At 45.5% G+C, this 60948-nt stretch overlaps 1 protein-coding gene across 1 annotated transcript; it reads right to left on the reverse strand.

The window, feature by feature from the left end:
- Positions 1–18459: 18459 nt before the first annotated feature.
- Positions 18460–60139, reverse strand: LOC146855714 (carboxypeptidase A1-like). The gene is made up of 11 exons (XM_085653611.1): positions 60003–60139; positions 56859–56940; positions 53445–53579; positions 50534–50632; positions 48142–48243; positions 47074–47172; positions 46094–46195; positions 44120–44210; positions 42975–43174; positions 19260–19344; positions 18460–18842 (listed from the first exon to the last, which is right to left on the reverse strand). Exons 1-11 carry the CDS (start codon positions 60065–60067, stop codon positions 18655–18657), a joined length of 1248 nt encoding a protein of 415 aa, XP_085509737.1. The 5' UTR covers positions 60068–60139; the 3' UTR covers positions 18460–18654.
- Between the last annotated feature and the right edge of the window lie 809 nt (positions 60140–60948).

Consider the following 60948-nt stretch of genomic DNA (forward strand, 5'->3'; position numbering starts at 1 on the left):
TCCCATTTAGTTGACGTAAATTGCGGGCCATTGTCACTCAAAATCCCTTTGGGGATCCCTTCTCTTATGAAGACGTCTGTTAAGAAGGCCAGTACTGTCTCGGTTTCGGTGTTCATAGACACGTCTATCTCCGGCCACTTGGGGTATCGATCCATGACCACCGTGATATATTTCTGAGTGCCTTGTGTGTCTTGTATGAGTCCTAGGATGTCTATGGAAATCTCTTCCCATGGGTTTTCTGGACATTCGTATCTCCCTAGGGGCGGGCGTAGTAATTTCTGAGTCTTGTCCGCATTGCTGCATTGTTCGCACGCCCTTACATATCTCTCTATCATCACATCCATTCCCGGCCACCAGTAATCTTCTTTAGCTCTCCATTTAATCTTCACGATCCCCAAGTGTCCCTCGTGTGTGATGGTTACGATGTGATCCCTCAGGGTGTACGGCGGGATGACTTTGGTGCCCCTTTAGCAAGAACCAGGGTTTGTCCCCTATTGATAGTTCTTCGCGGATTTCCCAATACTGTTTCAGTTCTTCCTCCAACAATATCTTGTCCGGCCACCCATTCGTCACATATGCTTTTACTGCACTAAGTTTCACAACCTTGTCGTATTCGTTTTCCCATTCCGTGGCGCTTATGGCTTTTTCTGGGTCTCCTGTGAGGGCAACCGCATACTCCTCCCATCCACCTTCGTCTTGGTCCTCCGCACCTTCTTTGGATGCAACCCTACTCAAAAAGTCTGCTACCTTGTTCTTTTGTCCTGGTAAGTACTCCACGTCATACACATAATCGAGTAGCCTCAGTGTCATTTTGGCTATCCGTGGAGTGGCATGCTCGTGCCCGCTTGAGGACTTTCACCAAGGGTTTGTGGTCTGTACGCAGAAGGAACTTTCCTCCCCACAGGAGCTGCCGGAATCTCTCCATCGCCCATACTGCCGCTAGCATCTCCTTCTCAATGACACTAAATTTTTGTTCATTGGGGGCCAATGCTCTGGTGGCGAAGCTGATCGTAGTGCTCGCTCCTTCTGTGGATTGTTGCGTGAGCACTGCCCCTAATCCTCGATCGCTAGCGTCTGTGGTTAGAATGGTCTGCGCCTCTGGGTTGAACCCATGTATGGGCACTGCCTCACTGATGTTGCGTTTCATGTCATCGAACTCCTGTTGTTCCTTTTCCGTCCATCGGAATGTGGATTTATCTTTCAGTAGTACTCGCATGTGATGGGTCTTAGATGCAAAGTGTGGCACAAATTTACTATAAAACTCTGCCATCCCCAGGAAAGTCCTGATGTCTTCCCTGTTCTTGGGTGTGGGGGCATCTCTGATCGCCGTGACATTGGATGCTTTCGGTTCGATTCCCTGTTGACTTATCTCGTGCCCCAAATATGTGACTTTGTTCACTCAGAACTTGCATTTGTCCCATGGAGCGGTGAGTCCATTTTGCATCAATATGGTTAGTACCTCAATATGGTTAGTACCTCTTTCAACTTCATATTGTGGTCCGCTCTGGATGTCCCCATCACCAATATGTCGTACTGGAAATATTGGATGCCTTCCTTCTTGTGGAACAACCTGTGCATCAAGTTTTGAAAAACCGCAGCCGCCGAGGCCAATCCAAAGGGCATCCTTAAGAATTTGTAGCATCCGAAGGGTGTTATAAATGATGTAAGGTGGTTGCAGGATCGATGCAAGGCAATCTGGTGGTACGCTGATGTCAGGTCGATGGTGGAGAACCACTTTGCTCCCTGGGTCTTAGCTAGCATCTCGTTGATCCTGGGAAGAGGGAACTTGTCCACCACAATGTTTTTGTTAAGTTCTCTTAGGTCGACACAGAGTCTCACCTTCCCATTTGGTTTCTGCGCTACGACCAAGGGCGCCAGCCATTCCGCGTTGTCGATTGCCTCTATCACTCCATTATCTTCCAATCTCTGCAACTCTTCCTGTACTGCTGTCCTGGTCCGGAACGGGATGTTACGTGCTTTGTGGGTCACCGGTTGTGCCCCCTCTCTCAGATGAATTCTATGCATGAACTTTGCCATGCGTCCTATAGATTCTCTGAAGACTTCCGGAAACTCTTCCTTCCATCGTTGTGCTGCATATTCTGGTCCCTCTTCTGTCATGAGGACTTGCGTGTGTCCCCCCGGATTTAATTTCATTCCCAGGGCTCCTTGATCTTTCCAGCCTAGAACCAACGGTCCCTTTTCGGCCACGTATAATTTTCCTTCGCACGTTCTGCCCTTGAACTCGAATGACAACGGGCAAAATCCAACCATGGGGATAGGTTCTCCAGTGAATGTCACTGGGTGGATGTCCGTGGGCCTTAGCTGATAATTTGTCCTTGTCACAAACTCCTTCTCCCATATCTTTCTCTGGATAATCGTGTAGGGTGACCCCGAATCAGCCACCATGGTCACTTGTACTCCTCCTATCGTCATCTCACACTTTGGCTTCTTGTCTGTGGTGCCTTCTATGCCTAGGACCTGCTCTTCCACTATCAGGATTCCATCTTCATCTTCCTCGTCCTCTTCTTCGTTCTCCTTGTGCTCCTCTTGTGCCACATACTTTACTTCACTTCTAGGGGTCTTCCTCCTGCACACTTTCTCGTAATGCCCTAACAGTCCGCAGTATGAGCATTTGGCACCGAATGCAGGGCAACCCTTGTCGTTGGCCGCGTGAGTGTTGCTGCCGCATCTATAGCATGTGTTCCTACTCCAATTCCGTTGTCCCTGTGGTCTTGGGGCTCTTGTGTTGTACTTTTTGTAGTTCCTTGCCCCCTGTTGCCCTGGTGGTTGTTTAGGGTCACTTGTCTTCCTGTCCACTACCTTGCACACTGCTTGCCCTTGACTGCTCTCGTGCTTGGCTGCTTCCGCGCACCTCTTGGACAATTCTGCTTTTTTTTACTAACGCCACTACTTGCTTCAAAGGTGAATCGCCATTGACCCACAGCTTCTCTTGTATGGAGGAATTCACTGTGTGCATGATGATTTGATCTCTTATCAATTCTTCCTGTAATGTTCCAAATTTGCACGTTATGGCTAATTTTTGTAACGCCGCTACATATTCATCCACCGATTCCCCTTTTTCCTGCTTCCTGTGGTAGATGTTATACCTATCTATCACTGTGCATACCACCAGGCGATAGTGGTCGTCAAGGTCTTCTAATGTGTGCTGGAAGACATCTACATCCTTAGCTGCTCTTTCCTTTTTCACCAGGTTTTGGTATACTCTTTGTCCCGCTGGGCCCAAGTGATGGAGGAGGATTTTCTTCCGCCGGGCGCTAGTGAACTCAGCTTCTCCCTCCTCTTCTAGCGCCGAGAGGTAGTTCAGGAAGTACTGTTTCCAGTCCTCCCATGGCATTTCGGGTTCTCCTCCTTTTGCCAAGAATGGCACCGGGTTCGTCAACGAGAATGTCTGCGCGCACATCTTCTCCCCGTTAGTGGCCCGTCTCCGTGTATTGGTAGGGCTGTCTGTGAGTGCGTCCCTTGGTCTCCCGTCGTCCTCCTGGCTGGACTCCCCGCTCTCCGCTTGGCCGTTTGGCTGCGCCAGGGTACAGGACGCCCCTGCCGGGGTTACGTGGCTGGTGAGCCTTCCTTCCTCTCGGGCAGCTCGTGGAAGTCGGCCGGGGACTTTCGCCAGCAAGGGTACCGGCTCCTGGAGGGTCGGACAGTGACGTCCCTATCCTGTGCAGGTGTGGCGCGACGCCAGCACTGTGGCGCACTCACCGCTGCTCTGCCGCGCTCCCCGTGACTTGCTCAGTGGGTGGGCAATCCTGGGCTTGTGGCCTCACAAGGGATTCTGGGTGGGGTGCAGGGTGCTTCTTCATCCCATCCTCGTCGCCATTATAAAGGTGGTCGTTTTCAGCAAGTGTGGTGCTTAAATAAACTTCTTGCACCCAGTAATTGTGCCCAATTAACTTTTATTAACTTTCACTCGGGAGCGCCGGAGCAGTGATTAGCTCGCGCCGAAATCCGCGCTCTAATGGCCAAACATGGCCGCCGCCGGACTTCCGTCCGCGTCACACGTAGTGTGCGCGAACAGCTACACCACAAAAGTATGCGTGGTGAAGGTATTTCATCATCATCATCATCATAAAACTTTATTCAAATCTTTTTCGATTCATAAAATTACATACTATTAAAAACGTATTATCGACAGATTTAGGCCCCCTGGAGAGCAGTGACTGGCGAGAAGCCCTGGAATCCCCGAGATACGCAGCAATTGCCTCCCGTCTCAGGCTTATTCAATTTAAATTAAATACCTGCACCGCACATATTTTACTAGGTATAGGCTTTGGAGGGCAGGGATGATAGGCTCCCCCATGTGCCTTAGATGCGACAGAGATGAGGGTACATTACTCCACACAACCTGGAGCTGTGAAGCCTTGGGCCGGTTCTGGAGAGGGGTCATTAGCTGTCTTTCTGAAGTACTAGGATGGTCTGTAGTTCATTCCCCTAGGCTAATTCTCTTGCATATTACAGATGAGGTAGGGGCAACATTTACAAAAGACATTTACTGTTCTTGGGTCTCACCCTAGCTATAAGGGTTTTTGCGCGGGCGTGGAAGAATCCGGCTCCACCCAAATTGAGCAGTTGGAGGGCTGGCCTCGATTGGTGCATGGGTCAGGAGCACCCTAATTATTAAAGGCGAGAGGGTGCCCTCAGAAACACTATAAAATGTGGAAACTAGCAGATTTTAGGGGCCTTGAACTGGAGCCACCTCCTCCTCACCCTGCGGACGTTGAAATCATATAGAGGTGTAGCACGAGACATTATGGTTGTTTCGATGGACTTGAGGTATGTCGTTAGGCGTGCAGGGCATAACTGGAGTTTTTTTTTACGGTTTGTGACACAGTGTGTTAAAATGTTTGGAGCTGCCGATTTTGGTCCTGAATGGTTTGTTTTCTTATTTTATAACTCTTACATAATAGTCACCTGCTCGGTGTTAACTATGTGGAAGATTATGTGTATTCATTGCTTTGTAAGACGTACAAATACTATATCAGCTGACATAATAAAAAGATTTTTGAAAAAAAAACGTATTAGCAATTAATGTGATATAATGCATTATTACAGTTAAAACTTCATCTGTAAAATTAATCTTGTTATCCCATTTAATATTATTACTTTTCAGCCAAGGGTAACCCTTCAATCGACTTAATAAACTAATTGGTCTAGATGTACATGGGATTTCCTTCTTTGCATGGCCCTGCTTATAAAACCAGCAACAGCACAACAGACTAATTCATTATCAAGGGTACAAATGAATTTCATAGCATCCTTATAAAAGAATAGTTTCTGTACAATAAAAATTGGCCATAAAAATGTTTTTCTGATATCTTGATAAAACTCACAAAACAGCATAAAGTGCTTCGTGGACTGATTTGCTTTTCCATCACATAGGCATTTATGTGCTATTTTCTGGCATTTTTCAAGTTTTGGTAAAGCCACCAGTTCATGGACTGTGCCCAACCGCAGTCTTGTCAAATAAAATCTATCTTGGGTATTTGTAACCTTAACCAGATAATTTGGTAGACCTGTCGAATCAATACTAACCATATATCGCGATACACTTGTTTTTTCTTCATCTCTCCTAGCTTTTCCTTGGCTTAGTTTCTCCATATACAATTTTTTAATTTCACTTTTACCAAATTGCAAAATGTCTGTGGGATTTTTTACCAATAGGTCTTTATCAATGTTCTTTAATAGGTTGTCCATGTATGCTATGGGATTTTGTTAGTATGTTCCAAAGCTAAACAATCCTTAATGATGTCCCTTCTTGCACCAAATGTTGTGCAAAGAGCACAAAGCTCTTACTTGAATTTGATCTGCGACATATGATACATCTAGCTCTTTACGCAAGAGATATGTGGAGGTAGATCTTGGTACGGCTAGCATACAACAAAGAAAAAAGTTTTCACAAGATTGCAATGCGTTAAGGTTGGCATTACCCTACACTACAGAGCCATAGGTTGCTACTGATAGGCATTTACTGGCATATATTTTAAGCATATCCCGGATAGGTTTACTACCTATCTTGTTACTAAATCTAAAAATCGCCTCTATGGTTCTGATTAATTTTAGTCTACGCTGGTATAGATTAGGAGCCCAATTACGATTAGAAGAAAATAAAATACCTAGGTAGTAGAAGTTCTGGACTTCTGTTAACTTATAGTCCCTTACATAGTGGCACTTTATCTTTGCCCCACTTTGGCCGCAGATCATCACAAACGTTTTGGAAATGTTTAATTTGAGATCTCTCTGCTCCATGTATGAGGCGAAGGCTTCAATCAGTTCTTGTATTCCATTTGCAGTTCTCGATATTAGAACTGCATAGTCATTATACAGGAGCAGCGGGGTCGGTCTCACACCTATTTTCGGGGCATCAGTATTTAAATTCTGGAGAGTTTTATTAATCCCATTTATATATAATGAAAATAGAAGGGGTGCGATGACACAACCCTGTCTTATTCCCCTGGACACATTGAAGTTAGGGGTGCACTCACTGTTCCCATTTCCCCCCTAAAGCCATATTGGGTTTCAGTCAAGATGTTGTTATCGTTGACCCAGTTCTCCCGTCTTTCAAGGACTATTCGCCCCATGATCTTGACCAATGAGTTCAGGAGGGATATGGGGCGGTAGCATCTCGCGTCTCCCCGACTCCCCTTTTTAAAAATGGGGACGATGATACTATCTGTCTATGTCTTGGGGACACAACCTTTAGCAGCTGCATTGCAGACCTGGGTTAAGATAGATGCCCATAACTCCCTTTGAGAAACTATATTTTTTATATGCATCGGCTGGGACCCCATCGGGTCCCGGAGCCTTGCCCGGCTTTATCTTATTAATTGCTATGGTCCTAATTTGTTGGAGCGGTATCATAGCTATAGAAGTGGGCTGTTCCGCGTTATTAATAAATGCATTAAAAATTCTACTGTAATGAGTGAGCCAATCGTTGGGGACAATAACTGTTTCTATAGTGAGATCATCTTTCCACATTGGTGATTTCATCACTTTCCAAAAAAGAGTGGAATCCCTAGTGTCTGCGGCTTGATTCAGTTTCAACCAGGCCTCTTTTTGTACCTTGCTCTTCCTATTTTTTAGAGCCTGTTTATATAATAATCTAGGTCGCTTAGTTTCTATCCTATCTCTAGGTATTGTATGTAGCACCTTGTTTAAATCTTGTTTTGCCCGCGTGCAATCATGATTAAACCAGCCTTTTACCTGTCTCTTTCTCGTAGTACTTTCTTTTCTTAGGTTACTGGATATTGCCATGGTGATTCTCTCGTAGGCAGTCTTAATCATATCAGGGGGAAAATTTATATCAGTACAGATGGAGAAACCTTCCTTATTATCTTTAACAACCTTATGCAACATAGTGTCTTCATTAATGCCTGTCCCTTTTATGCTAACCGTGTTCTTTCCGGCGGCCACTACGTTGGGCAACAATAGTTTGTCCTCAGGCCCGTTTGTTTTAACATATAATGGGCAGGCTCAGCGATGCATGGTCACTAAATATGGTGAATTCAATATCTGGTAAACCACAGTATTTAAGGTCTGTAGTGGACACTATAATGTGGACAATGCATGTTGGGTTTCCTCTACCTTGGAAGGTTGGATTTGTTGTTTCTCCCTCTTCCTCTCTTGATGATAAAAGTTCAAGACTGTGCTTGCACAGGAGTTCGTTTAGCACTTCCCCATAGCTATCATGTGGGATATGATGTAGATTAATCCCCAAAGGTGTTTCAAATGAGAATGAATGTAAATGCGTGGTAGAGGTATGCATTGTAAAATCTGCGATATAAAAACATGCGCGGTGAAGGAAGGTGTGGTAATGTCATACAACCGGAATCGATGAGGCTGACATACAGGTTTTTGCAGTCAGGAGTGTTAGGAAGGCAGAATTGAGGGCAGGGTCTGTAAATGACATGATCGGTTTTATATTGGGACTAATTGATAAGGGCTTGGCGCCAGTGATGATTGGCGTGAAGATGGCAGACACCTTTTTCTGTGGGGAGCTATTGGGGGGATATTATCTTTGGGTCAGTTGAAGAGGAGGATTTTGGAAGGATGGTCCAGAGAAAAGAGCAGGACAGTGAATTGTGAGGGAACCGCTGATGATAAAGATGTTGAGGAGCCTGATGCGTATCCACCTGGAAGAGTCTACTGTTTGAGACATTTTTCACAATAATTTGTTCAGGACATTTCGAGTGTTGGACCTGGTACGGATGGGACATGACCAGGGCTTGGAGATGGGAGATATCATGGGGAATGTGCAGATGTTGGGCCTTGGGTTGAAGAGGAGTAAGACAAACATGAAGGGTAGAGGGAGTGTAATGTGGCAGAGAAGGTTAGGGGAGCATGGGATGGGTCGGTTGTTATGCATCAGGGCATGGGGCAGGAGTCTGTATTCAGACAGTTGAATGGGGAAAGGATTTTGGACAGGCATGTGCTGGGAATTATGAGGCACAGCCTGAGGTAGGCGGGGTGTAATGAGTGGGAATTTGGGAGACATTCATTCTATATAGGTGCAGCAACAGAAGCAGCGACTTGGAGATAAATGGCAACAGGCTGAAAAGCCTTGTGAGATGGAGGAGTGATTGCATGTGGGGATATGTGAGGCAGGGAAATGTAGGGTTTTATGGCAGGCCTAATGGTTTGTGCTTTTGTCCTGCAGGTGTGAAGGAGAAGAAAGGTAGAAAGAAGAAATTTTGAATTTCCCCAGCCCTTCTAAAGTGGGCCAGGGAACAGGCCAGACAACAATTATTTGGTTAACAGATGGGTTTGGGCCATGACAAGGTGACACTGTGGTGGGATGATATGGGGCAGCAGATGGCCATGCTCCCGTATGTCCCTGAATTAGCCCAATCCATGCCCTTGCTTCCGAAGCCACAATGTTGTGCATCTGATTCTGTTTTACAAATTCGTAATAGAACAGGTAGAGATCCTTAATGCTTAACCTGCTTAGTCTCACCACTTTGGGCAGCTCAATCTGTACCTTGAAAGGAAGTTTCACCATATCAATGACTGTGAACAAGAGCAATAGCCAAACAAAAGAGATGTGTTGAATGCCCACCCACACTTCACTGCCCTGTGTAGGTAGCTGAGGTAGAGGACGACTGGGGCCCAGAAAGGGGTATTAAATCTCCTACAGGAAAATCTTGCTTGAATTCACTATCCAAGGTGGTATTATGGGATGGCTTTCATCATCATGGCACCAGTAACTTGAGCCCATTATGGAATGTCCATTTCTAAGACATGCAAGACTCCTACTCGACCTCCCACACCGCACGCTCATCACACCATGCCTCAAGGAGCTCCACAGGCTCCCCATTCATAAGTGCGGCCAATTCAAACTACTCACGCACACATACAAAGCCTTACAGAAAACAGGACCAAAATACCTGAACTGCCGCATACACTTCCACCAACCCACCAGACAACTATACTCTACCTCATTTTCAATTGCACATATTACCCGCATCCGCAAAAAGAAAAACTTGAGGCCGCTCGTTCTCCTACATCGCACCCAAAATATGGAACAACCTCCCTCAACCCATCAGTGCTTCAACCTCATTTCTTGAGTTCCTCAAGAAGTTGAAGACCTGGCTCTCTGTATAAGCACCTTGGAGACCACACACCTACATACCTGTCAAAGCGCCTGGATATCCTCTCGGGTGACTAGTTCACTATACAAATCAATATAACATAAAAATATATAACATAACATGGTGTCCTATTGGAAGGCTAAGAGAAAGGGTGTCTAGGACTAAGTTCGGATGGGCACAGTTGTTACCCAGGAGAGTGTGGAAAGGGCCCCGGAACCGGCAGTGATTAAGAGAGCATGGAAAGAGGTCAACAGGAAAACTCAAGTGTTTTCCAAGACCAAAGGCACAATGAAATAGTGTCTGAGTGCTCGGTGTTGAACCGCCATACACCTTTCCGTGCTTGGGAACAGGTTCTATTTGGAGACGCATATGGTGGCTGTGGAAGAGGGCATGAATGAAGCTGGAGATCTGGGGGGGGGGGGGGGGGTGGCAGGAATAACCCGTCCGATAAGGGTTTTTCTTGCGGCTGCTTGAGGTGGAAAAGATGGAGAGATGGTTAATCGGGAATAAGGTGGAACAGAGGAAGTATGGTAAGATAGAGAAGGTAAGAGGAATCCGTGAGGTAGGGCCTCGTTCAATGGTGGGCAGGCCAATCAAATAAAGAAATAGATTGTCAGAAAGGAAAAGACATGAGGTTCTTGGGACTTAACGAAGTTGCCACCATTGTTTAGGTGAACGGAGGAGGGAAATGTTGAAGAGGATTTTTTATGGGTGGAGGGATGGGTTGGTACCAAATTGTTAGAAAAGTTGATTAGGGTGTTTTAGCATGTGTGGTTCGGCTGTAAAAGGTAGAATTGCCATCTTGCGCCTCATAAAAGTAGCCTTTTGCACACAATACATAATGGAGTGGCGTAATGCTTGCCTCCCAAGATGGCCGTGCGATAATATTCTGGTGAATAAATCATTATCTCAATAGAAGACAAGTGAAAATGTGTGCTTATAGTCTTGATGCTGACATCCCTCTAATCAGCCATGTAATTGTCATTATGTAATCTGTCCATTATTACATTATCCCTTTTTTTCGGTGTGCCTCACAGAGCAACCAATGCTAGGACAATTGTGTGATCCAGACATGATGATGAAATGTTCAGTTGATTGGCTCTCCAAAGAATAATGTACACAAACTTCATGTTCAGAATTTGGCTTATTTGATGTTCCTCTGTACCCCTCACATCCCATCAGCTGAATAAGTTTCTCTGGTCTCCAGTCCTCAGAAATGACGTGTAAGGCATTCACAATAATCCGTGGATCAGTTTGAGGTAAGCTCGACCTTTAGGCCCCAATTACGAGTCTGGAGGTCCACGGACCGCCATACTCATGGGTGCACGGCTGTGGCGGTCTCCCCACCGTCCTATTACCAGATGGGCAGTAGGACCGCCAGAGCCTTGCCAAAGCTGCCAGGGAATTGCCGCTCCCTGGCGGTCTAGAGGCATCCATATGCTTGGCGGGACCGCCACGGTCCCACCAAGCATATTAGGAGTTTCCTTGCCGCCTGGGTTTTCATGGCAGTTTCTCCCCCATCTAAAGCCAGGCAGAGTGGAAACATAGGGGGCCCTACAGGGCCCTCTGGTGCCTCTGCTCTCTGTGGATGCACACAGGGGGGCACAATATGCACATCAATTCCTGCACGGCATTGACTTTTCAGTCCATGCCGTGCAGGAACACTTTTTGGTGTTCCCATTGCATTGCTTGTTTTTAGAGGCACTGCCGTGGGAACGCCAAAAAAAGCCTGCCACACTAGAGGAAACTCCTAATCTGGTGGTCCATGGCTTTAGCGGTGCGACGGCAAGGCAGACCCAGCGCCACACAGCCAAAGTCGTAATCGGCCCCTAAGAGGTTTCTATAACCCTGCGTTTTTTGGGCGTGGCTGGCCTTTCAAAGAGCCGTCAGCTTCTCGGCAGATGGAGGCTCTTTTGTGGCGCGTGCTGAATTCGATAGTTAGGAAGAAAATAAAAACTTCACTATTTTAATTCCAGTTCTGCATCAATCATTTATGATGTTAGTAAGAAAAGATAAACTTCCCTGTTTTTAATTGTAGTTCTTTCTTCCTGCTCAGTGCACTGATGCTCAGTGAGGTCTGAACTTCATAAGTTTCTTTGACAACAAATGAGTACTTTTGGCCAAAAGCAACCACACTTTTTGGTTTGTGGAAATACATTTTCTGCATTGGTCTGTTAGCGCATTGTTATCCAGCACGGTACATATTTATTTAATTAGGACTTAAATTCGAGCCAAAATCAGTTTGCGCCACTTCCAATTACCAATGAAAGTGGCCATTTTCCTTTTCTTCAACATTGCAACAACATTATGTTCGAGGCATATGAGCTGCAGATTACACACTGTGCATAGATCGCCATCTGGTGTTGGGCCCGGATGTTTGCAGTTGTTTTTCCTCTTGGAAAGTCTTTGGAAGTCACGAGGTATGTGACTCCTCCTTTGGATCATATTGCGCATGGGCTTCTGCTCCATCCTCAGATTGTTTTTTTCCGCCATCGGGCTCGGATGTGTTCTTCGCGTGCCGGTTCCGAACCGTTTTCAGTTCTTCTGATCGGCGCACAATCCTTTCCCTTTCCGCGGTATTGTTTCGATCGCGATCTCCACACTCAACGCGACTCTCATCATTCAAAGTCTTCGATTCCGGTCGTCGACGAAGGCCTTCGGGCCTACCTGGCTTTCTGTCCTGGCTGATGGAAAGGACGCCATTCAAAAAGTGTCCTCGATGTGGGTCGAAGTTTCCCCACACCGATCTACATGAGGTGTGCAACCTCTGCCTCTCCCCAGAACACGAGGCAAGAGACTGTCCGGCTTGCAAATCCTTCAGTTTGAAGAAGACTAATCGGGGACCGACGAGCAAGGAGAACAATGGCTCACTCGTCGACTTTGATCCCCGACGACATCTTCGGAGAAGGCGTCGATGTTCCGGAAGAGCAGCACACAGAAGAGGGCCTCGTCAGCGCCTCCGAAGCTGATGACTCCGATGTCGAGGACATCACTCCGGCACAGAGGGGCGTGAGTACTAACATCGACCTCCACCCTCGACGACATCGAAAAAGGCTTTGGTCACGCCTTCGCCCTCGGGCCTAGGCACGACCAAAGACACTGCTTCCCATACCTCACTTTCGGGCCCGGCTAAGAAGCCCATCTAGCCTTCCGGCGGCTCGGGCTCGAGCCAGCCTGCCGTCGGTGCCGAGAAACACTCCTTGGCACGAGCACCGAAAAAGAAGATGGCCTCCTCCGTGCCAAGCTCCACACTGAAGCACTCGGCGCCGAAGACAGGCACAAGCTCCTCTGTACTGACACCATCCCCGGAGCCGAGCAAAAAACCAAAGGCCCTCGAAACCCACACCTCGAAGCCAAAAGTCATCTCGGAACTGAGGAAACAAACAGACATTTTAAGCTCCACGGTTCAAAACAACGAACCAATACAGAGTCAAAGCCTAATAAACCTACGGCTCCGACACCTTCGGCACCGAAGGATCGGCCCCCCACAGATTAACTATTTCGGCCCGATCCACTCCAAAAAGCACTTGTGAAGGACCCTAAAGCTGGACATTTGATGCTCAGCATCAAAAAGAGACCGCTGGACAAGCCTGCCCCAGATCCACCTCCAAAGAGAAGAGACTTTGCTCCCTCCCCTTGAGACTGCCTTCACCCCCTCCTCCACCTCCTCCTCCACCTCCTCCTCCTCCTCCTCCTCCTTCTCCTCCGCCTCCCCACCTCATCATTCTCCCACACCCTCTCCTGATGAGGATGATGACGACGTCTACGACGACACAGGGGACGAGCCGCATGACTAGCCCACAGGGGACCCCACTCCTACAGGCTCCCCAGACCCATGGGACTACTACAACATCCCAGACGTCCCTAACGACCCGCAGGGCGACCTTTACCCTTCAAAACCGCCCCCCCTGAAGACACAATGGGGTTTAACCAACTGCTCCATAGGGCTGCACACTACCACGGAGTTGACCTCCATACAGACCCCGTGGAGGAGGACTTCCTCCTAGATACTTTTGACACTACACAGAGGGCCACTTCCATTCTGCCCATGCTTAAAGGGGTTATTAAGCACGCACCGGAGGTCTTTAAAGACCCGGTCAGGGCCAGGGTCATCAACCCTAGCATTGAGAAAAAGTATAAGGCCGCCCCTACAGACCCCACCTACATCAGAGGCCCCGCACCACTAGACTCCCTAGTAGTCTCCAATGCGAGGAAGCGTGCAAACTCCCAGGCATCAGGTGAGGCTCCACTACCCGATAAGGAGTCCAAACTCCTGGACGCCTCCGGCAAGCGAACTGCATCCCAGGCTTGCAACATATGGCACATTGCAAACACCCAAGCGCTTTTAGCAAGATATGACAGGGCACATTATGATGAACTGGAAGCCATAATGCAACACCTCCCTGAAAAATACAAGAATAGGGCCAACAAGCTAATCCAGGAGGGTTAAATCATCACCAACACCTCCATTTATTGCGCCCTCGATGTAGCTGACACCGCCTCTAGGGCAATTAACACCAGCGTCCTCCTTCGTAGGCATGCCTGGCTATGAATTTCAGGTTTCAAACCCGAGGTGCAGAGTTCCATCCTCAACCACCCTTGTGACGAGCAACATCTGTTTGGCCCCAACGTCAACGTTGCCCTTGAAAAACATAAAAAAGGACACCGACATGGCAAAATCTATGGGAGCCTTGCAGTCGCAAGCTCCCAGGCGCTCCTTTCGCCGCTCTTCCTTTAGAAGCAAATCCAGAGGCTACTCCTCCGACAGCGCCTCCACTTCCTATAAGGCCCCTACCCAATCCACCTTCACTAGGGGTTACCAGAGAGGCAGCTACAGGGGTAACAACAATAAAGGCAGAGGCAAAATTAACACCTCCCGCTCTGCCTCCACCCCTGCACAATGACTTCTCTCCACTCCCCCCAGACCATCCCACTCCGGTCGGGGGCAGACTCCACATTTTCCTTCCTGTCTGGACTACCATCACCTCAGACAGATGGGTGACAAAGATAATTTGGTCAGGCTACTGCCTCGAACTAACATCTACCCCCCCAAACATTCCACCCAAACAGCGCCCAATGTCACAGGAACATTTGTCACTTCTAAAGCAGGAGGTAATCTCCCTCCTACAAAAGAGTGCAATAGAACCAGTTCCTGCCCACCAACAAAACAGGAGTTTACTCCCTATATTTTCTCATATCAAAAAGGGACGACACTCTAAGGCCCATCCTGGACCTCAGACCCCTAAACGACTACATACACTCAGACCACTTTCACATGGTCACACTCCAGCAGGTACTTCCCCTACTCTCCCAGAACGACTTCTTTGCCACCCTAGACCTCAAGGACGCCTATTTCCACATTCCCGTTCACAAAGCTCACAGTAAATATCTCAGATTTGTAGTGGACGGTCAACACTATCAATTCAAAGTACTCCCATTCGGAGTCACCACAGCACCACGGGTGTTTACCAAGTGCCTAGCGGTAGTAGCAGCACACCTGCGAAGACAACACATCCACGTCTTCCCATACCTAGACGACTGGCTCATAAAAGCCAGCTCATACAACCAGTGTGTACAACACACTCACACCACTATCCAACTACTTCACGAACTGGGCTTCACAGTAAACCACACAAAGTCCCATCTGCAACCGTCCCATGTAAAACAATACCTCGGTGCCACCATAGCCACCTCAAAAGCGCTAGCCTATCCCAGTCCTGCCAGGATAGCAAGCATTCAGGCTCTACGCGCCAAATTTCAACCGGAACACACTCTTCCAGCTCGAGTGTTCATGCAACTTATAGGAATGATGGCCTCTTGCATATTCATAGTACCTCACGCAAGACTCTAGATGTGTCCTCTCCAAGAGTGCTTAACGCACCAATGGAACCAGGCCCAGGGTCAATTGACAGATCTGGTGTTGGTAGACGGTCGTGCCCATCGCTGTCTGCAGTGGTGGACCACCAAAAACCTTTTCAAAGGGCGACCGTTCCTGGAACCGGTTCCTCAGATAGTACTGACAGCGGACGCATCGCTCTCCGGCTGGGGAGCTCACCTACTACATCACATCATGCAGTGCAGGTGGACACCTCAACAAAAGTTACTCCACATCAACCATCTGGAGTTACTAGCCATATTCTTAGCCCTAAAGGCTTTTCAAACACATGTCTCAGGCAAGGCCGTCCTAGTCCGCACAGACAACATGACAGCCATGTACTATATACAAAAACAAGGTGGCACACACTCTCCGCAGCTCTCTCAGCTAGCACAGAGGATATGGAGATGGGCCATACCCCAAAAAATCTTTTTCTTAGCCCAACATGTCCCAGGAGTCCAAAACACTAACGCCGATCTGCTGAGCAGACAAACACAACAGATCCACGAGTGGGAACTCCATCCACAAGTTCTTCACCCGTACTTTCAAATGTTGGGGCATCCACAGATAGACCTCTTCGCCACCAACGAAAACGCCAAATGCCCAAGCTTCACCGCCAGGTATCCACACCCATTGTCCAAAGACAATGCGATATAGATGAACTGGTCAGAGAGATTTGCGTACGCCTTTCCGCCTCTCCCACTCATTCCATTAGTGGTGCGCAGCTACAGCAACACTCCCTCACTCTCATCCTAGTAGCTCCAACTTGGGCCAGACAACCATGGTACACCACACTGCTGGAACTATCTGTAGTACTGCACCAAAAGTTACACCTCTCTCCACACCTCTTAACCCAGAACCATGGAGAGATCAGGCACCCGGACCCAGCTCAGCTCAACCTTGCGATCTGGCTCCTGAAATCCTAGAATTCGGTTATCTAAATCTTCCCCCTGACTGTATGAACGTCATTAGAGAAGCTAGACGACCTACCACTAGAGCTTGCTACGCAACCAAGTGGAAACGTTTTGTGATCTATTGTCACAACAATAACTTCAATCCCCTAGATGTGTCCATTCAACACATCATAGGCTATTTACTACACCTACAAAGATGCAACCTAGCCTACACGTCTATTAGACTGTACCTTGCGGCCATAGCAGCTTATCTACAAAACAGGCAACATCTATCACTCTTTAGAGTACCTGCCATAAAAGCCTTCATGGAAGGCCTCAAAAGAATAATCCCCCCCAGAGTGCCACCCTCACCTATGTGGAACCTAAATATCGTTCTCACAAGACTAATGGGGCCTCCCTTTGAACCTCTACACAAATGTGAACTTCAATTCCTAACATGGAAAACTGCTTTTCTTGTAGCCATTACTTCCCTCAGAAGGGTCAGTGAGATACAAGCACTCACCATTCAAGAACCCTTTCTGCAAATGCACATAACAAGGTTGTTCTCCGCACTAATCCAAAATTCCTCCCTAAAGTCATTTCTCCCTTTCACCTAAACCAATCTGTGGAACTGCCCGTATTCTTCTCGCAGCCACAGACCATTGCAGAAAGAGCTCTCCACACACTAGATGTCAAACGAGCCTTACTCTACTACATCGAGAGAACACAACCCTTTCGTAAGACCAAACAACTGTTTGTGTCTTTCTCACCACCACACAAAAGCAACCCCATCTCCAAATCTGGGATAGCTAGGTGGATTGTCAAATGCATACAGATTTGCTACCACAAAGCCAAACGTATGCTCATTGTTCCCCCTAAAGCCCACTCTACACGTAAGAAAGGGGCTTCCATGGCATTTTTAGGGAACATTCCCTTAGATGATATCTGCAGAGCAGCTACATGGTCTACACCGCACACTTTCACTAAACACTATTGTGTAGATGTGCAAACTAAGCAACAAGCTAGTGTGGGCCAGGCTGTACTCAAAACATTGTTTCAAACGACTGCAACATATACTGGTGGTCGCCGCTAGGAGCGAGTACTGCTATATAATCTATGCACAGTGTGTAATCTGCAGCTCATATGCCTTGAACCGGAAATGCTACTTACCAGTATGCATCTGTTCTTGGCATGTAGAGCTGCAGATCTACACACGCCCGCCCGCCTCCCCGGCTACCTTTATCTGTTCCAGTTTATCTTATTTAGATACAGCACACATGGGCATCTTCACTGCTTATTACTACGCTCCATCATTTCCCCGCTGGCGAAAAACACTCTGAGGATGGAGCCGAAGCCCATGCGCAATATGATCCAAAGGAGGAGTCACATACCTTGTGACTTCCAAAGACTTTCCAAGAGGAAAAACAACTGCAAACATCCGGGCCCAACACCAGATGGAGATCTATGCACAGTGTGTAGATCTGCAGCTCTACATGCCAAGAACAGATGCATACTGGTAAGTAGCATTTCCCTTTCCACTCATGTCTTTCTAAAGTTAGACCTATGCTCATGCTTGTTTTAACTCCCATGCCTAGCATTTTACACAGCTGTTTGCAAGGATATGTTTTGACCTTGTGCAAGAATGTTGGACTGACTGGTGAAGAGCATTTTTGCTCCATTCCTTATTATGTTGGTAGCACACATGACGTAAAAAAAAAATCAGATTAGTTTTTTGCAAAAGTGCAACCTTTATGTAATCTGACCCCATATAAAATTTACGATTGGAGCAGGAGTGGATAAAGGAAAAGGGGTTGGGTGACAGGGAGACGAGTACTGGCCAGAAATTAGGAAGTAATCTTTTTCTTATCTGGTTGACCCGCAGTCGCAATTGATGTAATGCTCAGGTATGAAACTCGCTATATTGTTAATCTTGTATGCTTCGTCTATAATAAATATGTAATAAAATCAAAATGGTTTTCAATAGTTTTTTGTTTCATTGGTTGTGCGGCTTTCAATTTTGGAGCAGCGAACCCTATGTCACATGTTTGATTATATTAGAAAATGAAAAAAAGACCACATGAAATCAGGGTATTGGTTGTGATTTTTAGTTGCTGTAAAAGTGATTTTCAGCGGTATCGACTTCCATTGTAGTTTCTATTGGCTGCTGTGATCTGTCCAGTTCGATTTGTACAGAACAGGATCAACTCAGTCTTTGGGGCTTTTGAGCGTTATCCGTATTACCATTCTCTATTTCACCCACTCCCTTTTGATTGGGCTTTCCTATTTAGTAGGGGTTCTGTCGAGTGTGCTCGATGATCTTAAGAAGAGCCTCCCAGGTCTCCACTGCAGTGGGGATGATCTGATTGGCTGGCAGTACGAATCCATAGCGGCCGGTGTCGCGCAGCTCGAAGGTGTACGAGTACTTGATGCCCTGGTTGTAGGTCCAGTCAATCGTTCCGCCACTTGCTTGATCTAGGTTTGAAACAAAAGTAGTGATGTTAATCTACCAAGGAGCCCACATTTTAGGTGTATCGTGTTACACTACCTGACAATGCACCCTTTCCTTATCCTTAAATTGGGTCTGGCTGTCCAGGGTTTTTTCTTTTAGCCTGTAAGAGGCCAGAAGATATCTACCAAATTAGTAAGATGGTCTAGTGATGAGAGCACTTTGCTACTGTACAGACTAGAGATCATATCAAAACTGATGGATGTGGTAATATATAAATATGCAGACAACAAAAAACCTCAAACTGTGTTTCGGACTTCCTTGGTCATCTACTTCCCTCTGTAAAGAAGGTAATGGAAAACATGCTCCTTCACGGTACCTTGGTATCTACACAATAATAGGGACAAACCAGTGAGCAAACTCTCAAACTCAAGATGACTTACAGATGGTGGTGATGATGGTTCCATATTGGTACCTAGTCCCGTATTTGGACGACAGAGCAGAGACGGCATTCTTAGCCAGTTGATCCTAGGGGAAGAACCAGAAAACAGAAGTTAGTTGGTCTGCCTGAAGAACCAGCTCAGGGAATGAGCCTGATGACATTTGTTCCCATCTATGAGTTGTGAGAATGGATTTCCCTTTATAGCATGAAATGTTGACGTATTGTGTGAAACTCTGAATGCTCTGGAAAAACAACTAGCATGGTTTGTGTTCTGGAGACCACTGTTTGTGTTCTGGAGATCACTGTTCATGTGTGGTTGATGTTCTGATTTCTCGCAGCAGCAGATGCCTCCTTTAAAGCACTCAACTTAATTCAGAACATAGAATTTAGTATAGTCTTGAAGGAACTGAGTTTTTATTTACAAGATCCAATTTGAAGATACTCTACTGTTCATAATCATGAGGAGCCATATCACGGTTCCGTATTGTGTGCTATGCCGGTGCTGGGGTGGTGTGGTGAGCAAAAGAATGATGGATTAAACCCATATCCTTGTGACTGGGGGTGAATGTTTGCAATGTCCAGCATTCCGTCCATCAATTGTTTCTTTTGCCTATGTCGCCCTAAATAGGAAGGTTATATCCAGACGTAGCTCTCCCGTGCTCACTACACTACTGGATTCAAGCTAGCCTGGCTGACGAAGGGTGATGCCCTGAAACCGGTCCTAGGATGCTTGTTTCCGGTCCAGGGAGGACCTGGCTTGGCAGTTCGGGATGGACCATTCCCATGAGGCACAGGGTCAAGACAGATTTGCATATGGCTGGGTCCAAACTGGGGTGGTGTGGTGAGCAAAAGAATGATGGATTAAACCCTGATCCTTGTGACTGGGGGTGAATGTTTGCATAGTCCATCAATTGTTTCTTTTGCATTCAGTGCATACATTAACACAAATAATCTCCTAGCTAGTGCATGTTTTGCTGACAGCAAAGCTTGGAAACCCAAAGAGGCAATTGCTGCTGTGTATCCGAGCTCTACTGTCTGCAGCCCGTGCACTAACTTGGAGATTTTTCAAGTTAATGTATGCACTGAAGATGCAAAACATAAATGCACAGACCCCTTTTGCGGTTGTGTTGCGCAGTGCAGAAAAGAAGATCATGATACAGCCCCTGTAGTGTTAGTGCGAGTTTTACGTATTCAAATGTCTAGAGGCGCTAGTGTGGCATTGTACCATCAATTAAGCCTGCAAATGGTCTAATATGGCAATATATTTAAAATGGATGAGACCCGTCTGGTGAAATAAAGGGGGCCTTATCATGAACCCATTCTTTGAGCCGTGCTGACATAGGAGGGTCTGTGAATTTCTTTTTTTTCCATCTACAGCACGTACATTAACCCAAAATGCAGGTCTATAAGTGAGCCAAATTCCTCAGGGTACCAGACCATTCAGAAATTAAAGTGAGGAGATGCGAGGACGTGCATTCAGGAGAGAGTGAAAAGAGGGTGCTGAAGAGTAAAGAGATGAGATTCAAGACATGCAGATGGAGGAGATGTGGAGAAAGAAGAGCGCCCATCTCTAACAGAGAATGAACATAACAGGAGTGATTGAGACACTCTGAAGACCAATGCCCCTTCCACGCTTAATTTACACTGAAATATTTTCAATAATTATTGACAACAAAATTGTTGTTACGTATGGCTCGCATAGAGAGCCTCTATTGTTTATTTCAGTTTCCGAAAGTCCTAACTCCTTGCTATGACACCACAACAGTCAATATCAAAACTGGTTACCCGCTGTTGTGATGACATAAAGGCCTTCCAGGCCAGGCTGACAGGGCTCTCTGAGAGCCTGTCAGCGCAGCACTGATTGTCTGCTTTGACTGAAGGGAAAAAGCACCGTTGCAGGAGGGGGACGGAAGGCAGGGGAGTTAGAGGGTTTTGGCTATGAATAGCAGGTAAGATATTTATTTTTTCACATTTGCGTCAGGGAGGAGAGGACATGTTATGCATATCTCGCCCCTTATCCTCTGCTCCTGTGCAACAGCTGAAGGCAAGGGCAGATGATTTTGGCGTCCATACCTAACATAAAATGATAGATGGGTTAAAAGTGAATTACAGGGATGTTTTTCACCTCAGGGTTCTGAGTGACGTCAAATAGACAGCTCGAGCTTCACTCATCTATTTGACGTCACTCCAAACCCCTCGGTGAAAAACAACCATAATTCACTGATATCCATCCATAATTCTATATATTACTCATTTATCTTAAACAGTTATAACCTTTGACAGCGCCTGTTGTCCTGGCTGGTTTTAGGTGTATGTCAATTGTATTATTTATTTATTTTTATATATATATATATATATATATATATATATATATATATATATATATATATATATATATATATATATGAATGAAAGAAAGGGGTTTGCCTTTTGCGGGAAGCACTCGATTCAGATTCAATCGCACCAGGGACACCGCTGCAACCACTCACAAGACAGTTCATGCTGGATGCGTTTCGGGCCTTACGCCCTTCTTCTTTGCAGCTAACACAAAATTTGAACAAACAACCATTGCCAGGTACATCCCTCAATTTATTGAAGATTAAGACACGCCCTTGTGGGCCGGCAGTTCACTCTCCGCCTGTTTGGTGCATCATGGGCCTGGTAGTCCGTCCTTCAAACTCCATGTGGGTCGCTTGTGAAAAAACAGGTAAGTTCGTTGTACCAAAGGTGCAGCATGTTCTCCCAAGGTGCGTATCTGTTGCTCAACGTTGTCTGTCCCAATAAACAAACACGGACCCGCTCTATATGCGGTGGTGCTATCCCTCGACCTGGCGGGCCGATATGAATGAAAGAAAGGGGTTTGCCTTTTGCGGGAAGCACTCGATTCAGATTCAATCGCACCAGGGACACCGCTGCAACCACTCACAAGACAGTTCATGCTGGACGCGTTTCGGGCCTTACGCCCTTCTTCTTTGCAGCTAACACAAAATTTGAACAAACAAACATTGCCAGGTACATCCCTCAATTTATTGAAGATTAAGACACGCCCTTGTGGGCCGGCAGTTCACTCTCCGCCTGTTTGGTGCATCATGGGCCTGGTAGTCCGTCCTTCAAACTCCATGTGGGTCGCTTGTGAAAAAACAGGTAAGTTCGTTGTACCAAAGGTGCAGCATGTTCTCCCAAGGTGGAGAGTGAACTGCCGGCCCACAAGGGCGTGTCTTAATCTTCAATAAATTGAGGGATGTACCTGGCAATGTTTGTTTGTTCAAATTTTGTGTTAGCTGCAAAGAAGAAGGGCGTAAGGCCCGAAACGCGTCCAGCATGAACTGTCTTGTGAGTGGTTGCAGCGGTGTCCCTGGTGCGATTGAATCTGAATCGAGTGCTTCCCGCAAAAGGCAAACCCCTTTCTTTCATATATATATATATATATATATATATATATATATATATATATATAATTGGTCATTATATATTATATATATATATATAGAGAGAGAGAGAGAGAGAGAGAGAGAGAGAGAGAGAGAGAGAGAGAGAGAGAGAGAGAGAGAGAGAGAGAGAGAGAGAGAGAGAGAGAGAGAGAGAGAGAGAGAGAGAGAGAGAGAGAGAGAGAGAGAGAGAGAGAGCTCTAACAGGAGGCAAAATATATGCTAGGTGGCACACTGAGACAACCATAGAATTTCAGTTTACATGGTTGAGCCGTGCTTCTAATTACACTAGCTACGACCCTTTTAGAGACCCCGCGCAAATGTTCTCCTTCCACTGAAAGCTCAGTTAGAAACTCCTAGTTAGTGAATGTGCTACTGACAGCAGAGCTCAGCACCATGAAGGTGCAGTTACCGCCCTGTGTTTCTGAGCTCCGCGGTCTGCATCCCATTCACTAGGCGGGAGATTTTTAGTTGCTAATGTATGGGCTGAAGTGAAGTGCAGACCCCTTCAGAACGAAGTAACGCCGCATATGAGATTATTGATACGGTCCCAGAAGTTGTTTACTGCTCTTACAAACTCACGGTACTCCGATGATGCTCTATGCATAGCCAGAGGCATAGTTAGGATGCGATGTACCAAAGATGAATAAGTTCTGCCAAGTAGGCGAACCGAGGTTGCAATCAATGAATCGCTTGCAGTAAAGCCCCAGTGAAGCATCACTGTGTTGGTCTTCCAGCCACTGTTTGGTAGAGCCATGATTAGATGTTAGGTCTACAGAACCGCATCTATTCATGTGGATGACCATGTATAACCATCCCACTGTGTTGGGTCCTTCAGGGATCCTTGGGCACTGCGTACCTGAACTGTGGCTGTTTCTAAGCAGTTCAAATATATGCAGATGAGCGACTAAAGGCTAATGGAGATTTTGCGGCCAATCCTTGGGTCCTGTGTGAGTAGGTGTTAACTAGGCAGCGTCCCTGGTGGATACTGTTGTTTGCCACTGTGCTGGGCCCACAATAATACTCTTTCATTCCAGCTGGATACCAAGCTATGGCTTTTCCACTTGTCTCTCCAAAGCATGGAATCAAGGCACCACTTACTTTTCAATATAGCTTGCCAAGTGTTTTATTGTATATGGCCCAGGATACTGGTGCAATAGATAACAGTTTAAATGTGATTTGTGTGTAATTTTTTGTCCAGGAAGGATCTATGCTTGCCTTTGTCAAGGATGGAATTCTATTTCACATGTATTAGACAATGTTCTTAGTTCATTCGTCATACCTCTGTGTAGTGTCCCTTTTTAACCTTAGGCTCCAACCCTTTTTACAACTACACCCTTTTTCATTCTACTTAAAACCCTGACTTTCATCTATTCTGGAAGAAGTCGTAAAATGCAACAAAGTTGGCTGTGTAAAGGGCATAACATGGCATTCCTAGAATTTGTTTTCTACTATAGATGGCAGTGCACTGTAGGAAATTATAGGGGGGCTGTTTTTTCAAGACAGACATTCAATGCTGGTCATAATCAACAAGCAAACTAAAGCAAGATTCTTGCTTTACAGATGGTTGAATGAGCTTATACTGTTATTTTTTAGTTGGAAGAGGAAATTCATAGTAACTTATATTCTAGACTATGGAAGGTTTTGTTGAAATGCTAACTAGATTGGTTGAGATTCCAGTGTTATGTTATGTTATGTTAAAATTACTTGTAGAGCGCACGTACACCAATTGGTTTCTTGGCGCCGGATCTAGGATGTGCTGGAGCCCTGTTGATGTGTCATAAGCTTGGAATTAGTCATTGGCTTGGGTGAATAACCAGATCTTGAGAAGTCTTCTGATTTTCGTGAGGTCTGCACATGCTCTAAGGTTTGGTTGAAGACAATTCCAAAATCCAGGTGCCAGCACTGCAAATCTGCAGCCACCTTGTCACTTCAGTTTGTAAGAGGGTGTAGCCAACAGGTCCATATGAGATGAACACAGGTTGCGAACAGGTATATACCTTTGAATAAGGCTGGAGATTAATTTTGGGCTTGGACCATACAAGGATTTAAAACTCAAGAAACCCACTTTGAAAGCAGATCGTTGTGGGATGGGGAGTCAATGTAACTTCCTCATAAGGGGGGAAACGTGTTGCCATCTGGGTTGCTGGAAGATCAGTTTAACGGCATAGTTCTGCACTAGTTGCAGTCTCCTGGTGAGTTACAATGGGATGCAAAAGTATAGAGAGTTGGCATAATCTAAATGAGAAAACACCGTGGCTAGAACAGCCTGAATCAGTGCTTCTCTAGTAAGGAGTCTGCTGATCTTCCTTATTTTTCTTAGCTGATTTAGCTGACGAAAGCAGGTCGAAGTAACCAATGTAATTTGGGTTTTCATAGAAAGGTCACTGTTGATTATCACCCAGAGGCTTCTAGCTGAGGAAGATGGGGTGGGAGCACCCAACTCGATTGTCCAGAACTGAGGGCTCCAAGGAGTACCTCCTATAAGTTCGGTCTTATCCGGATTGAGTTTCAACTGGTTTCTGTTCATCCAGTCCCAGATGTGCAGCAGGGTGGTTTGGAATTCCAGCACCGATTCAGGAGAATTATTAATGGCGAACATTAGCTGTGAACGTACACACCTTCCTTTCTTTTAAAGACTGGATCAGTGTCAGGAGATAAAGGGTGAACAGATGAGATAACGAGGAGCCCTGGGGTACTCCGCAAGGTACGTTCCTTTTAGATGCTGTGAACTGGGATGGGCGGACTGACTGGGAGCGGTCTTCCAAGAATGACACTATCCATCTGAGAGCTGATCCCTGAAGATGGAATTGGGGATTGAAACAGCTGTCGAGGAGGTACAACGCCTGACCAAAGAGATCTCTGACCTCAAGAAAGAGATTATTGAGGACAGAGCCCTGGTAAATGCAAAAGAGGCTTTGGAAAGATTGGAGAGGACTATCCGGGAGTTTGACATCTATACCCAGGCGACCAAATTGGATAAGGTAGCAAGGGACATTACATTTTATGATAAGAAAAATACGTACCCTTACCTACAGGAAGACTACTATACGAGAGAACAGAGAGGCACTTTCTCCAGTAGAGGAAGGGGTGGATATAGAAGGTACACCACTTTTTCAGGGTCATCACTAGGGAGTGGATCTGATAGCGACAGTGAGCGTCCCAGTACGAGCACGTCTGCACCTGCCACGGGTCACTTAGCTACGGGCCAAGCATACACTGAACTGCAACCTTCTACGTCCTCTTTTTTAGCAGAGGACCCATGGTGGGGCCAACGAGGTCGAGGACGCCCCTGGGGCAGACCCAGGGGTGCCAGGGGCCAAATGTGGAACCAAGGCAGAGGGAGATCGAACAAACAGATACATTTCCAGCAAGACACACATGGGGATATACAAACGAGGCGCCAACACTACAGATGGTGACTCATGAATCTGTGAACCCTGTAGTTAACCTTTCTAACTACATTCTAAAACCCAATGAACAAAAAATATTGGAAAAGGGCCTATCGTTTGTACCCACCAACATGCCCAATAATTTTAACTTGAAGGTTGAACTGCATCAATTTTTCCGAAAGATTAGTTTGAAACATTATTTTCAGAAAATCCCGTACAATCCTACATTCTCGGGTAGTGGCTTGAGACCCCCATCCAGTTTTAACCCCCCCACTCATTTACTATCTCACAAATTGTTAGCTTTTGAACAGGTTGTATTGAGGGATGTGGACGTAATACTGTCCAATCGACAGTATGTGCAATACAATGTGAGTAAACCTGAACGGGATGGCTTGGTTTCTCTCAAAACTAATACCAACATAGTAATAAAACCAGCTGACAAGGGGGGAGCCATTGTGATACAGAATGTGGAAGACTACAAAAAAGAAATTCTTGGCCAGTTATCAACTGTAGGTAACTATGCGAAACTGAGAAGTGACCCTACACAAGATATTACCAACTTAATAAGAGTAGTCACGCGGGATGCATTTGAATCTGGCTTTATAAACAAACTTGAAAATGAGTACCTCAACAACAAGCACCCTAGGACACCCACAATTTACACCCTCCCGAAAATACACAAAAGTATGGTATGTCCACCCGGTAGGCCTAATATCTCAGGGTGTGGGTCCATTTTGGAGCCACTTTGTAAATATATTGATGTGTTTTTAAAACCCATTGCTGAAAACACCTCTACCTACCTTAAGGATACTATGCAGACTATTCAACTTGTTGATGACCGCCCACGTGACCCATCAGCGGACATTCTGGTCACTATGGATATAGTGTCATTGTATACTAACATTCCACAATGTGCTGCCCTGACATGCATTGAGTCAATATTAAACCAACGGCCTACACCACACAGGGTGCCAACTCAATTTATTATTGAGCTCCTACGTATTGCCATGACCCGGAATTATTTTACTTTCTTGGGGGACTTTTACGTCCAAACGAAGGGCGTGGCTATGGGGGCGAGCTTCGCGCCCAATCTGGCTATCATTTTCATGCATGAGTATGAACAACGTTTTGTTTTAAATGAATATAACCCACATAGAAACTGTATCATGCTGTGGCGACGGTATATTGACGATGTCCTCATGATCTGGAAGGGTGATGAGGACCAATTGACTGCCTTCCATCAGTGGCTTAACAATTGCTCTCCCGATATCCAGTTTACCCTGGACTCCAGTAGGGTTACAATTAATTTTCTGGACATTACAATAAATGCTCACTCAGGGAAACTTTATACTAATCTGTATAGGAAAATTAGTGAGCGTAATACATTACTGAGGTATACGAGCCACCACCCTCGCAACCTAAGAGATAATTTGCCTTTTGGGCAGTTCCTGAGGTTACGGAGGAATTGCTCTAGAAAGGAAGATTATTTTGACGAATCAGCTGGCCTCCTGGCTAGACTGAGTGAACGTGGATACCCCATTAGATTACTAAAGAGAGCACGTAAACGTGCGTGGCATAACCAGAGAGACACCTTACTAACTCCGAAGGTAAGAACTGATGACAAGGATGAACGTTTGGTGTGCGTTACGACTTTTAATACTAAGAGTAATGCCATAAAGAAGACCATAAACCAACACTGGCATTTGGTGTCAGATGAACTAGGGAACATACCCACTCCCCTATATGCCTTTAAGAAAGGCAGAAATATTAGGGACTCTGTGGTCAAGTCTTTTTTGGACACTCCGAAGATATTGGGACAGACCACCCTTTGGGGCATCCCGCTAGTCAGGGGCCATCACAAATGTGGCTCATGCAAAGCTTGTCACATGACAAAAGAAATGCCAGAATTTGTACACAATGACCAAATGCACACACTGAATGAACACACTAACTGCAACACTAGTGGAGTCATTTATGCTATTATTTGCCCCTGTGGTTTCATGTACATTGGGCAAACTGTCCAGAGAGTGAAATGCCGTATCCTGCAGCACTGCAGTCGCATACGGTGCAGGGTACTAGGCGCCCCACTGGTTGAGCATTTCACCTTGTTTGATCATACACCTGAAAGCCTCCGCTGGTGGGTCATAGAAAAGGTTAAATCGAACCCCAGAGGAGGTGATTTCAGCACTGTGCTTAGTAGACGTGAGTGTAAATGGATACATCGCTTGAACACTGTCAACCGGGGGTTCAATGAATTTGAGGAGATCAGCAGACAAGTGTCGGTGCTCACTAATGCATGAAGATGATGTTAAAATGAGCATTCCAGGGATCTGGATGCTATGTTCATAATTACATACTATGTGACTCACTAGGGATCTAGTGGTCTTTAATAATATTATTTGACTATTTGTGAAATTTGTCATGACCATTCATTATGTTTGTCCCATATGTTCAATCACCCTTTGTTTGGGTTTTTTAATACGCATTTTGTCAGTGTATATAATATTGTGAATGTGGTTTGTTTGTCTGGTCTTCCATTATATTACTGGCAAATATTGGCATATATGCCTGTTTCTTCTCTCTTTTTTCTGTCCTCTTTGAATTTTAATATTAATAATAAAATGTTACCAACTAACACCTAATTAATATCACCTCTGTCCCCTTCACCGGACGCTGGAATTAGTCTTTCCTCCCTTTCCCTACCGGTTACGTTACCGGCAACTCCATTAATACGCTCACACGCCGCCCGCCTCCATTAGACACTTTCTCGATCTGGAGATGGACGCGAAGCAACAGATGCGCTTGTAGACCCCCCGAAGCAATCCCATTACGCATTGGTTTTAAAAGTAAGTTATACCCATAAATATACATCCAGAATCTTGATTTGTGCTAAGCTGACTTGCGAGCGCCTTAGTTATCGGATAGCTTTTCCTCGTAGTCATTTAATTACACGCCGTTTCTTTAAGCTGACTCACGAACGAATGCTTTCATTCATGGTTTCTCTGCAGGGAGCCGCTCGCTTAGCAGGATATAGCAACGCTCTCCCTTCTGTCTCACAGTTATAATTAGACTCATGAGTGACTGGTTTCTGTATATATTGACGCTGTTTTATAAATTAATGGGTAATTTCTGCCTGTAGGGAGCTGGCTGCCAAGTAACCCTTGATGCATTCCTCCACATATTGATCGAGCATGTTTTGCCGTTAGGGTTATTATCTACAGTCACGTTGTTCAACAACGAGCAGCTTAAATATATTGATTTGTTGATTATGTAGAACACACAACAGGAAGGAACATTAATTAGGGTTGTGCCTCTCTTTGCGCTATGATGGATTCCCTTTAGCGTTACATCGTTTGATTATTTCAGAATCACTCCAATCAGTCCAGTCACAATTTTACCATACAGAAGTATGCCTTAGTTATTGCATGGCTGATTTAATTACTATTACGCTATGATGTGGAGATAGAATCGGTAATCCTGACCTTAGAATCCTTTTGTCTCCTTTCAGGTGACTGGGATTCGCTCCCTTTGGTTTTCGGGGTGAAATCATTATACCTAAGTGTGAAGGTAATTTTCCCACTAGTGGTGGGGTTTAAATTGTGTTGTTTATTAATTTATCGGCACCATTTAAGTATATTTATCATTCCTTAAGATTACGGTTGAGGAAGGATACCCCCATATTGGACAATAGGATACCATGGACTCTCGTCCACATCTGTGACGGGTGAGATCCTTTTATTATATACAATTATTGTATGATTATTTCAATCTTTTAGTGCAACGAATTGACCTTGGTCCTCCCCTTTTCAGGTTGCCCAGTGTAGTCCTGATGAAGATCCGCCCTGCCGAGGCACTAATCACCCTTTGGCCATAAGTCGGATCCAAACGTCGACGCCCAACCTATTTAACCTGTACCTTGTTTGTTTAATACGTGCTACTCTAGAATTGACGTCTAGTTTTGAATTGACGTAAAGGATATACTGTGCGAATATAATTGGGCCAGGTTACCCAAGGACGGTGATTCACAACCGGTCCCTTTGTTCTCTTTGATTTATTGAACCTTTCAAAAATTCACACTGATTTTTCCTTCCCTCTCACATCACTTCTGAGCACCCTGTTTTATCTGCACGTCTCCATCTGGAGCAACCTTTCCTAATTTCCTCATTGAAATTGTTAAGTTGTATCATATACTGTCTGGATTTCACCAAAACTCTTTCAAATAAATATACGGTGATCCAGCTTCATGGTTTTCTGTTGCACTAATTGAATTAATATTGCTAGATAGATTCCTATGTTTTATTGCTTTGTTCAATAATATGCTAAAAAAAGAATCTTTGATATACTCAACTGAAAGATAGGTCTAGGACCATTGTTTTTTGTACCAGATCCCTGAAGACCAGCGGCTCGGACACGATCAATCAGAATACCGTGATCGACCGTGTCAAATGCCGCTGACCGGTCCAACAGCACCAAGGCCTGGGGGGATCCTTTATCTGTTTCATTCCGAAGTGTGTCCAGAACGGTCAGTATGACTGCCTCTGTTGAATGAGCTGGACGAAATTCTGCTTGGCAGGGGTTGAGAAATTCCGGCTGTTCGATAAAGGCACATAAGCATTTTGCCACATAGGATTCAAGTACCTTGGCCAGGTAAGGGAGCAGCGAGATTGGGCGATAATTAGTCAACGTCTGAGGATCAGCCCCTGGTTTGTTTTGAAGGGGGACCATAATAGCTTCTTTAAAGGCTCTCAGGACGATGCCCTGAGCCAATGACTCATTTAGGAGTGAGAGGGAGGGCCTAGGGAGTAAAGAGAAAACCTCTTTTAAGACATGGAGTGGACAGCTGTCAGTCGGGGACTTCGATTTTACTTTAGACAAAATGTCCAGTAAGTCTAGGCTGTCTATCGCGGAAAAATGCTCAAGAGTGGGCATTTTTCAGCATGGTTGGAGGAGCCTTGAGGGTATTGCACTTTGGGATACTGCCCTTGACCAAAACGATTTTATCTATGAAGAAGGTGTTAAGAGAGTTGCACAGTGCTTGAGATGGTATAGGTTTTACTGTGACTCTATTGGGATTCGATAATTCATTGATAATGGAGAATATTTCTTTTGACCTGTTAGAAGAACTCATGATTTTTGCAGAAAAATAAGTGGCCTTGGCTGTGGAAATTGACTTTTTATATAGCCTAAGTTGGGCTAAGTAGACCTCTCTTTTGTCAGGAGAGTAGCTATGTCTCCATCACCTTTAGGTTTGACAGAGGGCTAATTTTTAGATCCGCAGAGAACCTTTTCTGGGCCTCATGGCGCCTAGCAGATCTCACCCTCCTAAGCGGGGCATGTTTGTTGCTGGCCGCTGATAGCCATTCACTAAGGCTTTCCACACTGGCCGTGACGGAGGACTGGATGACAGGGACTGTGTTTGTCAAAGTATTCAGGAATGAAGTTTGGTCCATACTGTTCCAGTTCCTGGCTATGGTCCCTTTAGCTACTGGTGGTATGACCTTGTTTATATTGTTGATAGTAAACTGTATTAAGTAGTGGTCCGACCATGTACAGGGGGAAACTGTCAATGCAGACACTGTAATGTTAGCTGTCCAAACATGGTCTAGGGTATGTCCCTTAATGAGCGTGGCAGAGGTTACCCTCCGAGTAAAGTTTAACCCATTAAGTAGGTCGATTAGCTCTCCAGCATGAGAGCCTCCCAGAGTATCATTGGCCCAGTAATTAAAATCGCCAATCAGCAATATGTTTGCATGGTTCATCGTAAGATGGGCCATCTGCTCACCCAGACAGTGGGGGAACAGAGGCATATTCTGAGGGGGCCTATATAGTAGAGAACAAATCAGAGGAGCCGAGGCAGACTCCAATTTGATAACTAAGGTATCTACTGAGCTTAAGGCTAATGGTGTTAATGAAGTAAATTCTAACTCCTGACGTATGATGGCAGCTACTCCCCCCTCCAGCCTTTCCTGAGGGACGGTTCGCCTAAAGGATATTGTAATTGTTTGGGAGTGCCGCCAAGATATCGGGGCGGATTCCTGTGATAGCCAAGTTTGTGTTAATCGAAGAATACCTGGGTGTGTAGAATCTAGTGAATTAAATATGTCCAATTTATGTTTATGCAGGGAATGAGTGTTTAAATAAAGGATGGTTAATTCGCAAGGTCTATCATAGTCCAAGTTCCTGTTGAGTTCTTTTTTAATTAAGTCCTGCTTCGTGTTGAGAGTGTGTCATTTCTGGGAAGGAGGACCTAGTTACCATGATTCCCAGCCTGGTTAGTCTAGAGCTGATAGAGGAGTTAAGAGGCTGATTTATCAAATGAAGGAACTTTAACTTAGATGGTGTATAGGTTAAAGAATGGGCATAGTAACTGGCCCTTGGCCCCGTACAGCTGCGGACGGACGCAGACGGGCTTGCCTTTGGCGCGCCTTTGTGTTTGGGACAGAAAACAAAGGAAGTCCAAATCCAGATGCAACAGGAGCTGTGCAGGCTGGCCGCCTAAAGTTCATGGAGATAGGGAAAGGTTGTTTGTATTTATTCACTCAACATACATACAAGCTAGTGTGGACAGAATTTCATGACATTGGAGCATGACATGTGAGCGAAGAGAGTAAAGGTTAGGAGGAGCCCGTGGAATACATGGTACTTGTTCTCTGGTGGAGAGGGAATAGCCGCAGCCTTGATTAAGGGCAAGATGGCCAGTTTGGCTTTTTATGGGAAGTTGTTTATGGGTACAAACCATTACCAGGGAAAAGAGACTGTTGGATGATGGTGGTTTGAGCTAAGTATCAAGGGAAGTCATAAGATTTAGAAGGACCAATTACTTACTTGTTGTTGAAACCCTCCAGAAGACTGAGGAAAGTTTGTCTTGAGATTTTAGGGTGGCTGAGCTGGTAGAAGTAGGGTCCTAAGTCAGGATTGAGGGGCCTGATGTCATTTTGGAGGAGGGCAAGATCAACATTTGATTGGTTAAAGCAAAAGCTGATCAAAGGGAGATATTTTTTAGGAACAGATGGAGGCAGAGCAATTTGCTCTGTTTTGGTGTTTGGGGGTTATTTGTGCAAAGGCAATAGGGTAGAATTAGGATATTTATCCAAATAAGTGGTACAAGGGTCAGCAGTAACTAGGTTCTGGTCGTGTTGTAAAGTCTGAAATGTGGGTTGCATTTAAAAAAGACCATGGAATGCACATATACATGAGTGCAAAGGAAAGGGCATTTGAGCTTATAAGGCAATGGGACAAAGATAAAGTTGTTTGTGTGGCTGGAGTAGTTCTTCAAACAAATGTTACTTTTCAACACTTTACGATATGGACCTTACAAGGACATGAATCACTTAAAGTGCTGCTAAATGGTGAATGGTGGTGACCAAATGTATTTGACATGGCCTTGCAGCAAATATTGACAGAATTCTCATTTAAATATGGTTCTTGCATCTTTAAAACCATTTTAGGCAGCAACGTGGCCACGGGGATCCACTCTGAATGAACATGTAGATCGCTCACTGATCAATACGTAACAAATGGGAGCATGGTGTACAAAGCAGGTTTGAAGAAACCAAGGCACCAGCCAATAATGCTTGAGTGGACAATAACATCCTGTTTATTGGGTGAGAAAACTAGCGTTTGGCTTTTACGCAGGCCTCTCAAAAATAGAAGGAAACTCCTGTCTCAGTTGGTCTGAATTATACAAGTAACTACAACTGTTTGCCTAATCTCTTGTTTACAAAAACTTGAAAACCAGGTTTACAGGGTGCATGTTTTATGCAAAATGCTTTAAATTGTGTTTTTTATTCAGGCTTTTAAAGAAAAAATATAATATTTCATTACATTTACATTTCACCATTGTAATAATTTATATTTCAATTGCTCAGAACATGATTTGTAAATTGACTTCAGATTTTCTTGTATTTACGCAACAAGGTAATTCTTAAAAATAGATTCTTTCCTTTGAATTATTCCTTTTCGTCTTGCTAATCTATATTCTATGTCAGGAACGGAGGATTCATGTTATGCTTCTCTTTCTTTGCTAGAGAAAATACAGCAGCCAATCAAAACATTATAAACGAAAAACTACATTTCTCATGAACCCCCGTAGTCCCCCTTCCACTGGGTCATGCATAGTATCTAAGGTCCTGTGATGATCAATCTTCTTTTCTTTGTTGCCATAGACGCTGAGTTAAGTGAACATTTTTGCTAACATATGCGCGTATTTACTGACATAGAGTTTGTGTTTGCGGTTATTGTGGCTTGCACTGTCACTTGCATGCGATTGCTTTAATCGGGTGCTACCGCCCGTTTTTAGGTCTCGCTGAACCAGCGCATGCGCTGCTCTGCGAGACATTTAGTTAGTGGCTTTTCAAAGTGCTACCACAATCTTTTCCTGGCCTCAAGCTTGCGTTCACGAGCGCGTGCACACGCGCAAGGCGCCATGTGGCTTTCATGGCTCATTAAGCCTTGCTCTCTCAAGCACCTTGCTTTGCCCCTCTCCCACCGAAATGAAAACATTGATTACGGGTACCCACATTGCTTCGAAAAGACCTATAACCTTACGAAGTCAAGGAATGCATATTTATATTGTCTCTCTGCGTGTGTTACCAAGATTTTCTTGGAGCTAACACTGACCTCCAGTGTTCATTTTGTGAATTGCTTTTCTGTTATTGTAAATTTTGTAAATATTGTAATGAACAGAGGTGGCTTATTTCTGCATACCTTTTTTATTAGAATGCCCTTCCTGGACGAGGTCTAAATAGTCAATGTACTGGTGAATAGCTAGCTTGTAAATAAAATACTTAGATTTCCGCTTTGTTTTTTTCTCTTTTTAATGTCATTTATATTGGGGATTCCTTTACAATCCGTATTTGAAGCGCATGTCCACCAGTTACCCTTTTAAAGAAAGGATTTGTGTACATAGCTATGTTGTACGGTCTTCGAATACCTGACACAAGCATACACGAACACCTAGCTTCGGTTTTCTCGTTAAAGACCATTTCTGACATTATGAATCAAATGTAATAAGAAAATGTGGCATTCCATTTTGCTGCATTTAAACAGAGGAGTCGTTTACAAATGTCTACAATTGGCATTGTCTTCCTTGTGCGCAAGTTCCCAGATAGGTTGAGCCATATATGAAGCTCTGGGCCCAGAGACTGCCCTTTATTCGCATAGACGTTGCAGCGCTCGGGTGGTCAGCTCAGCAGGTGCTGCTCACTCAGGCGGAAGGACGTGCCCAGGAGCTTTCACGTCAGCTGTTCCCTGAATAGCATGTGTTCGCGGCGATCTAAGACGCGTTATGAGTCAGTGTAAAAATATTAAACTTAAATTTGTTTTTGTTTAGGTAGCTAGTGGAAAATCCAAATGTTGCCTGGATGTGTGCCTTGGGGTTTAGAAGGGAGCGTCTCTCTTGTGTCTTTTTTATGCAGCTGCTGCAATTTCTTGGAGATTTTTGGCACCTCGGTGTACTGCGGACTGTAATTATTTATGTGGACAGCATCACTGTGGGATTCCTTTCAGCTTGTTGTATTTGATTTAACGTTGTGCATTTCTAACACTGGTGCCGGAAGTCTGTGAAATGCTTTCAATTTGAGATTCCTGTATTCATATTAACCATTATCAAGTGAGTAAAAACACCACACCCATTCGAATATTTAGTTTTATTTTATTTTCTCAACGTAAAAAAACTCTTATTATATAATCATAATGCATAATGTGCTTATAGAGTAATTTAAAGATTGGCACCACGTTGGCTCCTTTGTCCATAGTGGTATTAGCTTCGGGAGAACCAAGCATTGGCATAGCCAATAGGTCTCGCCTTTGGGACCGTATAAGTGTTTAGCCATGCAACACTTGATGTTGTTGCATGAAGAATATTGTGCTGCATAACTCAAAACTTATAAGGTCCCAAAGGCGAGACCTATTGGCTATGCCAGTGCTTGTTGGTGTTGCAGTGCATCGGGAGGCGCGATACATGCTTTGGGCCCAGTCCTCTCTCACTGACTGTGTTTGCGCATGCGTGGTAAAGCCGAAATCTGGAGGTTTACTGATCGGTTCACCACGCTGCATGCAAGGAATTTCTCAGCCCTTCTACAGGTCCCAGTGAGCGCCCGATGGGGTGGAAAACACGAGAGCAAGGCCGATGGTTTTGAAGCTCTGGTTTCACTCAGAGCTCCGCCTTCACAGCAGATCTCTCCACTTCTTCCTCTGACTCCCAGTCAGACAAGGAGACTATTCAGGTGGATTCTGAACTGGCCGTCAAACGGAAGCGCAAAGTGCGGCATGTGAGACCTGATATACCCTCCAACAAGAACCTGTTGTTTGACCCCAGAGAGACTGTGCACTCTCGTTCCACAGAACGGGTCCCCGTATGGAGTTGGCCCATTATGTACTAGCTAATCTATGCCAGCCTTTAAGAGGGAGGTACGCAATACCTTGGTGCTCCGAGTGCCAGCGCCCATCTTTGCTGGGGAAGGTGGTGGATACACCACAGCTCAACCCGAACATGGCAACGTTCCTTAAGAAATTCTCCAAAGACCCCAAGAAAGGACTGGAGAGAGCTTGGCGGGGCTGCCAGGAACTGCTCGACATCTCTGGCCCAATCACTAAAATACTTGATCTGGCAGTTCAGGCTAAGGATAATCAGGCCCAATTGGATCCCGCCGAGGTACTGGAGTGGACGCAGAGGACTTTGTGTCTTTTAGGTAACGCCAAATGCGCCTTGTCCACCAAGTGGCGTGAGTCAATTCTTATGCGCATTAGCCCTCAACTCGCAGATTTGGCCTCCACCGAGGCTGGCACCTTGGTCATCTGGTTGCTATTCGGCGACAAGTTTGTCAAAGATGTAGGAAAGTATGTGTCAACCTTTTCGGCCTTAGACAAGGCGCAAACATTATTGAAGAAGGTCTTGAACAGGGGCGTTTTTGTTAGGGCCGGAAGCTATCATGGCCGAGCGACAGGCCGTAGCTTCCAACAGGCCACACGTGGATATGCGCCCAGAGTAGGGGGTGCCCCGAAAACGTTACTCCAACTTCTAATCCACATGAAATCAAGGAAGACGATGTCATGCCCAGCATGGGGGTTACTGTGGTGGAGACAACACCGCAGATGCCTCTTTTGTAGGTGAGCCTTGTTCCTTAATCAGATGTTCTGAAGGGGACACGGATTTAGTTGTTTTATCACAATTGGTTGACGATTTTGCAAGACTCATAGATGTTGCAGACAGTACAAGGGTTTCAGCTGGAATTTTACTCTGCTTCTCGTCAGGGGAAGCTCCTGTCACCTCTCCAATTTCCCAAACCAAGATGTCTTTCTTAGACTAAAAGGTTCAGTCAATTTATAGCCAAAGGGGCGGTGACCGAGACAACCTTACATCCCAGGGGCTTCGTCAGTACAATCTTCTTGGTTCCCGCGAAAGATCAGGGTTTTTGCTTGGTACTCAACTTGAAGGATTTCAACTCTTGGATTGTGTTTCGCCACTTCAGGATGGAGGGCATACATTTATTACGAGATATTCTGCAAAAAGGCGACTGGCTGGTTCGTTTAGATCTATGCCTATTTGGCGGTACCTATCTACACCCTGCATCGAAGATTTCTAACAGTTCCAATGGTAAGATAGGTGCTACGAATTCACAGCCATTCCCTTCGGTCTCTCTTCGGCCCCTTGGTGCTTCACCAAGCTCCTTCGGCTGGTAGTACAGTACCTTTGAGAGAGAGGGGTGCGATTGATCATTCACTTGGACAATATTCTCATCATGGCACAAGACAGAGAGACAGTTCTCTGTCATTTATCTTGGATGAGATGTCTCTTCAGGATCTGGGGTATGTCCTCAACAAGGAAAAATCAGTCATGGTGCCATCTCAGGTATTGGATTTTCTGGGTTTCCAAGTGGTCTTTATTTACGAAGAAAATTCTCTATCTTCGTAAGGGTATGTCTTACTCTGAATAGATTTCCTTGACGAAGGAGGAAAGGACGAAAATGTCCTGGTAGCTAGAACAGATGGGCGCCTGGAATGGCAGAGCCATCTTTGCTTTGACCCCAGAAGTGGTGTTGGAATTGGATGCCAGCCGCTGAGGCTGAGGAGCCAGTTGCGGCTCGGTGGAGACCAGGGCAGGTGGTCCTTGGAGGAATTCTCGCTCCACATCAGCTGCCTGGAATTACTGGCAGGGTCCTTTGTGATTAGCACACTGTCCCCACACAAGACGAGTTGTTGTATCCTATTGCGGATGGACAATATATCGGTGGTATGTTACATCAACCGCTTAGGTGGGATGAAGTCATGACTTTGGCAGAGATTGCCAAGGACTTTCGGCATTACGCCTACAACATCAGATTTTGATAACAGCAGAATACATTCCGGGCTCATCCAATGTACGAGCGGATTGGAATTCCCTATTTCTCCGCGACTCCAGAGATTAGAGGTTGCATCCCCAGGTGTTTCAATCCTTGAATTTGTGCATGAGTCCATGCATGATGAATCTTTTCGCCTCCCAACTCAACTGCCACTGTTCTACAGTTGAAGGCTGGATCCTCGAGTACTGAGCTTGGATGCATTTCTCCAGGATTGGTCAGTGGGTCTGTTGTATGCGTTCCCTCCTTTTTTGATGACCCAGAGGGTCTGAGCACAGGTCAACAGACAGGGAGCAAAATTGGTCTTGGTTACCCCTCTTTGGAAGGCGCAGTCATGGTTTCCAGTGGTGATGGATTTATCGTGCGCCCTTCCGGTTCAAATACGGACTCGACCGTATCTTCTGCAGGATCCTGTGGGCCTAATGACTCGGGGGGTCTTGTGCCTCATGAGGTGGTGACTTTCCTGGGATGCTGGCAAATTCCAGGAGTTTTGTCGTGTACACTGTTTTTCTTATCCCAATCTTAGGCTTCCTCTACGCACAAGCGATATGAATCAGCCTGCCATAGATGGGTTGCTTGGTGCAGTGAACGGAGTGTGGATCCCATGGGATCCGGTGCGCATATCACTGAGATCTTTTTGTCTGATCTGGCCACGCAAGGGCTGGCTTATAGAACAGTAAATACATTCCGTTCTGCTATTTCGGCAGGTCATAGTCATCTGGATGGGTGACCGGTAGGGGAACATCCACTGGTGTGTAAAGTATTGCGAGGACAACGAATGCTGCGTCCCTCACATCTGAAATATTCTACTTTATGGAACAAGGAGGTAGGTATGCGCTTCCTCAGATCATGGCTGGCACACGAGGATCTGATGCGCATACAATTATCAGCAAAACTCACTATATTGTTGTGTCTCATATCCTGCAGGAAATATGTTCGAGCCTTGGATTTAGCAGGTAGAGTGTTTACTTCTTCTGGAGTGTCCTTTTCCATATCGAAATGTACCAAAAACTGATTCAAGATGCATTGTTTATCCTGCTTTTCCAAATCATCACTATCCCTCCCAGGGAGGGTAATGTTTTATCATGATTATAATTGTTTATGTCATGTTTGTTAAATGTTAAACTAGTTATGATTGGAATGCTGGTTTTTCCCACCCTTGGAGATATGGTTACAGAATGAAGGGATGTGGTGCTACAGATTTTTCTCTTTATTTCAGGGGCAGCTAAACGAAACCATCCATAGGGGATTGGGGTTTTGCGTTCCAGTTCCAGTATTTATGGGAGGAGAAGATTTTCCTTCGCAGTTCATATGGTTACTGAGGTCGGCATACAGATCCTTGTTCTTTGAGGAGTCAAGGTTTGAAGTTCACGTTGAGAAGGATGTTGGAAATGAATTTGAGGTTTATTGACACAGAAAAAGTAAGAGTTACCGTTACAGGACATTGTATACTATGCATGAACCAGTGATTGGTGGAAGATGGACTACTGGGGTTCATGGGAAAGGTAGTTTTTCGTTTATAATGTTTTGATTGGCTGCTGTATTTTCTCTAGTAAAGAAAAACAAGCATAATCCTCACCTACGTGTCTTTAAAAAAACTGCTAATTCTTGATGTGATAGCTAGAATTATTTTTATGTCATACTGAGGCAGCAGTGGCCTGTCCTTATGGCGGAGGAGACTCTTCCCCCCTGCCCCATCTTTTTCCCGGCATGAAGACTGTCAAGCTGAGAAAAGGTCAGCCTAACAAACACTCTCTATGTTCAGGTCAGGCAACCAGGTGCAATGCATGCGCTAAATGTGCAGGTGCCTGGCTGCCCGAACTGAACTTTGCTGGGCTGAGGATGTCACAGCTCCTGTGGGCGTGACCTCTTCAGCTCGGCAAAGTGGGTCATTGATATCCTCGGACCTGGGTGCTTCAGTTAAAAGCTCGGAAGTGTCCAGGGCCAAGTGTCTTTCACTGACGAGGTGGAGTGGGGTCAGCAGTTTTCCTCACTTAACTACCTGGTTCCCAGCGGTGGCGTCCAATCACCACTTGCTGCTTGTTTGAAAAAAGAAAATGGAACTGGCGCTGCTTGTTCTTTACATCCCACATGCAGGTTGCAGTATTCTTAGTAGTCATGCGGCATGCTGCAGGATGTGCCTTACCTTAGCTTTCTTCAAACATACAGGAAATAATGAAGGATTAATGTTATCAATAGCGATCATCATGGCTCCCAGCTTTTAACAGCATTCTCAGCTCTACTACTGCTGTTGCCTGTTGGTACACCGCACCCTCCATGCGTCTGCGTCTTGATATATGCGGCAGAGTCAGTACGGCTCAATTGATCTAAATCTATAAGGCACTCTGCCCAAAGTATTGCTTCAAGCATTGGAAGGTCTCCCTAACCACCTTTAGCGGGGCTTGCTGATCTGCTCCGCCGTGGGCCTTCCCAAGTGTGACCCGAGTGAGAGAGGAAGTGAGTTGGTGTCAACAACAGTTGCTACAGCGGTAACATCCGCCATGTTGGTTTGGGGGAATGTCCCAGGGGTGTGAGTTATATAATGCAATGCTACACTACCGCCTTTGACTCCCTACCTTCCAGAAACTGTTAACAGAGTAGATCACATGACATAAGCTCTGAGAATATGAATTCAGGCATAACCGATGGACATGAAAATAATGATTTCTTTAGGGGTTGGATGGCTAGGGGTGCCCGCCCCCTCTGTAGTATTCATGCCCGCTCTCTGTACCCTTCTTAGTTATGGAGTATATGCCAGCCATGCTGGGTGCCTGTGACTGAATAGAACAGGCAGCACCATACAGCCGAGATGGCCTCCCCTACACATGGTACGCCCCCATTCTTTGACTGAGAGAGTGGCAGCCAGTGACCCTAACATAGCTACAATTCCCTCGGAATTGTAGCCTCTTTTCTGCCACCCGATTGGGGTCTTGTGGGTTTGTTTTAAAACCGTGGAACCTGGTGGCATAGTTTTTGATCCCACCTACCCCATTTGCCAAAATTGTGCGCTCACAGGCAATCTTTTTTTGTATGTATTCCTCTGCTTCCTTTTTGTGTGTGTGGTTCAAAATTAAAACCGGACTTAATATTATTTTGGAAAGGGGGCAGTGCACAATCTGTTAGTCTATTCACCAAAATGTTATATGGGAGAGTATAATTTACCCATCATCAAATAATGTCTTAAAGCAGGAGACAAAGTGCTACTTGCTCTTTGGTGAAAGGGCAGTGAAAGGATGCAGGAGCTGTGCACAGATGTCAGAGGATAGTTCCAGCGGATTTAGTGAGGTGTGACATAGAGGATGTGGCTAAAGTGAATAGATGAGGCTGTTCAGCTGGCACCGTTGATCGATGTGGCAGTGAAGAGATACAGATTGTGTGGAGAGAGGAAGTAGAGAAGAGATGCTGAGTTTGAAGAGTGATGGTGAAGTGATGAGAGTCAGGAGCTTGGGCAGAGGCTGCAGTTTAAAAAACATAATGACAGTGCCACACTTCAAAACAGCTGTGGGATTTTGAATGAGGATTTGACATTTTGTAATGTTTTCATGTTTGACTAGAAGCTTTCAAGTTGTCCCTACAATATAACTCCCTCCCTAAGACTCCCAGTGGATCCGATGTCACTAAAAAAGACACAATGGTGCGCAGTCCTGAGCTTTCCTTTTACAAACACTTGCAGTCGGTGGTGTAGACTAATTGTGCTCATTCACAGAAATCAAGACACACACAGAGTATTGTGTAGTGAAATGAAAACCCAGGACTAGAGAATTGCGTTGTTGGTCGCAAGGAGTCATCCAGTCACCTTAATATTAAGGGCGAGCCAGTTAAGCTTGGTTAATTAAAAATCATATACATATTAGGCTAGTACGTGACTAACTTTTTAACTGAGACACCATGGTATTCAGAAAATTTTGCTCAGATCTAGGAAATGATAAATGGATGTTTACGCAAGGGCACAGAAGCCAACCAAGCCTTCTGGTGTTTGCATGCTGGGACTTGTACGCCCCTTATTCTAATGCTACTATATATCCTATTGTGTTATCTATCTATATATATATATATATATATATATATATATACGTCTTTGTCTGTGTGTGCATGCGCACCAGTTTTATCTGTGCCCCGCCCCCTTCATAATCATGTCAAGCGATGCCACTTTATGGAAAGCAGTGAGGTGCATGCCCACCGGGCACTTCTCGACTTCCCCTCTGGCAGCCATCATTCCTGCCCCAAACCCTGAGATGGTTTAATGGCGACGCCATAGTGGAACTAGATTTTGAAATGTGCTTTTGGCAGCAGGAATATTGCTCAAAAGTGGGTGAATTCCTCAAGGGACCAGTTGTCCTCAAATTCTAAGAATCGTTGCATTTTTAATAGAATTTCCTAAGAAATATGACGCCTGTCTCTTTAATTTCGTGTCGCCCTTTTGCAAACTGTCTTCCCTTTTCTTCCTGCAGGGGATCTTTAGCTGTGCCCTTTTCCTAAAACTCAAAAGCAGTGAAGATGCCTAAGGAGGCTCTAGATGAAAACTAGGTAATACACTGAACACACATGCAGGCCTTACCAGCTCCTGGTAATCAGCAGGGCGTGCAGTTGTGTATCCATAGGGGTACAGCAGCAACTGGGAGTAGCTGTGGATGGAGACAAAGCCCTTGATGTTGCCGTGAGACTTGACAAAGTCCACAATGGCCTTCACCTCTGCCTCGGAGTTGGCTCTTGGTCCTCTGTAGGTCTCACTGCAGGGGTTTGAGCTGGCACCGGCACCTATGGAGGAAAAAGACCATTGTTCTTTGGATGTTTAGCAAATGCAAAGATTCCCCTCGCTAGGTGGGTTCACTGAGGCTTTGTTTCTTTCGGATCCAAGACTGAGAACTCATTGGCTGGACTTGTAACTCTCTGGAGAACTCTTTCATGCACTGGGTGATTGTGACCACACTGGAGTGCGGGGGAATGCAGGTAAATGAAATGCTACTCAATGGAAGACACTGGCTCTCACTAGGAGGCAGTGCCACTTACTGGAAAATATTCGTACTTCTTGGAAGTCGGGGTCACTCATTGCATAAAGTTGGTGAGGACAACCTCGGGCGCTGTAGACTGCTTCCTCAGCACACATACACCAGTCCAAAAATGTGGTGCCACTCACCGGAAGACAGTGCTATTAACTGTGAGGTCACCTGGCTTCATGGAATGCTGAGCCACAATGTTACAGCAGTGCTGCCTATTTCAAGGTTTCCTCCTTTTTTGGACAGTGCTACCAGGTGACTTACTGGAGGTTGCCTCACTCTTTTAATGGCACGGCCAATCAGCTGAAAACGGTGCTACTCTTTGGAAAGCACACCAGCTCCATCCCGGGAAGGAAGCATTACTCATTAGAAGCAGGACTACTTATTGCAGTAGTTGGTTAACTCTTGAAAACAAGTGTCACTCGCTGGATGGCATAGTTGCCTTACTCTTTGGAAGGCAGCGCCACTCAGGGGGGAGACATTGCTATTTACGGGAAGGTTGTCTCACTCACTGTGGACACAGCACTTTGCTGACTTTTTCATGATATTATGAACTCCTGCAGCACATCACTATTCGGCATCCTTATTAATAAACCTTATTCCGTATTTCTTTCCACATATGTGCTTTGCGTGCCCTTTCAGTATTTCCCATCTTAACAGAACTGACTAGCAGACGAAGGATGTAAAATATCCAAGTGCACCTTACCTCCAAAGCCTGCATCCCAGTTTCTGTTGGGGTCCACACCAACACAGGAGGATCCGGCATTGATGGATCGGGTTTTACGCCACATGCGGTTCTGTAATTGAACATGGAGGAGAGGTTCTGTGTTAGTATTGTCACATTTATCATCACAAGCAATTCCATGGCTCCTTTTTCCACACATGCGTATCAGACAGGTGCTGGAAAGGCGCAGAACCTTACTAGCAGTAGGTTTCTACACTGTGCAATGCAGCCACTAACTGCGATATGACATGATGTCCCAGTTTGACATTATTTTGGTGTTCATTGTCCCTTTGCGAGCACACAAGCAATGGTCAGATGTGTCATCCCTGTGCTCTCCAATGATTATATTGCCACAGAACCAAGTCAAAAGTGTCCAAAAGTGATTGTCAGGCTAATTTTCAGATGAGTGGTAATGGAAAATCTTGAAATTTCGGGCAAAAATGCTTGAATGGGGGGGAATCCTGTGGTGGAAGAAATGCCAGCAATTGATTGTCCTACAATTCTAGAGTTCGCTCCACAGCGTTGTAGCTTTTCTTTTACCACCGAATTCAAAATCAGGGCCATGTCTGTGTATACGTGGTAGTAAGTGCGGTCAAAACCACAATGGTGATGTTGGTTTATAATGATGTGAACACATTCCCACAGGGAATAGCATGGGAGCACAAACTCATTTCCACGTTGGCCACTGAATCAGTTGCCTTATGGGGATTTTTTTGATCGTCTTATCATTGGGATACTTTGACAGCTCTTTTAGAGAATCTGCCCTCAACAGTGAGGTGAAAAGCTCTCTAAATTTGTACCAAACCTGTCTCTGAGTTTACTTGGGTTAATCCTCTTGTCTGCAATTTATATCCTTTCCTGACTGCAGTTGAGATACTCTGGTGCTGGGTCGTAAATCTGAGAATAGCTAAACTGCATGGGCTCGAAGCGAACAAAGCCCTGTAATAAGACGGCTAGTCTTTGGAAACAAAAGGGCTACAGTATTGCCCATGGGCTCATATTGACTGACCGTTGTTTCTGAGACTTGAGGTAAAGCTAAGGAACCAGCCCATCTGTGAGCGCCTGTGACCTGCTAACACGGTGAGGGGATTTGGAGCAGGATGTAGATCTGGTCCAGTGGGTGAGAATCTTTCAGTGGTCTAAACATGCTCATTCTCATGCGGAAGAACTGTGATGATGTTCCATCAGAATACTAACCATAAAATATCACGGGGAACTAAATATTAAGTTAAAAAAATATTGTGAACTTAAGTATAGGTTTACTATATGTACCTCCAAATATATGTACCTTGACTTTTCATATACATCTTCAAAGTACGTAAATGTGGAGTTAAGATTAGTACACATAGACTCACTGATATGCACTCACTCTCATAATATTTTGGCCCTCGATAGTTAGGTCACAATCTTTTGGCCTGAGGATATTTTTTGTCCTCAGTATGTTGACCCACACGACAGAGACTGCCCCAGGGGTGTACTTGGAATCCTGCCTGAGAGCCATTCGACGCTTTGCAAGCACTGGTACACTGGGAAGGATGAAGCCGATGGAAGAGAAACGGGTAACCAGGAGCACTAGATATGGAATATGACAAATCCAAGGAGGGAACTACAGAGGGAAGGGTAAAACCCAACAAAGGTGATGAAACGAGAAGCTGGGTACAAACTGAGCGTCTGGGAGGGAGTCGTAACAATTGCTGCTGCCATACATACATGATGGCTCTTGAGGAAAACATATACTGTTGGTGTCTCTAATGAGCCAGAGGAGATACTAGATAAGGAGGGGGGGGGGGTATGTGTATGTATATATATTTTGACAGAAAACTGCGATTTACAATCATGCAAGTGGAAATGTCAATAACACAACACTGTTGTCTTTGTTTCAAATGAGCTATACCAGAAAGCGTTACTTTGGTTTGGTATTTCATATCACAAAAAGATGTCACTGACGTAACGTACCGATGAATGGGTGTATGCAAAACCATCAGGGTTGGTGACAATCTCCAGGAGGATGTCCATGCTGTTCAAGAGGCTGGGATTGTTAGCATGGTCATCAACAATCTGAAAGGAGAACAACAGAGCATCACTAGTGAAGGAAGGCAGTCTAAGCCATGACATCTGTGGGCACCAGCTCGTGGTCCAAGAGTGAAGCGGTGCACCAAGAAACGCAGCTATTAATTTTCTTATGCATGCTGTGGACCTCCTATGTGCCCAAATGTATATTTTATCAAATTGTTTTTACATATACCTAATTGCATATATTTTCTACATATACACTGTACTTATTTTGGACTTTTCATATCATGACGATCTGGCAATAAGTAAAGTTTGCAACAGAGATGTTGCCAATGGTACAAATATCCCTGTAGTAGAGGTCTAATGGCCATGGTTGGGAAGGAGGGCCATTAAAGCAGATACATTTCAGGCTCCAGCAGACAAGCCAAGCTAGTCTTGTCTGAGAAATTAGGAATCTACACAAAGGATGAGGTTGCCCTCTCTACAGTCAATGAAGGTGCACCAATAGAAACAAACATACCTTTCAATTTTTTCTAAACTAGGTATTGATTTGCCAACGAGTGGGTCACCTGCCGGGTTATGCTCAAATTTATACATATTTCTAAAATCTCTGGTGCTTGACACCAAGTGGCTTCTCCAAGATAGAGTTGGAGGATACCAAAATGTTTCCTATGACCCCCACCAATCAGAGAATGCAGAATAGCAAGCCACTATCGAAAACCAGGGTCCACCCTTCTGAAGTCTTCATCATCCCAACTCAACCAAACACACAATTCCCTCTTTTACACTGAGACCAGTTCATGCAATCAATGTTGTCTTCCTATAAGAATTACTACACTCGTTGCCTCTGGGTGTGGCACAGCATAGCCATCCATCCGGTCAAACAGCGTCCACCCAGTAAATGTTGGTCAATCATACTGTACCTTCTTGGCGAACCACACTCCGCTGGCTTGGGTGACCCATTCCCGGGAGTGAATGCCAGTATCGATCCAGAAGGCTGGACGGTTGGGGCCAGTGCTGAACTGTGTAGAAAAAGAATAGTATGTCTGATGTAGGAACTGCAGTTCTCCCAGAGTTTTCCTTGTTGAAAAGTAAAACAAAAGCAAACAAAACGTACCCCTGAGCTGCTCAGGAGACAACTACATACTGAAGTATTGTACTCCATCCGGGAGTATTTCAATGTGTTATGGGTTAGAGGGTGGAAATTATTAAAATATACACTTTGTTGGCTTCAGGCCACCTCATTACTCTCAAACCCTACTTGGTGTGCACCTTTCCCCTTTGGTCTTTCACAACATTTCCTGCTCTGTATCTATTTCAGTCTCTTTTTAACTAATTGTCTGTGTATTCGTACCTGTCTATGTCACAGAAAAGAAATATACCCCTGAACCTCTTCTTTCATTTTTATATGGCGGCCTGCATCTCTAGAGTATTTTTTGTCAAGATAAGGTGGCACTAGTGAGGATCTGTGCTTCTAAGGGCTGCCTACAACCGTTTGAATGGATTTATGGACTTTGTTATCTGGAGATATGTGGTCACTGCAATTTTACTTCACATTTTGGTGGTGAAGCACTGGAAATTAAAGTGCCTCTTAGTCGCCTAGGATAATACGGGGGCAATGGCACATCTCAACACAGGATCAACAGTGCTAAGGGTCCAAAGCTATGCAACTCTCCATCTCAAGGGGGGTTTTATTGAAGCATCTGATAAAACAAAGTGCATTTTAGTACTGAGGTGTATCTTTACAGATTTGACATATTTTGAAATAACTGCTCTAAACAAAGCCCACAGGATTTTCAACCCAGAATGTGTTTTTCTTTATCACTGGCACCATTCTTGGATGCAAGGTCACTTAATAAATGGAGCACTGAAGATCTGTATCTTAACCAGATATCCATGGACAATGATTATATACAAGTTGCACTGGGACAAGCTTCCTTGCATTGCATGCAGCATGAGTGGCAGGAGTAACATCTTTGGGTTCCACTTACCTTCAAGACATAGAGTGGGCGGCCCTCGTAACTCTTGCCGATCTGGATCTTACTGACCAGCCCTGGGTTTTCAGCCACCAGCGCATCCATGAATGCGTAAATCTGTGCGTAGATAGAAGGCCAAGGGTTAATTGGGTCTGGTATCTCTCCTCACTCAGACTTATTATGTTGGGGTACAATTAATATTTTAGTCGCAATAGCTCGAGGGTAATCATTTGAAAATGTACCTTTTTGCACTGCTGGTAAAAAAATCTCAGTATGGTCAGTGCTAATATCAAAAACTTTATGTAAGGTACAGGTTGTATTCCCAGAGGGGCCGAATCTGCTTTTCATCCACCTGTAGTCAATAACACAAGTTGGATAAACATATTACTTGTTACTTAGGGCCTTCTTTAAATCTTGCTGGTATGTGCACTCCGTCACAACGGTGATGGTGTACACATACCATCAAGACTGTGGTGCTCCCACCAAATTTAAAAGCAGCAGACTCCAGCTTTACCCACGGCAGAGACTACTCTGTTGCTGTCGTGATTAAACCACTCCTATGGCCCTATGGAGTAAAGACTGTCGGAGGCAGACCTCTCATTTAGATGGGCAGAATTAGACGTTGGTTTTCACTGCCCGTCACCACAGGAAAATCCTGGTGGTAAGGGTTAGTTAAAACTGCTAAATGCTTCCTTGCCATGGGAGATGACTCCCATTGCGGGGGAGCATTTTATTTTTTATTTCAATAAAGAAAATACAGCTTGAGGATTATCTTTTTGAAAATAAAAAAAGAAAACAGTTTTATGTACGCTCTATCATGCTGACGGAGCCGTGCACCAAACTTCAAAAAGCATTGACAGAAACCACTGTGAAGAGCTTCCTGACAATGATTTAGGAAATAACAACCTGCTTGGCCTAACTCTTGACAAAATCCATAAAATAACATCCAAGATTGAATCCTTCAACCTTCCTACTGGACTGTACTCTGTAGCTTCTTTCAAAGAGGTAGTTATGCCACTAGCATGAATCTGAGCCTTGTTTAAAAACCTCTCTTCGGTTTGGCTGGGTTCCCAGTAAGGTAGAACATGCCATCAAGTTAACGCAAACAGCAAGGAGGTATTCAACTAGTGTCCCACCATCACTCTTCTCTGCCTGAACAATATCCTGGCACAAGCGGTGACTAAACATTTATGTGACTAAGTACACACCCATAACTTCCCTCAGCCTCAGGACAGAGGGCACAGTGGTCACAGTTGATGGAAAAAGACGGGTAGTGTGGTGTCTGCTGTCAATAGACAAGAGTACAAGGGACCACTCTGGACTCAATCCAATCCACCTCAGAAGGTCGACTACCACAGCCACACAATAGACCAACTACCAGCATACATCTTTCAACGTTCAACTCAACAGAAACTAGTAACCCGTTGGAGAGTGAACTGCTGGGTCCTCACTGTACACCAACAGGTATTCCACTCAGTATTGCAGTGTAATGTTTGTATAGCGCTTACCTACTCCTATGTGAGGCGTTGAAGTGCTTAAGCACAAGGAGAGCAACTACATCATGTAGAATGTGTGGTTGGAAAGGTGTTGATTTTGTTTTGAGCCTATGTGGGAAGTGGGTCAGTGCTGTGTATGATGCCAACCAAGCCTCAGTTATCGTATTATAGGGTGCGGAGCCTTAGTTGTGTAGTGGGTGGGAATGTGAGAGACAGACAAGCAACTTATACTTGCAATAACGACGAAACATATAGGCAGCTACACAGCACCAGCCGGGCCATAAAGGAAGAAGGATGTTTAGTATATGGAGCACTCCAAAAAAGAGGGGGTAACCACAGAAGGCCCAGAAATACAGACAGCAACAGAGATAGTATTGAATGAGTAGAAGGACACCAAACGGACAAGAATCGACCTACTTACAAGGACAATGCTACCCAGGTTGCAAAAGTGCCCTGTATATGCTCAGCCACACACAAATAATTGAAAGACATCTGCCACATTTTGAATGATATTTGCCTTTTCAGATTTAGGCATAATGGATGCCATTTCATGTGTCTATGTGTCTATCAGATGATATATTGAGCATGGTATAGGAGAAAAGTGTGTGGTTTACCAGTGGGGCACAGAGATGTTCAACCACTTGCAGTAGAAGGCAGAAGCCCAGAAGGAGCTGCCTCTCATATCTGTGTGTGGCAAGCTCAGGGCCTCTCATAACCCTATAGAGGCCCAAGCCACATCTGCTTGATGTTTATACTGAACAGGATCTATCCGAGTCCTTTCTGCTTTCCGGATTGTTCTGATGTTTTCCAAGGGTGACCCACCACGCCCTCCCTACCCTGGATCAATTTCTCTCCCTCCCTTCTGCCACCACTTACCAATGGCATGGCCTCCACCTGAAGGGACTTCTTACCTCAGATATGGTATGGTAAGCAGCGTAGTTGAAGGAATTTGTAGAGCGGCCCATCCAACGTGATTGAACCAAATCAATTTCTTCCTCATCCAAGAGTGTCTGTAAAAACACAATGAAGTCTGTGAGCATGCCAGGATCAAGACTGAGTATAGAAGCATAGGGGTAACGAAAACAAATACAAAAAAGCTAGATCAGAAACACAGGTCCAACTTTAGACAACAGCTGTAAGCTCATGCTGGGGGAGCAAGCAACAGACATCTGAGAGGTGGGTTCAGAAACCCAGAATTGCACACCAAAAAGATCACAAATGTGTTTTTTTAATATATTCATTTTTATTGCTTTCTATAAACAATATAGATATAGTGCTTGCAACCATACAAACAGTGAAAAGTGAAATGGTGTTCATCTCCTGTCCCCTCCTGGACATTGAATACTTGGTGGTTGATACATATGCAAGGAGGATATGTTTTTCAACTCTGTCCATTAAGGCTTTCTCTCAGCCACTACGAACACTAGGTTCTCAGGAATGTCCTTGTACATCCACAGATCTTGTAAACTGCCTATTCTGCAGATGCCCAATAATCCATATACCTATGCCTTTCCCCAATGAGGGGAGATCGACATACCTCCATTTCTGTACTACGCCCGCTGGGCTACCTGGCATCCTATCCCTGCTAGACTCTTCGGACTTGCTGGACCCTCCCAGCCATCCATAATCCCCAGAATGGTTATATCTTGGGGTCTATCTGCACAAGGTGGCCTACCACGGCTGCCAGTTCCCTTTGGATTTGTTGCCAATATTTCACATTTTCTGGGCACGCACAAATAACGTGTAAAAATATACCATGCATGTTTGTGCAATGTGGACAACATCTGCCATAGCCTGGTCAGTGATAGTATGCTCTGTGGAAATATTTAAATTGCATGAGTCTCAGGAGGGAGGCGATGGCTAAAGTGCACAGGGCCATTTAAGTCTCTACCCATTCATCATCTTCAAGCTGTCCAAGGTCTTGTTCCCATTTTTCCCTCAAGCATAGAAAAGGATCTGGCGCATTGAACAAAAGAGATTTATAGACCCTGGATTTACCTTTTTACCCAGTTGCTCCATCATCAATTTACTTTCTAAGGGATTGAATTGAGGTACTACCCGTAGTTTCTCTTTGTAGGTTTCCAAAGCATGGTGAAGTTGCAAGTATTTGAAGAATTGAGGGGCATTGGGAAAGTGCGGGATGCATCGTACTTACAATAATAAGATGCATCCCTGTGCTTTCCTCTGTGCTGGCGCACAATAGGCTGCCATGTGCCAACGCAGGCACCCTTGCACCCATCTTTTCCTTGTCAGTAAGATATAGCACGCCCTCTTACAACCACTTTAAATGCTTCCCAGAGGGATGCTTACGATGTAACTGAGCCCTTGTTGTATTCAAAATACCCTATAATGTATCTCTGAACAGGAGACCTTGGTGCTAGTCCTGTACCCACCAGGCGTTCAACCACTATAATCCTCATGGACCACTATTCGCTTCTTTGAGAGACAACTTCGTTGGTAAGTGATCCGAGAGTCCCCTTGGGAAGATACACTCCTGAGTGATAGTGGTGGGATTAAAATGTGATGTGCATTTGAATAATAAGTAAAATTGCTGATCTGCCCCATACCAGTGGCGCCACACGTCTGTAAAACTAATAGGTTGCCCACCTGCTAAGGGTCCATGATCTACTCTCAGAGACTGTGCTGTTGACATCCAGTGCGGAGTTCACCATTGAGTTAAAATGCCCACCTACGAGATTGCCATCCCTGGTGGTGTATTTAGGAGTGAATTGGAGATGTGTTTGAGTGTGTCCTCTTGTAGGCCAGTGGGGACATATATGCGAGCAAGAGTCCCCCCGCCCTCTCATTATGATGAATCAACCCAACTGATCAATTTGCATGTATGATAGGGTAAAGGGGAGTGTCTTCAGCAGCAGGACAGCGACACCTATGGAATCCGGTGTGAAACCTGAATGGAACACACTGGTGTACCCATATCTGCTAAGAGAGTTTTATTTGGTGCACCAGTGCATCGCAAGCCATTGGCACTCCCCCTACACACATGGCTTCAAGCAGCCCTCAGGGCTTCTGTGCCTGGTCCTCTGTCATCACTACTTCTACGTTAGTGGGGAGAATGGGAAGGGTAGGATGAATCTTCGCCAGCGCAGGCGTCACCATCAAATGCTTCCCAAATGTACCGATGTACAGTAGTTGTCTTCTATATCGTTCTCGGTCACAGCTGCTTCCTGCTGCCGCCATGTTGAGACACAACACTTTTTGATCACTGCCATCCTGTGCTCTGCGCACTTACTTTTGGAGGTGATGGGTGCTTCTCCTCCCTATAACACAATGTGTACACTAAAGGACCTTTATTGGGGAGGGTGGATTAATGCAGTATCTTAATGAATGGTGATGGAGAGATGCTGATTTAAGCACCTGCCATTTTGGCTCACTGGCCACCCCCCTCCACAAGTATGGGTTAACAGAAAAATAATTTCCACACCACAGTGATTTCTAGGTTTCATAAGGCAGCTACATCCATATATTGCTGAGAGCGTCACCAGCCACCATGTCGAAGATCAGGCTAATTATGCTATTAGTCCAACCAGGAGGCCCATAAAACAGCAATTTCTAAGAGATACATTTGGTGCAGCCTGAAGCCCTATTGTAGAGCACCGTCTGAGCGCAACCCAGAACAGTGATGAAAGGGCAAACTCTGAAAGCTAGTTTTGGTATATCTGCTCATTGCCTTTCTTGATTCAGCCAGAAAACCAGCCATACATCACCCTCTCTGCTTCCCCCTTTGATTCGGCCAGTAGGCCCATGGTTATCCCAACCAAAGTGGGTCTGCCATGCGCCTGTTTCTGACCCATTTTCACTGACCTGGAGGTCTTCGATCATGATGTCATACTGGATGCCGTTGGACTCTAAGAAGGCTTTGACGGCTTGGAGACTGCGGAAGGGAACTCTGATATCGACAGGACTTCCTGGCTGCCTGAGGGACCTCCAGAAGTCAAGCTACAAAGGAGCAAATAAAAGCATAAGTAAAGAAATACATCAGTATCAGTAAATTTGCACATAAGACACAGTAACTATCATGACATGTTGAGAGAGGAGTCATTTGGGAACCGGTAGGATTATCAAATGTTTCAAATGTGTCCACCCCATATGCCCTAAGAAGCGCTCTCCGGAAAATATCTGGTATATTTCTCATATGTATTTTACAATATTCTGTCTGAGTCTGAGACTGTGGTAGTAAACAAGCAGAGACACTGCATACTGTCCAGGTCAGTTCAAGTCAAGAGGATTTAGGCATGATGGAAAATGCCAAGTATATGTCTGAGCCCTCAGGGAAGCTACTAACACCACAAGGAACTTGGATCAATGTGTCCATTCATCCCTTGTGAGTTTGGCACGTCACTGACTGACCCTGCCCGGGCCCTACTGCCCTTTTCAGAGACTCTTTTCTATTGGTGTTTCCATCGATTAGTGTATGAGCCTCCTATGTATCCAATGAAAAGGTCCATATGGAAAGCTGTAGAACAGATGCCATCTCACCTAGAGATCACTGTACTGAGGCACATCTAAATGTCTCTTTGTAAAAGTCTGCATAAACCTCAAGCGGTGTCCTTAGCTGAGCACTATGCCGAACACTCTGAAGTCGATTGATGCTATCTCATGCAGGAGAAAAATAAAGTGAAGTCTGACAATCCACGGCTAATGAAACTTCATTTTGTTGAATTTCTAAAATATAGAAAATCATTTTTATGGAAAAATAGGAGGAATTTCAAGAGGGAGTAGAGTATAGGTAGCACGGAGGTGCTGTGTGTACAAGTGTTGACCATGGGGGCAGATGTGCTAGGCCAGCGGGTCTTAACCTATGGTCCAAGGACACCTGGGGTCCTTGACACCTACTGGAGGGGTCAACGACTGCTTAGAAAGTTAAATAATATTAATAGAATAATAAAGTGATTAGGATTAAAAACACAATGTAAAATTGAACGTTTTAAAACTCTCCATAAAATGTGATTGAATTTGAAATTAGAGGCTAAAAATGTAATTGGTGTCCTCAGATTGATTCATGGGAGCAGTGCAAAGGCATTAACAGAATACAGCATGGTGGATGGGTAGCCTCAGTTTAGAATTCAGAAAAGCCCCAACCTTTCCAACTAAAATGAGACTGTAGATTCTTTTTATATTTGTTTGTGAATTAAATAAAATATTTCGTCATTTGTGTATTTGTTTGATGAATGCTAGCTTCTGTATTTTCTTGTATTACTTTGAGGTTCAAATAAACTCGCATAAACATCGTATAAATGCAGGGCTCCCGGCTTCCAGTAATGACTCAGTGGGAGTCCCCAAATTTCAATAATGATTCAGTGGGAGTCCTCTTACTCCAGTAACGATTAAGAGAGGGACCACATACGTCAAAGGGTTAAGAAACACTGTGTTGGGCTATAGGTGTGGCCTACTGGTAGGGTTGGGGGTAACAGGGAATAAGCAGACGTAGAGATACTAGGATATGGGCATGGACAGGGATACAAGAGTACAGTTATGACAGAGGTACTACAGTATATGCAAGGGTATCAACATGGGTAGAAGTACTAAGGTATAGATACTTATTTATGAATAAGAGTAAACTTGCAAGAGTAAAAGCAAGAGCAGAGGCACTGGTGTATACATAGGATTAGAGATATTGAGGTATAGGCTGCAGTAAAGGTACTATGGCATGGGTAGGGGTAGAGGTACTTGACCATAGGCAGGGGTATGAATATGGGTAGAAGTATAGGTACTAACTTGCTAGGGTACGAGAAGGGGTACAGGTAATGTTGTATAAATAGGATTAGAGGTATTCCGATACAGGCTGCCACAAAAGTGCTAGGGTATGAGTAGGGGTAAAGTGACTATGGCATATGGAAGGGTATAAATATGATTAAAAGTACTGAGGTGAAGGTACTAACTTATAGCTAATGTTAAAGGTGCTAGGTGTTCGGGTAAAGGCCGTGACAAAGGTATGAGTAGGGGTAGAGGTGCTAGGACTAAAATCGGGGTAGAGGACAGGAGAAAAAGGGAAAACATATTGCAGGGAGAAGGGAGAGAGGCAAATGGGATACAGGAAGAGGGGCAAAGAGAGAAAAGAGTGGAGTGGTGAGAGGCCTCTCCCCTCACAAGATAAAGAGAAAGCAGGGCAAAAGGAAGAGTCTTTTTGATCCTGGAAAAACAAACAGCATGGATTTTTTGACATGGAGGGCAATTAGTGGAATGAATGCAACACCCTTAAAATACCTTTGATTTGGACACATTAGAGACAGCCGAAAGGTAGACAAACTTTCTTAAGAACAAGGTTCACTTAGAATGGTTTTATCCATCATGACATAGAACCATGCAGAGTAACTCAATGTGATGTCAGGCTTTTCAACTTAAGGTACCTGTGGTACCTACAGATGTACATGCGTATGGCAGGTAATGCTAGCCCAGCCCCTGCACCTCTCCCACTCTAGTCCCTGGTCTCAAGATGTAAACCGTACTTATGCTATTGTTTCGCTCTCTCAGTCCATGACAGTCTTTGAAAAATGCATGGGATAGTTCTCATTGTGGCCCAGGTTTACTATTCTTTGAATGACGCAAGGCAACGCTGCACCAAAGTTGCTTTGCTTCAAAGGGAGAAAGAAAAAATGTGCCTTTTCTACTAAGACATAGTGCATTTTGTCTCTCCCCCATCCCTGGTGCACGTTTGGCAGCCATGCACCAATGTACACACCCCTGAGCCATAGTACAAGGGTGTGGGCATTACTGAAGCATAGGTTTTCTACTTTACGGGGTTCTTCCAGGGCACAAACTATGCTTGAAGGCGATTCCCACTTTGGATGTGTGCTCTACAATACAGCACACGTGCAAAGTTGGAAAAACGATTTTGGCGCAAATCCCTGCATATAAATGTTTGTAGATAGGGTTTTGAGTCAGAATCCATGGGTCGTTACATGGGAACGCCCAAGCACCATTTATGGAACTCCCCCTTGATGCAAAGTAACGCAAAGCAGCGCACAGCGCAACTTTGCATTGCTTTGGGATACTGTCCAACGCAAATACTGATTTGTGTTGGATAATAAATCCCACCCTAGCACTTTGCACCAGGTGTGTGTCACAAAGATGACGCAAACCCAACGCAACGCATCAGGAAATCTCGGCCGTTGTCCTTTGCAAACACTGCGTCCTGTAGTGATAGTGGGGTTTACACCCATCCCTCCAGGGGGCTTAGATGCTGGGCCTCCACTCGCCCTCTGACCCTGGTCGTACCTGAAGATGTTCCTCTTCCTCCAGGCCCCTGACCAGGGCTCCTTGTGCGTCATCGGCAGGGACGATTCGCAGGACCTGGTGTCTGCAAGAGGAGAGAGGCTCGGTCAGATGTCTTTGTCGCATGTGCCCATCCTTCACCCACCCCCCCCCGGTCCCACTGTAAACCGGCATTTGGAATACCCTATGAATGGGGTACCCAGTAATAGCAAAATGTATTGTTTAATTGATTAAAACCATAACAATCTTTTATCACAGTAAGCCATAATACATAATAAACTGAATTCATTATTGAGAACAGTGTTAAGTCCATGTGCGGCGGTGGGCCAGACATTGTGCGTTGTTTAAGTGCATTATTTGACTTGTAGCTGATCGTAGCTGTGACCGCAAGATTCATTCTTGACAATAAATAAAAATGTAAGCAAGAAATTTAAAAATTCCATCTGAGGTTGTTAAATGTGAGCTGTCTTTCAGTGTCTGTTTTGCAGAACCTGTACCCGGTAATGAGAACCCTGGGTCTCAAACCCTAGCAGGCCTCCTCAAACCAAGAGCACCCTGGAGCCGCTGGTGCCTGGCGAAGCGACCTGGGTAAAGCCAGGCCTCTGGCCTCTCCTCTCCCCTGGATGGGCCCTTTAAATATCACTGTGAAAGGCAATCGCCATGGGCATTATGTCTGCAGTTAGGAGATTTTGCAGTAAAGATGTGTATTCATTGGCAGTAAATAAGCTACTGCCAATTAATTCAGCATCCATACAGGGCTGGGTTCCAGCAGTCTTCAGCGATTGGTTTTCGGGTCTAGAAACTGCTGTGAGATGTTCCGCTGGTTGCTGTCCATGTCAAAAGGCATCGGGCCGCTCAAATGTCCTCAGCAGCATGGCTTACGGACGAGATGTACAACGTTGCAGAAGATTAATCGTGTCTATATTTGTCAGCCATTAAATGTAGCTCGGTGGATTATGGCACCGGCTGCAGAGATCCGTGTGCACCCTGAAAGCTGAACGCCAGAAGAGCTCTGTCAGTTACCATTTGATTGGGTAGTAAGAATATCTTGTGTTTACAGTACTTTGGTACCCTGCATGGCACTTCACAATTCATTACTATCACTGGCCGCCACGGGGCTGTGCCCTCATCTTAAATCTCTTACATGTGGTAAAACGTTGAGTGGAGAGGCCTGGTGTCGGAGGCATGGTAACCTCTCCCCGTGCCCACCTCCATTTCTCTCCTGTGACAGCCCTCCCTCCACGCACAAAATAGGCATCTGCACTGAGAACCCCAATACCATCATGCTTCACTTCCTGTTACCCCTGCATCGCCCCGGGTATTGTATCCTCCTCCGCGTCCAACCAGCCTTCCATAACTCTGGCATCGATGTCACAGGCCTCCAGCTCCCCCCCCCCCCCCTCTTCGTTGAGCGGGAGCCCCGGTGCGGCGAGGTGTGGGAAGGCAGTCACTCGCATGCTGGATTCTCCAAGGTGGTTTTGGCGCCAGCCACATTACAGAGCTCAGCACAGGTCCAACCCCTGGTCCAGAACCACTTACACCATTTGTGCACACTCGCCAGGGGCGTAAAACAGGCCCCCGCAGCCCCCGCGATGCGGGGGGGGGGGGCAAGCTCCAGGGGACCCCCTCAGCACAGCACACTTGCCGGAGAGCTCTTGATTGAGCCCAGAGGGGGCCCCTTCACGTTCCTTGCAGGGAGGCCCCCTCAATTTTCCTTACGCCAGTGACACTCGCTATAGCAGGCAAACGGTATTGGCGCCAGTCAGAGCGAGATCCTATAGGCTAGTAGCACGCTATTTACGATGAGTATACTTACACTTAACAAGAAGTAGAGAACATATATTTGTTTCTTCCATTTTTGATGGTGAAAGATGACCCCACTCCTGGATCTGGACAGGTGCCCCTGCTCCTTCAGCTCTTAGCCCTCCTGGTCTTCACAGTTGTGGTACTTCTGGTCTTGGTCATCCTCCGGGTCCTGTTCCTGATCCTACTGGTCCTGGTCCTCTGACCCTGGCCTTCCTGGCCCTTCTAGTGCTGGACCCCCACCCCCATTCGCTAATCCTGATTCAGGGCTTAATCTGAGCGAGTGGGGACTGGCATTTGTTTTTCCTCATCAGAAATTGATCACAAGTAAGAGAGAGAAATACAAACTAACGGGAAAGAAGGAGGAAGAGAAAGATGGAAACACTGGCGCAAAGGGATAAAGCAGGAAATGGCAGGAGTGAGAAAAAAAAGCACAAGCAGTTCTGGTAGTGGATTAAAGAGACCTGAGGTGAATTCAGCAATATGCAGCTGTGGTATACAGCGCGCTAATTTTTCATAGCATGGATGGATGAACAGAGCTTTGGGCACCGGCACTCTTTCTTTTTGTCCCTGGTTCTCCTGGTCCACTTCCTCCTGCTTCTTCTGGCTCTTGTCCACACGGTGTTTCTTTTCCTGGTGCCCCTGGTTCTCCGGGTTCTTTTGGCTGTGGTCCCATGGTCTTCGCCCGCCCGATCCTCGTCTTCTTAGTCCTGAGCCTCCTTCTTCTCCTTTTCCTCCTTCTGGTCTTCTTAGGCTATTCCTCCTGATGTCTGTTGTCCTGGCCCTCCTGGCCCTTTTCCCCCCAGCACTGGTGCACCCGGCCCTGGTAATTTTTGACTTCCTCATCCTGATCTTTCTGGTCTTGCTCTTTCTAGCTTTAGTCTCCTGGTCCTCATATCCAAAGAATTTTTGGGGCCCCCCTGTTTGGAACAAACCTGAATTGTATTACACATTTTCTGCTTATTCAAGCCTGCCCATTTCCAAATAATATTGAATTATATTTATACATGAATATTTCAGAAATTACGTGGCTGAAATACATCTGGCACAGAGCTCCAAAATATCCATTAGAGGCAGGACGAATAGAGAGACAGAGTGAGAGGTAACGATAGAGCGAGGGAGAGAAGTTAAGATGGAGATATAGTCAGAGAGAGACATAGTCGGAGAAAGATCACTTTCCCTGGGAGCCCCTTTGAAAGTGAGAGCCTTGGGCAATTTCCAACTTTGCCCATGCCTTGAGCACCTCTGCCTGGTCTTTTTCCTCCTAGTCTTGGTCCTGGTTCTCTTGGGTCTCCCGGTTCTTGTCTTTTTGGCCCTCTTCTTATAGTTGTTGTAAATGCTTACCCAACGAAATTTTCCTTGGCGAGCGCGGCCACGAGCAACGCGCAAAAAACCAACAGGCCCTTCATTTTCAGCCGAGGAAGAAGCGAACTGAACTTCCCGATGCCGACCGCCGCTTAAATACGGCCCTTCATCTTATCTCTCCTCGCTGCGGGGGCTCCCCAGCCCTGTCAGAAGAGGGGGCTGAGGGGCAGGGCTGGGAGGGGCGAGGCTCCGCCGGAAGCCGTGGGTTCCATCTGTTCTGTTTCCCATCGGGGACGAACCACCGGGTCCAGATCTCAGGGCTCTGGTGAGCTGAGGGAACCGACCACCTGCTCCGATATTCCATCAGCCCGTGAACCTTATCAGGGTAAGGGAAGGGCCTGTGCTGGACAGGCCCTCTTGCCAGCCTCTTATTTACACCACTCAGGGTGTTATAGCCGCACAGCCATGAGGTGGCAGTCGAGAGCCTTTCATCTTGGACAATCTCAACAAATCCCTCTTCACCGCTTCCGCTCTTCATGATGCTACTGTTGACCCTGCTGGTCCATTCAAGCATCCATTACTCTGCTTCCTGTGCGCCAGCCCTGCTCGGCCTGGCCAAGGGGTGTCCAGTGCTGGTCATAAAGTCCAAGATCATGGAACATTGTTCAGGATAACCATTGGCTAGGCAAAGGATTCCCATGTGCTGATTCCCATACAGATTCATTCTGTGTAAACTGATCTCATGTGGATCTCCTGAAGTCTGGAGGGCTAGGCAAACATTGGGCATGCCTGCATCCATCAAGAGAGCAATACTAGTTTATATGCCCGCTTAGGAATGTCTAGCCTGTGCAATCCTCATAGTCCCGTAAAAAGTGCTTCTTTGCACATCCAAATGGCCAGTGCAATGCCACCAAACAACCTCTGATCTCCACCATCTTATGAATCCTCACGACTCTGTTGCCGAGACCTATGTTTTGTTGAACCT

This window comes from Triturus cristatus, chromosome 4_1 (genome assembly GCF_964204655.1).
Source record: "Triturus cristatus chromosome 4_1, aTriCri1.1, whole genome shotgun sequence".
NCBI classification, from domain to species: domain Eukaryota; kingdom Metazoa; phylum Chordata; class Amphibia; order Caudata; family Salamandridae; genus Triturus; species Triturus cristatus.

Excerpts from the sequence above, each read along its gene's own strand:
- LOC146855714 (XM_085653611.1), bottom strand. The coding sequence starts at position 60,067 with ATGAAGGGCCTGTTGGTTTTTTGCGCGTTGCTCGTGGCCGCGCTCGCC. Across the intron at positions 53,580-56,858 it reads AGGAAGAGGAACATCTTCAG|CTTGACTTCTGGAGGTCCCT; the intron begins GTACGACCAGGG and ends GCTCCTTTGTAG. Across the intron at positions 18,843-19,259 it reads AACCATCATCACCACCATCT|ATCAAGCAAGTGGCGGAACG; the intron begins GTAAGTCATCTT and ends TTTCAAACCTAG.